Here is a 72,089-nt window from a genome sequence, read left to right on the forward strand (position 1 = left end):
TTTTTTTGTTCTTTTTAGTTGTATCATCGTTTAGGAATCTCCTGACATCTGTTGCTTGAGGGATGTGTAAAGTTTGTCGAAGTTTGAAGATACGGAGTTGTTCAAAGAATTGACGCTTGTCTTGTAAAATGTGATCTATATACGTAATATTAATTACGTATGTATATTTGTTATTAACTACACGTGTATATTTAATTTGTAAATTTATGTGTAAAGTTTGTCGATGTTTGAAGGTGTGGAGTTGTTCAAACAATTGACGTTTGTCTTATAAAATATGTTCTCTATACGTAATATTAATTAACGTAATATTGTATATTAACGTACGGTATTAACTACATATGTATATTTAATTTGTAAATTTATCTAATACACGCGCTATATAAGATTCAACATCAGTATATGTTTCTAAGAATCCATGAATTTAAGAAAAAGTTTTAACATTACAAATGAATCACTGCTTCTAATACCAAGCGCTTCCGCGTCTGACCAACAATGTCTCGATCTACTGCCACGTAGTACGCGACACACTTTCGTTTCATCATTTCATCCGCGAAATCGATCGACTAACACGTCCGCGTCAATTTTCAATTACCGACTGTCTCAAACAAGGTAACTCCTCCGTGTTTTCATTCTCACGGGAACACAAAGCAACGCAAGAAGAAACTTGCTTTTAATTCATCGCCAACTTGCTGCAACAGTTTCTAGTTAAGATGTAGCTCGTTTAATAGATTACAAGAATTTGTGAAGAATATGCAAATTTAATTTTTCGCTCGTGTTCCACCGGAATCTCTCTTGCTAATCGTGAAAAGAATGGGGAACAGTTTAAAACTTTCGTTTAAACTACGACTGAAATTGGACAAAGAGAGCGTAAACGTATTCCCGCGGATTTGTGCGCGGCCTTTGGCGCGTTAAACTCGCGTTGAGGGGACAGGGTATTTAAAGCCGGGTCGTTTCTGATTTTAGGATGTCTCGAGGGCAGGCAGGCTGGTCGGACGAGCCGTGCACGTCGACCGGAGGCCGAGGCGCGCGTCAGTCGGCAGGACCATCGTCGAGGACGACGCCGCCCATTCTCGAGGACCGCACTTCCGGCACCGCGTCGTGCAAAGGTGGATTCAGGTTAGGCGTTTACGGATGGAGGAAGAGATGCTTGTACTCTCTGGTCCTCGCTCTCATGGTCATCGTGATCCTGAACCTGGCGCTCACCTTATGGCTGCTCAAAGTCATGGGATTCAGTTCCGTAAGTTACTCGAAATTTGTAATATTAAATCGCGTTTGAACCAGTTCGTATGATTTTCGGAGAGATTAGATCATTGGTCTCGCAAATTATTGACGTTCAAAAAGCGTTTGTTAATGTCTGAAATGTAACGTGACGTATAATATCCGGACTGATCTCTAGCTCTGGTTCATTTACTTCAATTTACTTTCAATTACTATTATCAGTGATCACATCGAGGTGCAATTGTAAAATTGTTGAAATTATCTGTCACGTAACGAAGCGAAGAAAGAGAAATTACAAAGGCAAGCGTTTATTCGCGTCGGACAGTTCAAGAATGGAAATTCTGTCGTGCGAAATCACGTGTAGAGGGAAAAATTTTCCACGGCGGGGTCTTAAATCCCCGGCGTAGCTCAGGAACAAGGTTCGCCACGTTTACACAGAAATGTCCACGCTCCATCTCCCTGGGCTCTCATCTTTGATAAAAACATGCCGCGGTAATCAGCTGTCCTTACAAAAATTCAAATTCGCACTCCGGCCGTCTCTGCACAAAGAAGAATTAATATTCCCGGCGTTCTTTCGCCCAGGCGAACCCCTGCTTTTTACCCCGGCGTCGAAATTATTTCCGGAATCGCACGCTGCATTTCTTTATGAAGCACCTCTCTCTCTGGTCATTTTCGCCCCTGACTCGCCGGCGTGGCCGTCTGTGCGTGTTATTTCGTCGCGAGATCGTTGACTTTGACATTCGCGAACAGAAACGGCGTGCACCGTTCAGCTGGCAACTCGGTCGTCGATGAAAATCATCGAGGCTGAGACGCTTTCATTCGATAATGATGCTGGATTTCACTCTCGCCGATGCAAATACGCTCTGTCTCGCGTCGCTTGTTGCACTTGCGGTGAGTGCTATTCCAACTGCGAACGCCGATTAGAGAGACCGAGTCGAGTGGAATTGGTACGGTTTGTTCGGACGCCAGAGGGATGGTCCAACGTGATGGAGAGTCTGGCGATTTTAATATCGCCGGATGGTTTTTGAATGGAGTGATATATTGTTGACTCGAGCCGGTTATGGCTGATAAGAAGACGAATCGAATCATCTGTCATGTCGGACGTTTATCAAGCTCCGGTTTAAGCTCTAGTTTAAGCTCCGCGCGGCGGCTTTCGCTTTGTATGTTTCGAGAAAACGAACAGAAAGGTTTTATCCTTTGTAATTTTTCTTCTTTTTCTCTCTTTCCCTCCGTTGGCCATCGGGCAAGTTCTCTACGTCTTGCGAATTGGAATATTATTAATATCTATTTGAGCACGATTCACTGTTGTGTATCAGACAGATTACACATTTATCTTAGCAAAGAAGTAAAATTATTAAATTGTTAATATTAAAAAACAAAATTGTTTGAATATTCTACAACGCGCTTGATAATCAAAATCGATGGAAAATATTAACTTAAAATACACAGCCACGTTGATTTAAATGTTTCAATTAATGCGCGCGTGCCAAACAACGCTTCTGTCGATACCAAACACTAAACGAATGCCTGTCTGGCCATTCGCGTCTCGATCTACTGGAAAGATACGCACGCTACTAAACGCACCACCAACTTTCATTCCCTTTTGCCAAACGCTGTATCGCGTGCTGTATCGCCCACGTCGCATCTCTTGGAACGAAACTCCTTACACACCCGGCGAAACTTCGCCTAAACGTTCCCCTTCCCCCTCCCCTCCCCCGCTGTAACGCACTGTAACGCGCCTCCTAATAAAATCAATTCCCGTCACGTCGTTGGAAATTAGTTTCACGCGAGTTGCGCCGCTGAAACAACACAGTCCCGGCTGCCTGGTTGCAATCTATACAACCGGTTACCAACACAGATAAGACACTCACGCCACGCGAAACGAAGAGGAAGGGAGGCAAGCTGGTTAATATAATTCGCCGTAATTGCCGGAATCGTTGCATCCCGGAAATCGTCGTTTACACTTGCCGCTTCTTTACCTGACCCGGCCTCATTCACCGCTTATAATTAACCCAAACCCCTTGATGGTGGTGGTGTTTCGGCTGAACCGAAAGCCGGGGGGCGGGAGATGCGAAGGGAGACGCTCGTTAACGAAGTTGCCACGCCTGATAACGAACTCGTCGAAACGAGCCCGCGATCGTTAGAAAAAGCGGCCGCGTTCTGCTTCTGTTCCTGTTGTTTCATTATCGTTTATCGCCGAAAATCCTGCCGCACGGGACGCGATATTTAATGGCGTTGAGTAATATCGCGGAGGACGGCGTAACCTTTTCGACTGCCGCGGATTTATCGTGGCCGCGTGCGAGCCGCTGCGAAACCATAGTTCGATAGAGGTTCCGCGTAATTAACGCCCTCCAGCGCCGAATTTATACGATTTGCCAATGGACCAATTTCGATTTTTCGATCGGATCCGAATGAAAATCTCTCCGCGACGCGCGGAGAATCGTCGAACAACGTAATAACGCGAGTTACTCGAGACAAATGCACTCAAATTCATTGAAATTCTTCATTGGAACTCTTTGAACTGTCAATTTTGTTGCGAACGTGTTTTTGTGAACAAATCTGACAACTCTGATTTTTACCTGATTTTTTTCTGTGATTTTAATGTATCGAAGAACCGAATTTTGATATCCGCACTGGTAAGGAGATTTCAAGTTCCTTCGTTAGAAACGAAAATGTTTTTATTTTTACTACCGATGTCGATAAGCCGGCTGCCCGCGGTGCATTCATTTACGGAATATCGCGAAATTCTGTGAAATCAATTCGAGAAGTCGTCGAGGCAAATATACGATGTATACTCAGGAATCCCAGTTTATAGCGCTATCCATCAATGAAGTAATTTTATTCGAGCGTCTCTCGTCTCCGAACCCAAGTGTACGAGAAAACGATCGATGGTTTATTAACTTAATCACCTTGAACAACCGTCAAATGCGAAGCCTGTCTCTGATCGTAGATTTCGTCTCCCGCATCTCAATCAAAAATTACAACCTCTATGGGATTCTTGAAGTTATTAAATATACCTTTGAATATATTGATTTACTTAATTGTTTCGAATAAACGACGGCGAGAAATCCCTCTTTCACATACATATATTTACAGGAAGGAAGAAAAGAAGTAAAAGCAAGCGTCGAGGTAATAGGATCGTGTAAGATCAGACGATATTATGACGAAAGAAAATCAAAGATTGTAGCAGAGAATGTAGTATATGGTATGATACAATGTAGTAACGAATAACAAGCGTCAAATATAATAGGTTGTGTGAAAGAATAAAAAAAGAGAGATTTACCAACGCTTTATATAAAATCTTTTCACAATTACGTCACATTCTCTAGTCGTCCATTTTACGCCAAATCGATGACAAATTCTTCAAGTCAACACGTACTATTAAAACTGTCATTGTGTTTCAATTTCAATTTTTTTAGCGTATAAAATGCATATATTCTTCCATATAAAAATTCAATCCAATAAAAGTACATTGATTTACGTATAGCCGACAGCCAAATCACAAATAGCATCCAAATTTATAATCCATCGAATATAACATGACGATCATGATGAAACATTGACCGAATCTGTAAACACCAGAATAATTCTCACCGCGTCTCATTCGAGAATCATACTACATTACTTTCTTAATCGGATCGATGACATCTCTGTCGAATTTTCGAGAATTATTGAAATCACCACTGTCTCCAATTTCACTTTCTATCCCCACCAATCGCCACGTGTCGGATCCTCGAAGTAGCACGCTCATTAAAAAAAAAAAGATATCCGCTGTCTGGCCACCGCGAACGAACGATTTTTCTTCCCGCAATAACGGCGATACGGGATGTCCGCTTTATTTACGACTCGCGAACAGGAAAAGCGACACGCATTACTCACCCAGCGTCAAGGTGAATCGTTCGGGGAGGAGCGGCACACACACCGGCGGCAAAGAACACGCTTCGAAGAAACAAGGGAACGGAACGCTCTGTCTGTAGCTGTAAGAGGAACGTCGACGATGCAACAGGATGAACGAAAGAGAGATAGATAGCTAGATAGATAGATAGATAGCTAGATAGATAGATAGAGAAAGAGAGAGAGAGTGAGCAGGAGAAACACAGAGGAAATCGGTGCAAGTAGAAGATAGCGGGCTCTCGAGTACACAGCCTCGCGCGCGAGAAACGAAGGAACGAGGGTGGGAAAGAACTAGCGGGGGCTTACATTTCCCACGGGGTATCCCGTGCTTGCTCGCAGACTCCTTACTTACGGATTGATACTCAATTTCCAGCGAGTTTAGCCCCTATCGGGGGGATCGTTGCGCCTGATCGCGGCGGCCCCCCTTTCGATTTCAAATAAATTCGATAATGGTGGATATATAGGCGGCGAAGAGTTACAGGGGCGCGGGACGGTGTAGCGCACTCGGAACTGGGATATAGAAAGGGATTTCTCCATCGTCTTTACCTTAATCGACAGGGTTCAGACGGGAAGAGCGAGCGGCTGCCTCGCCTCGTCTGGCTTGTCGATGGAACCGACCCAACCCTCGATGGACGTACGACGATTTACGAAGAACGTAAGGCATCTTTCCGAGGTTCTCTCGATTCGAACCGTCGTCGACGATCATCGTTCATCAACGGTGTCGAGCGCTTGATTATTGCGGCTCGATGCATGCGATATGTCGTGCTCCTACTGCGCCCAGTCTATGTCCATTAAATTTTGTCCTATCGAATTTTATCGATGTCGGAAGGGTGTAGAGATCGGCACAAATTCGACGATATATATATATATATATAGATTTATAATGAAAATATATAGATCAACTTTTCGACTGACTCGATTTTTTTTTTTTTTTTTTTTTTTTGTTTACCCGGCCGTGGGGTTTAAATTTGAAGAGTTGCTAGAAAACGTGAAAATTTCATTAAAACTTTATTATTAACTGAAACTTTATTACATCAAATATTCGTGTGATTTTTTTTTTAAATTTAAATTTAAATAGAGCGTCGCGAAAGTTGTTAGGAATATCGAAAAATTCGGGGAAGCATAATAACGTCCTCTGTTCCGGACAATATTTTTATGAATAAATAATTTGAAAATAATTAGAAAGCATACCGTTAAAGCGTGTTTCCATGTTTCTTATCTTGCATAATCTGTTAAGCTTGACAGACAGATAACCACCAAATGGTCACGGTAGATTTTTACAATTTCGTAATATCTCTTAGAAATGTTTCCAAATGTGAATCGGAACAAAAATTTAAGAATAAATTAAGAAAAAAAACACGCACACCATTAGAGTTTGCACGTTTTTTTTTTACCTCGCGTTATCTATACGAAACTCAACAAATAGAAAACCACCGACTAGCCACGGTAAATTTTCACAGCTCCTTAACTCTCGCAGAGATGAAAGAAAGGGATCCGCAAAATAGGAAATAGAAATGGACGATAAATTTCTAATATGCAAAGTCGCAATGAAACACTCAACCAGCCAGAGGAAGAACAACGCGGGACGATAAAATGCAAACGGTGTCATCCTTGAAGCGTGAAATGGAACGGGCCTGTGTTCACGAACGCGAGTCCGTTTATAAAAATCGCGTCGTTATCAGCGACAGTGGGAATCGCGGATCGTGCCACGTGCTGGATCTGAAATTTCGCGAGACGTGCGCAGTTGATATCTATGGTTGGAATTCTTTAACCCTGCGATGCTAGCCGTCGTATCCAAGCGAAAAAGCGATGCACTCGCAGAGCCAGGAAATATTTTATATCCTACCCTTCCACCTCTTTTTCCACCAGCCTTATCCACCATTCTTTCCCGTCTATTCATATTTGATGAGCGAACGCGGGACTCGTGGCTGGCGAAAAACCTTTTTACCTGAGCATCGCGAAACCATCTATGCTGCGCCGCTCGATCCCAAGCGTTTGGGATCGTTTCTCTTCTGGAGAATTAAGTCGTTCCTCCCGATTAAGAAGTTGGACAAATAGAACAAACCAGCTTCGATCTTCGTCGAAAGTTCCAAAAATTACGTGACAGCAAACGTTTCAGAGGAAGTTCAGATTGTACAACAGTATGTAAGTTTCGCAGCTTTACACTAACGGGGAATTATTTCGAGTAATATTAATTTACAAAATTCACTCACAAATTATCTGCCGAGTTCGTCCGCGAGTAATTATCGGGTAAAGTTGGCAGGAGTCCGGTGATTCATAGACAAAATTATCGCTTCCCTGTCGATATTACTATCAAAGATGGAACTATCGGCTGGAAAAATCTGTGTATCGCCAAATTTTCGATATCTCGATATCCATCATAAATACCGAAAACGCACGCGCGAAACACTCGGGAATAATCGTTAAATCAGCCGAATTAATTTCCCAAGCGAGACAGCTGGACTTCAGAAGAGGTAAGAGAATCTTAGCTTTTTAACCTCTTGCGCTGAGATAACATGCCACGAGAATCTTTTGTTCCAAAATTGCAATATTTTCTCAGTTTTAAGTATGTTTAAGTCGAGCGAAACAGGCAAAGCAAATAATAAATTTATTACTCCTCAATAATTTCTATCTAGCGATATCGTACACCGACCGGCTGAAAAAGAAAGCGACGAATTGTTGTACACGGTTTTGGTCGCTCGTTATGGTCCGCAGTCAGTTGCTAGCGCAAGTGGCTTAATAATCTTTTTGACAATTCGACGCTTAAAGGATCGAGACGGTTGGCCGTTTTTGCACTCAACCGAGCCGAAACTAATCCACTATCTTTCGTAGCGGCTGCGTTCATTCCGATTCAGTCGTAAAATTTCGTTCACTTGCATCGCGGATGTTCGCGTCGCTCGAGAAACAGAATTTACTGCGCCAACTTCGTCGTAAAGTTGGCCCGGTAAGAAGGAGATTCATAACTAGCAGCGTTTCCAATATCTCCGGCCGGATCGAAAGGTCTTACGAGATCTTCGATTACGAACAATATATAATATAACCCCGAAACGTTATGTCAGCCAGCACCGTATACAGATACTATATTGCCACTAACGGCTTTACGTATACAGGACGGTACCGAAGCAGATGCCTCCCTTCCTCCGTACCTGTATCGTAATATCGCTCACGAAATCGACCTCTATAACCCTCGTATATCCATAGAGAATTCACCTGTATATAATAGTAGCTCCCTCTTATATTGCATCGGGGATACTACGGTCACGTTACATTCGTTTCGTGTGTCAAGGTGAATCCTGTTTCGCGACACACTGACGCTCCCATTTCCGAGTTCTCGTTGCACAGTTTACGTTCGCGGAGTCAGTTGCTTAATGAAATAGTATTTCTTACGGCAAAATTTAATCACTTTTTTGACTTTTAATTTTTGATTTTTGATTAAACCTGTTTGATCAGCGACATAAAGTTTGGATCGAACACTTTTGAATTGAATTGAAAATACGTTCAAGTTACGCGTTGAGTGACTCTCTTGATCGAAGATTTCTTGTAGCTCCTAAGTCAGTTGTGTATTAATTTATCAGAATAGTAGATGTAAAATTTTATTTGCTTTGTACTCTTTTTCCCTACGTAGCAAGTTGTTTGATTCTTAAGCGTTACGTTCAATTTCTATAATTCTTTAATGTAATCATTTATTATTTCATTCAGTTTCTAATGCTGTAAAGGAAAACTTGCTTCTTATTTACCAATTCGGTATAAATTAAGCAGGAATTAAACCTATTAAATTAAAATTGAAAGTTTACTTAAGAATTAATATTGATTGAAAATTCTTTATTAAATAGCTGGCACTGTAGCTTTGTTAATTTTTAACAAAATAGTAACGTAGATTTTGTATTTCACGGTTCTGAATTAAATTCTGGATTGCTCTGTTTTCTATCCTCGTGCTTCCTCGCTTTGTTCCATTTCCTAGCTTTGATCGAAGCTCTTTATTTTGGGATTCCGTTTTTTTGAATTGAGTTTTTCCTTCTTTCTTTTCGTTCCCCAAGAAATTTTTGTAACGCTACCAATCAACAGTTTCAACATAACCTTGCAGTAAAAATATCTGAAATTTCTCGAAGGACTTGCTTTTCGAGAAAGTTTGTTAATTTATTATTCGAAATACATATTGTATCTATCCTCGTTCCTTTCATTCGTTATCAACATAAACGACGAAAAAAAAGGACAATTTTCAAATTATCACTGTTACCCATCGATGCCAAAAATTCACTACCAATATTATAAAAAAAAAAAAAAATAAGTAAATAAATACAAATACTCACTCTTGCAAATTTTCATCCAAAAATCATTTGCACGTTCGTTAAATATTATAAAGTATACAGTTTAAAATATCAGATATAGGTGCGCGAAAGCGTAAATTTTGTACCTTTAACAAAAATGTTATAAGCCAGCATGATAATTTTATTACATAATCAGCGACTCCTATCACGCTGCTTTTCTCCCACATTTTTCCACCCCGTATCCAATTATACGCTGCGTAACCAGGCGACGAATCGATAAAGGGGTTGGGAGGAATGGGGTACGCGCGGAGGGTTAATAGCAAGGGTGTCGATAAAAATTCGAAAACAGTTTCCGCGGGCCAAATAAATGATGAAAATTTGTACGCGTTCGCTCGGAGAAATATGACCGTTGCACATTGGCCCACCGGACAAAATTCTATCCGGAACGTGCAATAAAGTCGGATCCACTTTTACACGAGCCCCTCCCCTCCCGATATCTATTGATTTAATCAACGAAATAATAGCCATTGTATTCGCTGGTAGATCGGTCGGCCGGTGCCGGTGGTTTACAAAAATGTTCACGGCAACGCGCGGAAATTTCATTCGCGTCGCGATGACGAACGAAAGTCAGTCGCGTCGAGTTCTTCGCCGCGTCGACAGTGACCAATCGTCGAAATTTTAAAAAATTCATAAAACAACGAGAATTCGCGTGGGCCGCGGCCGTTCGTTATTGAAAATTTATCGCAATATTCCCGCTTTCCTTTCCGCTATCGTGTACAAATTTCAAATATTCAGATTCGCCACGAATTTCATGCAACTTGGCGAAGCATGGAATTTCCACAGCGAGGACTAACCAGGTCGAAATGTTCACGTTGAAAAATATATTTTTACACACGCGAAAGTTACTTTCCGTTAGGAATGAAATTTTCGTTGTTATCGAAACGTAACAATTACAGTGACTAAGCAATGACTAAGTCACTTTGATAATGAAATTTCAGATAAGACGATTTTCATGATAGAAAGCGCAATTGCACGACATCAATGACTGGTATTTCCTCATATGGCAAAATAAATGTGAAACTCGCGAGAATTTTAATTCGCAACCGAGCACGTATGTACGTAAAATTCAAAATTCAAAATTGACATTCCCATTTTTTTTCTTTTTTTCCTCTCCCCAAATATTTCAACAAAAATTTCACATTTCGCTGATGCCTGGCGAATCTTGCGCAAACCGTGGCCGAACGTTGTCGGACAAACGAGGCTTAACAACGAAGGACAACGAAGGACGATCGATACTGATTCATCGGAAAAGTTGCCCCGCCGGCCAATAAATGCGTGAGAAATGGCCCGGTCACCCTGGTATATACATTACGTATGTATAAGCGGGTGCGTTAGTATTAAAGGATATCTATTACAGCGGGCCAAGGTAGCAAGTGCAGTATACCGGGCACGGCGCTATGAATTTTGAACGTATAGCGGGCGGTGTAGTTGTTGGCCGGTGAAACAACCGGGCCGAAACAACAGACGAACGAGTTTATCGTTCCCGTGGATTTCAACCGACGGAGTTTTACGCACAAGTTTTTCTTCCATTTTACGACGATCACCTTTCGTACCACAGACCATTTCATCCGGGCTTTTTCGGCGATCCGAACGATTTCCATGCCCGGAGCCGCGATCTGTGTTTTCCTTGCAAACACCTCTTTAAAGGGTGAAAGAAAATTATCGAGGAAAATTGGCTCGTGCACTAGACTTTCAGAAAGAGTGTTTAGATTGGACCTGTCAGTTGAATCGAGGTCGTTCGACGACTCGCGACGAGTAAAAAACTTATATTTTCACTCGCCGCAAGCAAGGGAGCAAAAATTGCCGATTATTATGTTTATTATCGCGAGGAAATTGCTAGAGGTTAATTAAGATTCACGTCGCCTGATAATCCCAGCGAAATTTAAATCTCAGAAAGTTAAGTAGAGCATGCTCGCATTAGTGAAGTACTTTAAATTAAGCGTGCTAATAGTTAAAAATTCCCCCGGAACTGAAACGAACTCTGTGTCAACATAGAGGTGGAAATAGAGAGTGCGAGTCAGTTAGATAACACGGTAATGCAATTAGAAAATCGGATGAAATTTTTAAAACGAAAACGAAAAAAAAAAAAAAAAAGGGAGGAATAATTCCGAGCTCCGATATTGTTAAGAAAGATTCTGCATGAAATCCAGAAAGCTTTCACAGTGCGTGAAAAACAATTTGCACCCCCTGTTATCGAACGTGCGCTCCAGAACATCCACTGGAAAAAAGAGAATGATGCGCCTCTGTCTGGCACGCTGTGCAGAGAGAGAGTAACCTATTAGCATCGTGTATTAAAAGCGTCGACACGGCGGTGTCGTGAAACGCATCAAGCGGAGGAATTTATCGGCTTGCTTCGAAATAAAGTAATTACCGGCGGTGGTAGCGTACCCGCTCGCGATCAAAGGCTGCGGGACGCGAGAGCGAGAAGTCGGGTTATTAAAAATTATAAACAACACAGTTCCCCGGGATAAAGCCGTTTCGAAACCCCGTAGCCCGGTCGATGCGTGTGGCGTTTATTCGCCAGCTTTCCCACGCTTTTCGCCGCTTTTTCCCCCCTTGTATTCGCGTCGCCTCGTTTACCACTCGTTCAAAGCCAGCCGTACTCCTCTTTCCTTCCATTTTCCCATCTCTCACTCTCTCTCTCTCTCTCTCTTTCCCCCCTTTTTTATGTTTTTCGTTATTTTTCGTTCCTCTTCGTTTTTTCCCGCGTTGGCTCATTTTTAATCCCCGTGCCCACGCGCGCAAAGCAGAACAAAAAAGGAGACGCAGAGAGAAAAGAGATACAGGTGGCAAGGGGAGAGGGAGGAGGTGAAAAGAGGACGCCGTACGCACAGAAAGACAGAGAGACAGGGAGGGGTAACCCGGTCGCCGAAAGGTATCTCTCTGTGTCTTTCGTCGCGTTGGATAGAGTAGTATCCCCTTCGAGGCAGAGATTAATTAGAGAGCGAAGAATACAATAAATGATTATATCGAGGAAGAAGAAAGTGGGCAAGGCCGGTGACGGAAACCGAAGAGGCCGGAGACGAAGAGGAGAACGAGACACCTGGAAAAGGCTCTCTCGGAGTATTATAAAGGAGGATGCCAGGGCCGAGACTGTACCGGCATTAATGATGCCCTTAGGGCGTCCCGTCTCCTAGCATCTTCTTTGTAAATTATATAAAGAATTGTTCCCGTCAGTGTAAAAGAAAGAAGAAAAAAAAAAGAAAAAGAAACAGAAGGAGAGAGTATATACGTAATACGTAAAATATACGTAAAAATACGTAATAATAATATATCGATACGCGTGCGTGGTACATGTGCCAGATATTATACGTGACGTGGTACGAAAAGGATCCGTCTATACGTAGATATACGTATGCACGTGTGTACGTATTGTTACATAAATAGGAACGGAAAACGTTGAGCCACCGGTATGCTGCACGGTATCGGTTACCACCCTCCTCGTTATCTTAAGAAAATGATCTCCAAGAGCCGCTCATTATACAGCAGGGCCATTTCTCCGGGCTATCTTTCGCGTTTTATTGTTCGAGCCGCGCGCACACGTTCACCGGGCGTGCATTGCGTGCACAAAAGGGGTTGAAACGAGGGACTGGATAGAACCCTTGGAGTCGATGCTCGCCCGAGTTTCACCCGGTAATTAGCGATTAGTTTATCAAGAAATTAACAATTTATTCGTTAGATGCCGGTTGCAATGATAATTGCAACGCGACGCCACCCATTGAAAAGCTGCCTATTATTATTCTTTGATTCCGTGGACCGATGGTCCCCTTTCTCTTGCTGGCACGTGAAAGCCGTCTTCTCATCGATTATCCTGTTTGCAAAGCTTTTCACTTAACGAGCGATATAATGGTGCATAATCATCGAGGAATGAATAGGATATATAATTGAAGGTAACTTGTGATGGATTTATAATATAATAAAGGGGGATTGTTAAATTGTTACGAAGGCAGGAGAGTGGGTTTTGAGGGGAAGATGGCGTGTCCTAGTTTCCCACATGACCCAGTGAAGGAGCAGAAGGGGCAGCAAGCGTGCCGTGAAAGAAATTTGTACGTAATTGGAACGAATCATTCTCTAAACATGTAGTTATTCGTAGAATTGTTCAAGAATTGGCACCTGCGAAAAGTCACCAGTTTCGTTTGCTGTTCAGTTCTCAATCGTAACGACATGCGTGTGCTATAAGATTGTCCACAAAGTTTACAGCGAAATTTAAAACGTTGGAATCTCTTATCTCACGATTTTGTTTCAGTCATTGTGATTGTCAGATCTAAATTATCGATTTGTACTTGTTGATCTTCAATTTTAAAATAATTGAAGTTTAAATTTCCAATTCACATTCCACGGGAGCACAATTTTTCTTCCTTTTAAATCAAAACGAGTCGAAAATAAATGACTAATATATCAGATGAATCAAACTTGAAACATGAAAAACTAATATATCAAGTGAATCGTATTTCAATCACGATACAATTTATTTATCGAAAAAAATCTATGTTCGAGAGCTCATCTTCCACCGCACATATTCCAATATGTATCGATTGTCAAACAATAATTATTATCAATCGTTAGAAATTTCTCAGTCTTCTCTTATAATTCATGATTCCTCTACTATCTCCACTAAAAAATAATTATTTAGGCTAAAAGAACACATATATATTTCAGTGTAAATTGACCATCGAATACCGCTAAAAATCTCTTTTCTATTCTTATTTTTATAATTACTTTTATCCTTGCTTTTATAATCTTCTCTCGCAATATATTATAAAATTCACCGTTTCAATTAGAGACAATTATTGTCAAACAACAATTATTATCAATCGTTAGAAATTTCTCAGTCTTCTCTTATAATTCATGATTCCTCTACTATCTCCACTCAGAAACAATTATTCAGGCTAAAAGAACACATATATATTTCAGTGTAAATCGACCATCGAATACCGCTAAAAATCTCTTTTCTATTCTTATTTTTATAATTACTTTTATCCTTGCTTTTATAATCTTCTCTCGCAATATATTATAAAATTCATCGTTCCAATTAGAGACAATTATTCAGAGTAAATGTACCATTTTTCAAAACTCCATCACCCGGATGGTCCACCCGAATCTCTCGCGTTTAACGGTGTTTCATCTCTCTCCATCCAGGCGGCTTCAGCTGCTGTCGACGGTCCGTTCTTCTTCTCATCTCGCTGGCAACTGAAAACGAAACGAAAACGAAATGAAACGAACTAATCCCAGGTCGACGATGTATCAACGCCGGCAGCGAACCGTATTGCCGCCGTTTCAACTACGAAATCATACCGGACGTTGGTAAATCCTGGCCGGATAGCGACACCGTCCGCCATCAGTACACCCCGCGATTTAATCCTCGCGCCGTGCGCGACGTAAAATAACACGAAATTGCAATGTCGCCGTGGCGGTGTAACTGCGGGTGGTTGGTCCGCGCTCGATCCACGACGGCGAGGAGCGAGGCGGTTTCGCCACGTAGAGGGTGTTGACAGGACTACCAGTCGGATTACTCGCGGCAAAAGTTAGGCGACTCCTGTCCAGCTCGGGATAATTACGTGAGGTGCATTAACGTGAGGTGTACATAACCCTCTGCATGTGTATAATTACTGGCGCGGTTTACGCGCGCGTACGAACACGTGTACAGAGCGTTTCAGGAAGATCAGCCGTCGAACCTCGCTAACGTTGAAAAGAAACTTAATAAACGCAGGTTTCGAATGTCATTAGTTTCGGACGCGTCGAACGTACACGTTCGTGTCACGTGAAATATTATGAAATTTCGTTTGCTCGTGTGTGTATATATTATACATGAGTTTCCGCGCTGTAGAATTTATATCGTGCGTTTTGCTTTCTTTGCAACCAGAGGATGTCTGCCACGTAATTAATTATTGTTATTATAAAGCTCGAAACACAGTTGAAAATGTGTATACAGACGTTACTGAGGTACTTTTGGCACAAGCATACAGAGTGAATCAAAAATGACTCGTTTATTTCATGCTAGAGTATCGTACGAATAATCTTGTAATAAATAATATAATAAAATAATCGATTTAGAGGTTCAAAGAGCACATGTTACAATACATTAAATAAGTAAAGTACACGTTGGTGAATGAATATTTGTAATATCCATATGAATATATAATGTGTATGAATTTATAATGTTCACATTTGTAATATTTACACGTAATGCAATTCGTTATAATGCTCCTCGTTCAATATTGAATTTTCAAGATTTTGGTAATTTTAAGCATCCGGTGAGAGGTTGAAACTGAATATACTGTAAATATATATTTACAGAGTAGATTTTCGGCAATATTTCAGATTTTCAGCAGTATTTTCTGAAATATCGAAACGATTTTCGAACGAAAGGTTAACTCTATAATCGATCGCATTGGAATCCGCGTGTCGAGAATTAAAAATCTTTTAAAATGTCACACGCTCTTGATGTCATTTGGTACCATCTCTCTGAAATGTCCTGTATATGTACATGTTGTCAAGGGAACCGTGGAGGAAAGCGATTCTCCGTCAGCCCTCGAGGGGGTTGCGTGCGCTCAAACGCGTTCGCTTTGCACCCCGTTTTAACGTTTCGTCTCCCGACTAATCTCGATGTTACGGTGCATTTCGAGTGAACGGTCATGGAATTCAGACGAGAACGCAGCAGGCTTATTTTATCGCCTGTCCGAACAAAGTGTCCGGAAGATTCGGCCAGATTTCTACGTATGCATATATATATATACGGCCGAAGGTCACGAGCTGGCGAGAAGAATCGCAGGCTCTTACTACGGAAAATTAATTTCGATTTGATCCGGATGGAATCGATCGACGTTTTTCGAAAGTGGAAACGTGGAACCTTGCGACGGAGGAACTTGGAAGAGATTCACACCACGGCTACTTTTTATTATTTCTTTGTCGCACGACGATAAAAATCTATCTACTGTAAACATGTGTTTCATAAATTACGAATGTGATTCTTCTCCGCGATGATATTTTAAGGGGAGGTATTAAAATACGGAATACGTATTATAATGTTAACTAGAAAATATTGGAAAAGTACACGGCTGTGACCTCTAGCGTACCTGTACGTTCGCGTGACGTTGACGAAGAGGTTTTTTGAGAGCAGAGAAATAAAAAAGAAAGGGAGATAATCAAAGAGCATACGTCAGCTGGAATATGATGAAAGTGTTGTAATTACGCCGTATATTAGGATGTTCGGGCGACCCTTCGAAAGATTTATAGCAGTAAAAATTAAAACCCAATCGATAAATTGAAAATTGCTTCCAAGTAATAGAAGCTTGATTAAAGTTTCGCCGAAAATACCTGCTGCTGTCCGTACGTTTGATACTTGCGCGAAGCATCAAAAATGATCTCTCCTTGAATGTAAAATATTCAGCGCAACTTTGATTTTCGCTCGCGAGAAAAGGGGGAAGCGGTGGGAAACGCTCGTTACCTCGTTGCCGCGTTGCCCATTTAACGGGGATCAATTTCTACTAACAATATTTTTCTTGCCGCAGTACCGCGTATCGGTAATAAAATATCACATGGTCGATTCGCGCGAAACACTCTGTAAATGCAGGGATCCGCGAAGAACAAACATGTCGGTGAAAAAAAAAAAGAATAAATAATAAAAAAAATAGAATATAGCGGCGAAAAACGTTAATATTAGTTAAAAAATCCCCGGGTAAATTGATCGATGAGAATATAACGAACAACGGGGTAAATTGGCGAGGCCGTGAAAACGGTGTTCGAAAGCCTGTAAATAACGCGCTTTGTATTAATTTATGGACGGCAAGCAGCCGTGCCGTGAGAGAGACAAAGAGAGAGAGAGAGGGAGAGAGGGCGGCGGTCCGAGGGCGTCGTTACGATGATATACGCGTGCAAGGGGTGTTATTTGGATTTCATTACGTCCCGCTCGGGATACTCCTCGTGAGCACTCGCCTCGTCCGATGTGGGAGCTCCTAAGAATTTCAAATAGCCAGCCAGGGGGGAAATATTGGGTCAGCTATCGTCGCGCGCGCGATCTCTCAAATGATCTTTCGTTCGTGAATCGCTGAACAGGCTTGTAAATATAGGCAGGGAGAGACACTGCGAATCCACCTCTGTCACTATCGCCTCTGTGTGTGTTTCTGTCGATGAATTTGGCTGAAAAGTTGTGTCGCCCCTTGATTTAGCTGTTTCCGATACGTTGGTTTAATTTCTATTACATTTCAACTATATTTCATGGCTGAAAGTCCTACGTTTATTATATTACCTGTGATCGTTAACAATTGCCAAACTAAAAGTTGAAACGTGTGATTAGCCAATAACCGTCAGTTATTGTACAGTGAAATGTGAAACTTTTTAATCCATATATGCTGAAATATTAGTAATATACAGAGTTTGTGCTTTCACTACGGGCAAAATTGCTAATATTTATTGCTAATAAAAATATAAAGATATTCGCTTTAAACAAATGTAAAAAATAATTGATGACAGTTATAATAAAAGAAACAGTAGTTTCTTGGCCGTCGCATCTGAAACGTGTTAAGAATATTCGTTTCAACTGATTGGGTGCTTTTAACCGAAAGCACGACACGCGAAATTACAAAAAGTGGGAATTGTATAATAACTGGTAGCGCGGATACCATTCGAGGAAAGAGCGAAAACGACAATCGCGATCGAGTCGATTTGATTTGATTTCATGCCGAAATGGAATCGTGCTAATTTCATCCCCACACTCTCGGTCGCGCGTACAATGGACGAAAGTTGCGAACCAGGCTGATCGCGTGTCGGTAGATTAATTTTCATAACTGTGATCATTGGATGAGTTTTGGACCACAATTCGAGCCACAACCCGGCCGAGATATTATTTATTATCTGGGTCGATTAATTGGACAGAAGTCGTTCGACGTATTTTCGTATGAGAAGAGCAGTAATTATACTGTCGAAGAGTGACGTCGAAAAATTCGTGTCATTTTATTTTTCACGTTTTATATCGGATTGGGTTGGAAAGTTCGTGGAATTTTTTAACAGTTTTTTACCTACTTTGCTTATAGATAAATTCATATCCCATTACAGTCGGTATTTATTAGAGACTTGGAGAAAAGTGTTCTGTAATATACTTTTGCGAAATAGTGCCCGACAAACTTTTCTTTCAGTTGAACGACAAATACGTTAATTAAGGAGAGAACTCTGGCACTGGCAATAGAAAGAGAGTTGTTCTCCAAACAAGAAAGGGAGAAAGACTTTATCATTTCAGTGGTAAAAAGTTCATCCATGTTTTATTCATATTCTGATCTTTTCAATAACAATAATTTACTGGTTATATTGATTCTGATATTTATACACAACAATTTCAAGTTTTTCTGAAAATTTTGCTACAAATTCGCTATGCTATAAATGTAAAGTATGTTGTATGTTTTTAAGCCAATATCTGGCATAAAGTTACGCGGGGGTAAATAATTTGCAAACTCGTAAACTATTCTTCGAGCCAGCAGTCGCAGCTCGATGGAAAACTCCAATAATCTGATTCGGAGTTCAAGTTCGAACGCTGCGTTCTAAATAATCGGCATTCTAAATAAAGTATTTCGGAAAATTGAATTTAAACGACTCCGTTCTGAATAACGCAGGCAGAAACGTAATTCGTAATGCATGCTTCCACAGATAGTACAGATATCGAGGTCTCGCAGTTTGGAGCGCGACCCGGATATCCGTTTTACTACCGCGAGCAGCCCACTTTCCATTCAAAAATCGAATCTTCGTATTATCTAGACATTTCACTCGCCTAAAAATGTTACTTTCGAATTTCTGCCTCTCAGAAACTCATTTCGCGCTCAAACTGTCTCTTGAAATATTCTCCGACGAAGGAAAACTCGCGAACTCGCTTCTGACATCAATCTATCTACAATCATCATCGTCTATATCAATGCAATAAATTGTAAATCATAAATGATAAATTCACCGTTAATAAAGGAAAAGATGAAATTTCTGATACGACGACCGAAAGATACGCTGCAAAACGGAGAAAAGGAAGGACACTTCGAAGTCGATCAAAAATTCGCGGCGTTTCGCGGGGAGAACGGCAAGGGGAGAAAGTTCAACGACGCCTGGCCGTCCCTTAACTTTTCCAGCCATCCAGCGGATTCGGTCGGTTCGCTTACCGAGCGTACGACGATTCTAAAAGGCAGGCCATCGCTATGACCCTCTCGACGCCATTGGGGTTTACGGTTACGGTTAAGTACAGAGCAAAGAGATCGTATCGTTTTCCGAACGATTTGGCTAATCGAGTGGCGCGGCGATGGGGGAGAGGGCACCGCGGCTACGCGCATCCGGCAGAACATCCATTCGCTGCCGACTTCCGGCTACGGGAATTTAAACGAGGCTCGAGGCTTAGAGAGGAACCGCCAAGAACCCGGAACACGCGGTCCATTTTCTTCCCATAACGGCCGCGATCCCTTTTAATTTGTCACGTTGTCGAGGGTTAATTGCTAATTTCAAATCGTAGGGGATGCACCGACAGTGACGTTTATCAATTAATTAATAGAATTAATCATTTTCCACCGTGTCTGATTCGAATGTCTCTTTCAATTGTTTCTCCCTCGTTCTCCATTTTGTTCATTTTTAATTTTCTCGCGCGCGCGAATCTGAAACGATAGAAAGAGGAAGAGGATAGAGATGAAAGAGTCAGCTTGTGGAGATCGTTCTCTCTCTCTCTTTTTTTCTTTTTTTTTTTTTTTTTTTCTTTATGNTTTTTTTTCTTTCCAAGGAGCGAAGAAGCGAAGAATTAATTATTGGTACGGGTGAAGGTTGTTTCTGCTTTCGCGGTCGGGGGAAATTCGTTTTATGGGCGAAAGAAGGAAAAAAGAGTTAACGGGCACCGACCGCTAGAAATTAGCTGCGAAAATTAACGCCGAGTTCCTCCGGCTGGCCGGAGGTGAAGGGGTGAAAATTTTTTGAGGAAGGGGGGCCAAGAATTACCTGAGAGGTGGAACGCGCTCGTAGAAAGTAACGATCGCTCGAAATTAACCTTAAAACCAACGTTCGGCCCTGCTATTTTCAGAAAGCCACGCTGGATTTTAATATCGTTCGCTGGCCAAACGAATTCGAACGTAAATTACTTTTCCCTCTCCTTTTTTTTTTTTTTTTTTTTTAATCCAAGGGCTGGAATCGCGACAGATGATAAATATCGAGAGAAACAAGAGAAATATGTCTTTCTTATTCATCAGAAATCGAATGTAACAAAGTAATGTAATAAAGGAAGAAAAATTAATCCAACTTTTGGTGTTGAAAGTATCCATTTTGTTGGATACTTTCACTTGTTACTAATTCGAAAGTTCATTTTCATATCACTTGCGCTCAATTATTACGGAATTGTTTGCACGATTTTGTTATACTTTCTCCAACCACAATTAACATTGTCGGCTTTTTACCCAGCCGAACTCGCCGGATATCGATGAAATTCTAATCGACAACCGGGTAATTCGATCGCTCGTGTACCGTGAAACGCATTTTGCAGCCAGAAAATCCCAAAGCCGCGATTGTTCGGTCGAGACTTGGGAGCAGTCCGAGGTCGAGTTTACTGGCGTTTACCCAACTAGTAGCCGCATTTCGTAGTGATCGGTCGCTATAATAAGTGGAAACTGCGGAACAGGGCAGCGTGTGGCGATTGCTTCCAATCGAGTGGCTAATCATCGGAAACCAATGTAGAGACGACCGTCTATATACGTTTACTGTATAAGCTACGATATAAAACGACGAGAAAAGCAAGGGCGAGGAGGAGGAGAGAAGCGGATGCACATTTTTCGTGACTGGTGTTTCAAATTCGAGTGCAATCTCTCTCTCTCTCTCTCTCTTCTGTTCGTCCATTCTCCCGAGAAGACGATAACCCCAGCCGCTCAAGTTTCGACGTTCAAAACGCAATTACCGCGAACGTACCTCTCGACGATCGACGTGAAAAACGAATCGTCGATCACGAGCGACGGATTCCTCGACGAAACACGCGTCGGAGAAAAAGCGACGTGACAAAAGAGTTTGCGGCGCAATTAATGTAACGGGAAATTGAATTTCCTTTTCGCGTGAAAATGGCGAATAGAGACAGGCTAGAGGATAGGAAGGAGGGGATTCGGTCGCGAGATGAAGCGTATCGCGGAAGAATATCCGAAGTTTATGAGACGAATACGAGGCAGGATATACAAGCGATGTGTCTGCTTTATAGCACGTTCCTCGGTTCGTCGTCTGGCAGTTTCTTCTCTTAAGCCAGCGAACGAGCGGGCTCCGATGTTCCCGCTGAATGTTCCGCTCGATACACTCGACGATACACAAGCCGCCGCGATATCATCCTCCCCGATTCGCGGCTGGTGTTTCGCTGGTGCTCGGAATAAAATTCTGTCCGCGCCCACTGTTCCAATATTATGCGGCAGATATTTCAAACGAACCGGTGGCTTCCACAATGGGTTAGGCGAGGAGGATCGTGGATAGGAGCCGGGGCCTCGTCGTCGAATTTATTATTCAACCGTCTGATGAAACGGCAATAATGTCGGCCCGGTGGTATTTAATTTTCGTGGCTGTTGAATCATGGCGTGGGACTACATCGAAATATATATATATATATATATATCGTTATGGACCCATAAAAATGTGGGACAAGGGGGAGAGAAAGAAAGGCGAGAGATGACAGAGAAGGAGGAACGAAGGAAGGGATGAGGGACGAGAAGAAAGGAAACGGAAGCGCAGTTAGAATCGGGTGAGGCGAACGAATTTTAAACGTAAGAGGCCTACGGCTTCTATATTCCTCCGTGACGATCGTGAACGGTCGACCTAGAATGGGCCGCGCGACAGAGAGGCTCGTTTATTTCCTGACAGTCATTTCCTCTTCTTTCAGGAGGGGATCGGCTCCCTGAAGGTGGTGCCCGGAGGGATCGAGCTCAGAGGTCAGGCCGCTGTGCTGGATGCCCTGGTGGCCTCCAGCCTCAGATCCAGACGAGGAAAGAATCTGGTGCTCGAGTCGTGGAGCAACTTCACGGCGTCCGCCAGGTCGCACGATGGCCGATTGCTCGCCCGATTCACCGTCGGTAAGGACACGTGGCAAACTTCTAGTTATGGCCGTTGAACAGATTTCGTTCAACGTTCCGTTCGTTCCGAACATTCGCGTAGATTTGTAGATTTTTCGTTCGATTTCATTCTCGATATCTCTGGATATTTTCAATTCGTCAACGGGGGCCGGATTCGTTTTCCCGATCACCGATTCGAACGAGTGCTTTTTAGTTGTAAATCAAACGAGATATCGAGTTAATGTTTCGATCCGCCGGCGCAACGAACTTTGGGTAACGATGTTCGATTTTCATTGTGTTTCAACGTAATCGAGCGTTGTTGGTGGATCGAGAGAGGTCGGCCGGAGAGAAAACGAGTCAATTTAAAATTGTGGTCGGAGTTAATTTGAATCGCGGAATGTTTGAAAACGGAAGTGTAATTCGCTGTCGGTATTTAATCGAAATGTTAAAAGTGCAGATCGCGAAATTAAAGGTATTCCCCTCCCGCTCCCGCACCGCGGAAGTTTAAAATCGTTAAAAAATAGAGGAGCTTGGAAAATAAAAAGAAGAAAAAGGAAAAAAGAATAAAAGAAAGGAATTACATCTGTTTCCGAAGGATTTGCAGGATCGCGCGGTAATTGTCTCCGAAATCCTGCGCTCCGTTTCAAGATGAACGAACGTTTCCTTCCATTGTATTTCGTTCTCCCTTCCGCAAAGTATTTTCTTTTTTTTTTTCTTTCTTTCTTTTTAATGCCACCGGATATTTTTGTCTTGCGTCCTCCCGGAGAAACAAAGGGAGGATCGGATATCGATAACGTAGAACGGGGTGTGTCGGGAGTGAGATGTGCGTTGGTTAATGGACACCGGCGTTCCAGTCACACCGATTTTTACAGCTATGAAACTAAATCGCATGACAATCGTCGCGTCGAAGGCGCACCGTGTCGCGCGCTGTATTTAAAATCGGTATTTCAAACCGGTGTCGCCGGCGTATAACAATCGTCGGTTTATCAAGGATCGCTTAATACTCTCCGAGGGAGTGCAACCGGCGAGATACGTTTTTTAACCTAACTCTGCGCGACTCGATTACGCATTCCCTTCTCTAAATATTTAAATATTTAAATAAACACGTCGCCTGCTTGTATTTATAGCAGCGGATTAATAACCTCTCGTTCTTCGTTGCACGGCTGCGATTTAAACTCCGCGCGTTGATTCAGAGCACGTACGTATTAATACGTAAACGTAGGTTTCGTCTCGAATTACCAACAGTTCACCGCGGCAACCTTAAACTCCATTATCTCCTCGAACGTTCAGGAAAAACGCGATTCCCGATCCCGATTTCGATTTTTAACGAGCTCGTTGTGCTACTACTCCCACTCATTCGCACTTTTGCCTCCCGTTTTACTTCCATTGTGAAACGGCAAATGGCAGATGACTGTCTTTTGTCCACTTTACAGGCGAGGATCGCGTGGACTGCGTGTCGAGAGGCTTCCGGATAACCGACCAACGAGGTGGAATTCTCTTCTCGGCGGATAAGGAACAGGTGGTGGTGGGAGCGGAGATGTTAAGGGTAACTGGCGATGGGGGTGCTGTTTTCCAGGGCAGCGTTCAAACGCCTCTGGTTAGAGGGGAATCTGGCCGTGGTCTCAGGTAATCATAAAACGGGATAAGTAAATGTACATCTCGCTTCTTTAACACGGCTGTTTCATGAAATATTTACAAACTTTTTATTTTCCCCCTTCGTTTATTCTGTTTGCTTAATTTAATTTTTGTCAAAATGAAATTTTCATGCGTTCAGGTAGTAAAACGGTCAGGATTTTTCAGGAGAAAATAGCGGATAAGAAAATAGTCGTATTGCTGCCTTGTGTAGCGACCTCTACTTTGAAGTATTTAGATCAACGATATCTATGTTCATTAAATCGTTTCGTCGAGATGTGTATTTAATATAAACAATAGAATATTTAAAAACTGCTAGTAATTTTATTATCACCATGGAAATGTTTACAGACACTTATTATATATTGTAACCATAGTAGAAATTCTTCATTCGCGTTATTTAACTTTCATTAATCTTCGTTAAATTATTAGTAATCATATATTTTGTTATATTGATAATATTTTTTTATATAAACTACTACAATTAATTACGAAGTTATTATTTATTTGTAGTATTGTGATATAAACATAAATTATCATAATCACTACACTTGTATTTATAGTAACGTCATCTCTTGAAATGAGAGTTGAACAATTTGATATATACATATATACAGAATCAATATATTATGAAAATACGTGACGTTCTGTTTTAAACGTTCCAAATTGCCAATTCAACGAAATCGCGATCTAGGTCATAAAGCCATCGCGGTACTTTTTTGACAGCAACTATTTTTATTGGAAATTTCATCCTCGAGACCCGCAAAGGAAAACGTGAAACGTAATAATTTACAACGAGAATTGAGATGAATTTTGTCAATATCGACCGAATTAATTATAATTGGAATATTAAAATAAATGGCCACGATCGATTTCTCGCGAATAGTCGCTGCCTTTGTCCCATATTTATTTCGAGGACATCTAAAAAGTGGTGCTGCGACCCAGTTGAACGAAAACTCGGCGTAACATTTTCGGCCGGCTTTCTCCATCTGTCCGATAATCATTCTGGATACTCGAACCTGGATACAAATAGCGTTTCGATATTCCAATCAACTTTCCTTGTAGCCCCACTGACCGGCTATAAATAATGGAACTGAATCGCAGCGCGACGGACACTCACGTGGGATTAAACTTCGTAGTAACACGTTAAATATATGGCGTCGGTCAAGCGGGAGGGCACCGATTCTGTCTGAAATCGTTTAATTGATGGGGAGATTCGTCGACAAAAGCATCGGTACTCTATTCTCGTTGAGAATCGTATCGTATCCGCGTGCAATTCGATCAAACTTGTTGCTGTCGTTCAGCCGAAACCGGTAATAATTATATCCACGAAGGCAGAACGATTGTCTCGATCGTTCGTTTACTTTGCATCCGTCGAAATTTTCGTTCGTTCGTGTAAAAAGCAAATTAAACCGTTTGATGCAATTCTTTGTAATTCTCGAAAGCTACCGTTGAAAGAAATCAGATTAAGGTGCCGGTCGAATTTCACCTCGAGATACATCTCGTATTATTATCAAGAGCGGTAACGCTCAGACAAACCCAATAAAGCGTTCGTATTATCACGCGATATTAAATGAAAAATTGAGACGTTGCTATCCGCGTTTTATCGGCTGTACACTTAATTAATGTTATTACGCGAGGATGTTATTAAAACAAGATCAGGGGGATTACTATTACTTGGATAAGAAAAGGAAAATTCAAAGGGGAAAAGATATTGTGTAAGAGGGCCTCGATCTTCTTACTAGGACAACGTCTTCAACAATGCGGCTCGGAAACTACAGAGATGTGTGTTTCAAAGAAACTTTCCTACATTCTTCCCTTTCATACATTCGAGACGCGGAGTATCCGTTCCAAAACCGTGTTCTTTTCTATTCCATCCGTTTGGAGTCACCGAATGGCGCTTAATCAGCATGATGACGTCCTCGAAATAGCCACATCGATTTCTCGATTCGTCGAGCCAGTTGACGAGCCGAAACCGTCCGTCAGTTAGACGATGTTTCGTCGTAAATGCTGATAGCAGAGGAAGATGGAGCATTATGAAGAACGAGGGAATCGCGATGATTCGAAGCGGATTGTGCGGTGGTGCGTTGTACCGCGGTTTATTGATAGTGTCGGGCAATTTACAGACGGATTTACGATTACAATAAAACTTTGCTCGCGCGGAAAATTATATTCATAGGATTGGATTTATGCCAGATATGAAATACCGAGGACTCGAACGAGCGGGACGCCTCGGCTGCAAGCAATAGGTCGTCGAGAGACCTATTGCAAGAGGGTGCAAGGGAGGGGGCGGTATTGGAAGAAAGGCACAACGGAAGATACTGCTTTACCACTTCTTAGAAAGGAGGGATCGATTATTGCGAGTCTGACGTTGCAGTCGACCAGCTGCCATATTATTTCGCCGCGCGATTTCTTCGCCCCCCCGCGAGGAACTCTCTGTTACTTTTCTCTGTATTATAATTCCCTTCCCTCGTGTTTAATTGTCCGGAATATCGATTTGCCAAAATGAAACCGTCAGTCGCGGTGAATTCGTTCAAAACAAAACGTTACATTTCAATTAATGAAATTTTCGTGTAAAACGAGCATCATCCTTTTCATTCAGGACTTGTCAGAATGTGTTCTGTTAATTTTGGAATTCTACAGTTCTTGGAACTGTTGCTCAAATTTTCAATTTATACCCCGAACTTTCGTTGCACTTCCGAATAATTTAAGTTCAATGTTCGTTATGCTAAGTTATCAATTAACGTAATTACGAAATATCGACTGGAATTTTACACAAGTGAATATCGTCTGCCGACAGGCTGGAGTCAGCGACCAGGTCCCTGAAGATCAGCGCTCCCCAACGAGTGGTAATCGAATCCTGGGCGAACGAGATCTCGGCATCGTGCCTGACAGACCTGAAGCTTCAAAGCGTGCACGGCGCAATCAAATTGGACGCGAAGACTCTCTTCATGAAAGGCTTGAAGACAGCCAGTCCTAGTCAAGGCCACTCGTCGAGAGAACAGCAGCAGCAACAGCAACAGCAGCAGCAGCAGCAGCAGCAGCAGCATTCCTCCAGAACGTCGTCTCACCAGAGTCAGAGAGACACGACCATCTATCAGTTATGTGCCTGTGCTAACGGGAAACTGTTTCTGGCCAGGTCCGAAGGAACCTGTCAAGCGGACAAATCGATTTGCTAATACTAAGACGATCGAGCCAGATCGCGGATCGATCGTTCGAATGAATCCTCGTGTAGAAGGATCCTCGGAACGATGAAGACATCAACATGGTTTTACATCGGGTTGAAGCGCGGCATAAACAGATCGACGAGGCTAAGCTGAACTGCGGCAGACTATGGCGATGGAAATTTCTGTCGCGTGGAAGTAGAAACGAGGTTGAGCGACGTATGCTAGTCGAAGTCCCGGAGATCGCCCGAGGCCTTTCGCTTTTCGCAGGTGTTCCCGTTCTAAAGCGACGCGTGGACGCTGGTTCCCACCGCGTTGTCTCGTCGTCGTGAACGACGAGAAAGGTGGGGGAAAAAAGATGGACGCTATTAGAGAACCGCGTTTCGTTGGTAATTCCAGGGAATAGAATCCCTCCGATCAGGTGGATCGACAAACGACGAAGCTACTACAAAGTGAATGTATATCTTGTATATTAACGAAAGTGATTATCGGTAGTCAGCGGCTGGTAATCGAAATCGTCATCTCGTCTGTCCCCTCCCCCCTGCCCTGTCGTTAGATCGAGTCGTTTCCCTTGCTCCGATTCTCTCCTGTTGGTTTCTTTGCGCAAAAAGAATCGTTCGCGTGGCCAGTCGATAGGCAACGATTTGCAGTTCCTTTGAGCCTGAACGAACGAAACTTCAGAAAGAAGAGGATGAGAGAGAGAGAGAGAGAGAGAGAGAGAAAATGTATTTGAGAAAGAGAGAGATGTACCTTGCCGTGTTAAAACTATAGTTTCTAGCGTGCAAAAGATCTGTGTGTGTTTTCGCTCGGTTCCGGATTAGAGTGACGCGTCGCGATTAGAGGAACCTTTATTTTGGAGCGTGTTTTGCGGTTAAAGGGAGACGCAAGTGTAGTTCACTGTAAAAGGATCCGGTTGTGTGATCCAGCTTGCACGCTGTACATCGGCCATGTCCATCTATTTATGTATGTGGCAATAAAGTCGTTATTGTTACTATTATTACTAAACATCGCAAAACATTTTTCAACACCCTGATCCATTTGGATCTGAGGATCCAGAAGAGGCGCTTCATCGTTTGTGGCAACAGGTACGTAGAATTTTATCTTTCCCTCGAAACGTCAATATTTCTTTCTAATTTTTTTTTCTCTCTTGCTTAAAAACAACGTACCAGAAGAATTAATTTATCGTCTTGCAAAAAAATATCTCCGACATCATTTCTGACGAAGATCAATCCCAGAATCCCAGAATCTCACCTCCCCTTTGAAATGTGCGATCTTTCATGTTCAACTGTAACTATCGTCCAGGCTAAAAGTGAGTACAGACACTCAGAATCTTTCCTTTTAATATCTAGATCGATACTTGAAAACAACGAAGCGCAACGGTTCACATTATTGTACAAAGAATCTTAGAATATTGTTTCCAAAATGTACGATCCTCTGAATCGTATCACCGATCGTCTCTAAAACTCTAAAAATGCGTCTCGTATTTTTCATAAAATCTTGCCCCACGAAATCTAGATTCTAATCTAATTCCCAAAGAATCAGTTTATCATCGGCCAAAAACAAATTCCTGCGCTTCCGTCCAATAAAGAAATACCTGGGCTAATTGATATCGCCTGGAAAGAATCCCTTTCCTTTGGCAAGGAGGAAAGCTTCCTTCGACGTTCCATCCGGAGACTGATGTTTTTAATATCGACGGGAGAGACGAACGGAGGAAAAGACCAGTTTCTATAGATTTCCGTTGCGGGGGCGCACGCAGGGAGAGAGAAAGAGAGAGAGAGCGACGCGCAGCCGCGAGCCGACGCGCCGCGCCGGCACGATAAACGATAACGGAGAGCGAAATTAGGCGAAACGAAAATAGTTTCAAGAAAAGCCGATCTCGCTACATAATATAGTATATGTCAAGCGGGCTGACAGGTAGCAGGGGCAATCTCACCTAGTAGCCTCTTAAACGGCTCTGACGGCAAGGTAATTTTCTCGGAATTCGAGATTAAAATTGCATCCAGGCTAGAAGGGAACAAAGTACAGGCGGCCCGACCACTCTTGCCCAGACCTCGCCGAGCCGAGGGGGGTAAAGATGGCGAGAGATGCCGTAAGAAGGGATGGAGCAATCTAACAAGCGGTGGGTAAGATGGTGGAGAAAGAGTGAGAGTGAGAGAGAGGGAGAGAGAGCATGAACCCATGTGAATTAGCAGCAGCCGAGTAAAAAAAAAAAAAAGAAATACTCGCCCGGATGAAAAATGCCTCTTGGATCCCTTTGTATTACCCTAAGTCGAGGAGGATCTGGGAACACTGAGGGGAACGAAGTGAGAATGCACGGAGACCGCCGTCGGTAAATTTCCCCTGCCCGACCTCGTCGCGGTTTCGCACCACCCTCTAGAAAATTTTAGATACATCGATACACGCGAGATCCTTCTATTCCCGGTGGAATTTGATTCCCGTAACGAGCAGATGACTGGAGATGTTGCAAAAATATACAGAACGCGAAAGTGTGTTTCAACTTGCGCTGTCAACTGGTTCGCGGACCATAACGAGTGACCGAACCGTGTACAATAATTCGTCGCTTTCTTTTTCTTTTGTAATCTCGTCGATGTGATATCATTGGATAGAAACGATTAAGAATTAATAAACTTATCACTTGTTTCGCCTGGGTTGCATTTAAATATACTTGAAACTGAGAAAATGTTGCAATTGGGACAAAAAATTCTCGACGCGCGTCATTCCAGCGCAAGAGGTTAAAAACACTTTCGCGCGAAAGATAATGGTAAAAATAAAGATACGCAGTCTACTTGCAAGAGTAATGATACGGAACGTTTCGAGATCATTTTTAAAGAAACGGACTGGATCGTTGGATCTTTTCTGACATCACTGAGAGATATAAGGTTACATGCCATGAGTGACTATGGGTACATATTCCATTTAGAAATTGCAAACACTTCTCTGTATTACACTGTCTGTACTGTTATATCAACGTGTTTGTTATTAAAAGAAAGGTTCATTTAATCGCTTCGTTAATTGGAAATCGTGGCAGGCTAGTTCGTGAACACCGTACGGGGATAGCACGTGTCCTTTTGGAACAGAATTCCAATGTGCAACGTGAGCATTGTAGCCGGCTTCATTAGAGGTCTAACGAGGCATCGATGGTGTGTAGCCGATGTAGTTGGTCATCGATAAATAGATGATAATGACTTTACGCGGATGATAATCGCAACGTGTACAGCATCGATGGTGCGACAACACTATTAACTCCGATATTAGCAAACGCATAGATAGATGTCAATTCTAGACATCACCGACGTAAGATAAATCTCCATTTTCCAACTTCAAATCTCTAATCGCCGTTGAAAGCCCAATGCACTGTTAAAAAACTGAAGGTTAAAGTATCGCAAGGAGCTAGGTGTTTCGTCGTTTCGGTCGTTGAAAAATTTCCCAGTAACCTCTTCCCCTCTTCTCGCATAGTAAACGGGTGATCAGAAGCGGGTAAAGTTTCGCCATCGCGGAATAGCGCGGAGGGCACGGCGAAGCGTCTCAAAGAAACGGCAGGATAATTAATCTGGAATCTATTCAAGAGCCATTACCGCGCTCCGACTCCGGGACTGATTAATTAACCAGCCGCTTTGTTTATATAGTCCCGGGACTATTACCGAGTACTTCGCCAGTTAAATTACTTGCACAGTGCTCGAGTGACGTGACACGCTTGCAGTTTTCTGTCTCTCCGACTAAGACTACCTACACTATCTGGCAGCACCCCTCGCCGAAGTTCAACCTTCTCTACGTCGCCGCGGAACGCAACAATCCGAAACACAGCGATCCTTGGGCTTCTGTGTGTGGAGGTAAGAGTCACGAGTGGGATGTATCCGTGGCGCCAGACCACCACCACCACCACCACCACCACCACCACCACCACCACCACCGCCACCGTCGCCAGACGAACGGTGTCAGATGGATTCTGTGAACCGTGAAATTGTCGCGCGACAACGCGAACGATAAACCTTTAAATACGAATTAGCGGCACTCGTGCCACGCGAAATCTGGCGTCGCTCTCGTCCCGGACGTTTCCACGCACCGCGTGCTATCCAGGCGTCGTCTCTGTCCGCTATAATTAGTATCTGGTTTTCGCGGGCCAGTGCGGGTAATACGAGCATATTCAAAAAGGGGTGGCAGCAGCGTGGGGCAGCGAATGGGACACTCGTTCGATTAGCGTTACGTGCACGTGTAATTAGTTTTACCACGAAACAGGCGGCAGGCTCGTTGGAAAATTCGCCGTTCCGGATGTCCCGTTGGCTCGGTGCCCGCCACCGATTTACCGAGACCCGACCAAAGTGCACGGTAAGGCTATACAGTGGACGCGCGTCCCGGCGAATCTGTCGTTCCACGTTGTACGATGAAAATCTTTCCAAACGGTATGAATTTTTTTTTTTTTTTTACCTTAATTTCTGTGATTTTACTTTTATTACTATTATTTTTTTTATTATTTCCTTCTTCTTCTTCTTCTTCTTCTTCTTCTATTTTTTCTTTAATGTCGCATCGACAGCGAGGTAGCCATTAGATATGAGTGTAGTAGTTTATGTTTTTGAGGTATTTTAGTACTCTTTGTATGTCATTTTCAGAAGTCAGGTTTATGTTTGCGTTGATTCTGTATTTCTGTCTTTGGATTTCTGTGGTGTGGCATTTGTGCAGTACGTGGGTTATTGTTAGTGGATGGTTATTGCAATGAGTGCAAGTGGGTGGTGAAGTATTTTTGATTTTGTGTTCATGTGTCAGCTTAGTATGGCCGGTTCTTAGGCGTGAGATAATTATTCCTCCTTTCCTGTTGGTAAGGTTCGGTGTTTGCTGGTGAAAGTCTTGGATACTTTTGTATAGTTGGGTGCTTTTAGTTGTTCTCCATGTATTTCCTCTTTACTCTATTATTTTTCTTTTATCGTAATTTCTGCGAATTACTTTCGCATTGGTTTTATATTTTGCAACAATCGTGAAATTTCACGATGCTTTTTTTTACACAAAAGTTTTCTGAGATAAGTGTACAGATACTTTCGCGAAATAGTATATATTGAGTTCTTCGAAAAATTGATTTCGTGTCTTCGAAAGAGACTTACTCGTAGATTTTCAAGCTGGTTTTATATTTTATTCCTATAATCATGACATATTGGATTCATTGAAAAATTGATTACGTGTCTTGAAAAAAAAAATTACTACAAAGAACATATTAAGAATACAATGACAAATTAGTTTCAAATCTATTCTTAATTTTTATTATAAACTCGCCGGAACGTGCACTATATCCTAATCCCGACGAGACGATCGTTTGGAAAAAATTTTTTGCACAAAGAGCACTCTCCGATGATGCAAGAGAGTGAAAAGTCGGTCGGAATATTAAATATCGAATCAGGACGTTAATACTGAATTCGAGTGGTACGGCGAGAGTAACTTAATCGATGGCTGTCGATGGAGTTGAAGTTTCAAACGGTGGAGTGATCTGTAACGCAAAGAGTAGAGATTCTTCAAGCTATCGAAGTTTTTGCTCTTTTTGTTCATCTTTTTTGCGCCCTCCCCCTCCCCCTTTTTTTTTAAATGGAACGTTGTTGAATTCTTTTAAGAATCGATTGAGTACGACGAACCTCTGCAAAGTGTCATTCGAGAACGTCACTGTTCCTATGGTTACAAAAGATACTTGATCCGGTGCTCTTCTATTACGTTAATGAACGAAAAAACATGGTACTCTGTTTTTCTCATGCAAGGATTTGTATCGGGTATAGAAACAATTTCTGTACGATAAAAATGTTATCTGCTAAAATAATTAAACAATGAAACAACACGTTTCCTTTTCTCCTTTTCTTTTTTGTATATTTATTTATAATCGAACCAACATCTCAAGTTATTAGCGACTACTTGAAGATTTCTACCAATGTTGAATACGAAACTAAAAATTCTACAATCTTTAAATAATTTTAATTTTACTGCTTGTATATTTTTAATTGACTCTAGCCATTTAAATACGACAACTAAAAATATTATTTCTCTGTCACATCTGCGAAATTCCAATTCTAAACCATCATTTGTAATTCTTGATCGAGATATTCCCCCAGGTCACTTGTCAAAAATCGTCGCTCGCTCTTCAACATACCGACGCCTCTTATTGACGCCACGTTCATATTACGATTCAACATCCAACGGATCGAAATCCACCTCTTTCTTCACCACGAAATTTTCATCTCCGCAAGTCTATCGCGCGTCGATCCTCGCCAAATAAAATAATCCTCCGTCTGTGTGTGTAATAAATTCTACGATTTCCCGCGGCGTCTCAAAGAAATCGATCCTCGTCTGTTTCTCCCAATAACTAAACCCGTTTCTCCAACCTAATCCGGAGGACACGTAAGAATCGAGGACAAAGGAAGCCCGCAGAGATGCAATACGTCGGGTTATACGATGGGTAACCGGAGGACCCACGGTTAACGTTGTCACCGGCTGGCGTGTTTGTTTAAAGTGTAAATGCAAATGACGGGGTCGCTATAACAGGTTGTTGCCTCGCAGAGAAGCCTCTAAGTTGGAGAGAGGGTCGGTTCGGGCAAACTGGTTCGCAGGTTAAGGAGATTGTGCCACGGCGATGGGGGTCGCTTCAAGAGATCGGAAGCGACTCCTTCGCCAAAAGGCGATGGAAGGGATTGGTCTGGGATCGGAGGTTGAAACACTCTGCCAGAGAGCTGGAGGGCTCTCTCTCTCTCTCTCTCTCACGCCCTCGATCAGAGCCGGCAAATGGATAAATTACTACGGCTCGGCTGGTGACGTTGTCGGGGTGAGCATGGCAAGCCTTCGAGCTGCTTCTGTCACAGCCCGTTCGAATTCGATTTCGCGGCAGGTGTACTCCGGCAAAAATAATATTAACCGTCGCAGTCTCGATTCGAACAAGAAAGGGAAGAGGCAAGCCAACGTCGATGTTCCACGTAGCAATTTGTCTCCGAGGGTTGGTACGACTCTTTCTCAACTCGTCTACCGGTCGTCTTTCGGATCCTCTTCTCCGGTTCTCCCCTCTTTTTTATTCCTTCCGCTCTTTCTCCGTAATCTAATGACTTATTCTGATCGAATGTTTGAAGAAGGAAAAGCGTTCGCGAAGATTTGTGTACAGTGTCGAAGGCAGCAGGAAGGCTTTTAAATTGATACGCTATATTTATTGAACTTCTGTTTTTTTTTTTTTTTTTGCATTGAGCATTGTCAACAGTCCAATTTTATAACTATACTAACTCCATCGAATAGAGTTTCATCTAAAATCAACGCGACGTACGTTATCGCCAAGGCAATTGGGTCCTCTCCCATTTGTAAAACATTAACGAACGTCCCGGGACGTTCGATCGAATGACCGAGTGGAGAGAACGGAGTCTGTTTGTGGTGTCCAAACATCGGTCTTCCCTCAAAAATTCAAGGAGCCGATGGGCCAATCGAAAATTCACGACTCTTGCGGTGTACGTGAAAGTGAAACTCTACTGGCTAAACGACAGTCAGAGAATCAACTTTGATGTCGCACAGCGATGGCTTCACAGAGTTCGTGATATCAATCATTTGTCTAACAAACTGGAATAAGTCTGGCTTCAAACGTATATCATCCTGGTCACTGACGTGGCTGCCTAAACAAATAGATAAAAATTTATCGAGACACTTTTCCACAATTGAAATGCCTCGCTCTTTCAAACTGTGCTACACTCTTTGTGCAAACAAAGAATATCGTTAAGAAAATTCTTCACGAGAGATACATATGCAATCTTCGATGAAATATCACTGACAATTCTATTATTTGGGTTACTTATTCTGGCACAGCCAGATTCATTCCCCTCGGTGTGCATTCAACATGCATTTTATAGTAAGACGTGCCGTGTTATTCCTCGCGATTCCCCTTCTAGAAGACTTGTCACCTTGTTCTCCACTTATGTTGCACAATATTCCTATTCTTCAAGGCAATGCAACGTCGGGCTGTTTGCCATCTCTAGACATCACCAGCTAACTTGTCCCCAAGAACGCATATGTACATGTGAAATCATCCCACAAGATTGACTCAAAGGGGCCGCGATAAATGGCACGCACTAAAGGCGCAGGCTAGAAAGTAAGAAAAGGAAGGTGTGGGGAGGTGGAACAGCGAAGGATGCTTCGAACGAAGGGCGAGAGGGCCAAGAGGGGGGTGGGGGGAGAGGCGTAATGGCGGCTAAATTCCTGCAACGACCGGATGCAATTTAATGCCAGTAGTCGTGGCGCTATCATCGCCTCGCTGATGCAATATCTTTCGAGTTTCCGGCGTCTAGTTAGTGCGGAACGAGCTGTTGATAAATCTCTCTCATCCTCCCCCTCTCGTGCCACCTCCCCCCTCCCCGTCACTCTCTCTCTCTCTCTCTCTCTCTCTCTCTCTTTGCCACCATATCCAACTCCCACCTATGGCTTTCCAGCGACTCCTCCAACTGCTCGTTTCCCCTATGTTCAAACCAGCCATCGTGCCATCACCACCACCACCACCACCACTGGCACTATCCCCGCGGCTCGGTATGTGCAGGCCATTTCTCCGGAGCGGAATTACATCCCCCAAATTGTAATTTTGTCGGGCACCACTCTCTGGTAACACCCGCATTATTTCCCCCACCCGTCGTTTTCAACCCCCTCCCCGTCCTCCTACATCATGCTAACAACCCCCTTGGCACCCTCTGCCACCCTCCCCTCCCCCCCCCTCATCCACCGGCGGTCTACTTCTCGTCGACTCTCTGAGCTCGTTCACCCAGTTAGCTCTCCTTTCCAACGATTCGACGCCGAACGAACGAACGAACGAACGAACGAACGAATGAACAGACGAACGAACGAACGTACTGGCGTAAAAGAAGAAAAAGCCGGGATTCTCTCGCTAGCCGCGCGGAACGACGTCGTTTCCTTTGCGTGACACGTGTCTGCGAACGAGCATCGATTTCCGGTTGCCATCGGGAACCGGTGCCTCTTCCTTTGGCCGCTGTCTCTGTTCTCACGGAACACCGCGTAGAAAAGGGAATTAGCCGGTTCAGGTCGATACGTGCTGAGAGAGCGGAGCCTGTCCGAGTGAAGCTCCCCTGGCTTCGAAGAGAACGAATCAAGTAGTGGTATTAGAGCTTCTAGTGGAGAAGTGTGTATTTAAAGATAAATCTATAAGAGAAAGGGAGAAAGAGAGAGAGAGAGAAGGTTCTCACTCGCCCTTGTCCGAGCAAGTAGAATCGCACAAGTGCTTAGAGAGGCTTGGCGAAATTTTCTTCAACGTTTGCTCCCGATGGTCTGTTAATACGATGATTTGATTCAGTATCTGATTAGTAGTAGTGTTAATACTACCAATGTAAAAAGAAAAAAAGAAGAGAGAAACTGTCTATAAAAAGAAAAAAGAGTAATTAAATCATCGTGACATTTAGGTAGGTTAGTTTCGTTTCAGGAACCTGAGCGGAAAGTTGGAAGATAAATTTATAAAAGAACGATTCGTCGTGGAAAATAAAATTACATTAGTGCTTGGAAGTGCTTGTCAAATTTTCACCAGAGATTTGATAAGTCTATAATAATTATTAATGGATGCTCAATTAAATAGGAAGTTGATATTTCGAGAATAACCGACCGATTTATTTGAATAAAATTCTTTTTACATCGTCGAGTAATTACACGTGTATATAATTGTTGAAACATATATGCAACGCTTCTATTAATCTTGCAGTATCGTTAGAGAACTGTATCGCAGTATAAAAATAGTCAACAATGATACTAAGTTCCTGAGACGTCAGAAGTACTCGATATGTCCGAAACACGCGTCTCGTTTTCTATTTATCCGGCTTAACTGAAAGTCCGAATGGAAAGAGCATAATAATCGTAAAATCATTTACATTAGTTCCGTTCCAGGAACGCGGGTGAAGCCACGAAACGAGGGCGAAACGAGGGTGAAGGTTTCCCGTAACCGAAAGCGGTAAGAAAAGTGGAAAACACGAGAGAGATTTCCGATTCTTTCGAGCAAAGTTGAGAAAGACAACTTGAGATTAAATTGATTTTCGTGCATTATCTGTAAGGGGAAAAGTTCCACGTCGTTCTTTGAGAAAATTAACCATTAAAACAGGACGATAATCAAGTATAGAATAGTTTTTCATCCCTTTCCAATCTGACTCTACATAGTTATGGGATTACCTCGTAATTCATCCCATAGAAACGCGTTCGCCATGGGGAGATTGACGAATCTTCCCCTCGACACTTCCCATCAAGAATTTTTCTCTAAGGGTTTCAACGCCTTCGTCGTCGAGGTTTCCACATATTTCTAATTCGTTTCAGAAAGTTGGAGAAGCTTCTTTGATATTTGATAATAAAATAAAGTTTAATTACGAGTATAGTTGAATTTATTGGTGGGCTTGTAGATTGTGTGTAACATTATTCCTCCGTGATCTTTGATCGAACGAGTGCTTTCACGCGGTTTGCAATTAACATTAGATTAAATGATCGTAAACCGGGGAAGTTTGACGGTCTTAATTAAACTGAAATCAGAAAATCCTATTTATAGTAGTAGAGAGAGAACAGTATAAACGGAATTTGATCAAAAGGATCGTTTGGTCGCGTATATATCGGTCGTCGTAAAACCTCATCCCCCCGCCGTCGTTAAAATTTCTAACGGTGGGAATCGACGGGTCATAATTGCGTCATTCATCGATCGAAACTCGTGCCGAGCAACGGTACCAGGCGTATCCCCCCTGGTTTTCCCCGAAAGTTCGAAGGAATTCGTCGGCTTGGCCAGATTTTATGGCCATCTCGTGACTTTGTCTGGCACACGTTCCATCGACGTGAAAGGGGCGCCGTGGATCGCTGGGCGCGGTTTAAAACTTCCGGGATAATTAACTAAACTAATTAGCGCCGCGCTGAAACGAAACATGGACGTCTCGTAAGAGCGACAAGAGGCAAGTAGACGAGAGACTGCTAGCAGCCAGTGTCACCGATCAGCCTGATAAATTCACGGGGATGAAGCCAACAACTTGGGCAGCCATGAGGCGGGACACGTTGCCACTATCAATCATTCGGCTGTTTTCTGTTTCGTTCCAACCAACCGGCAACCGTTTGGCAATACTACGATCGACCGTGTATCGGTGAAAATAACACGGAACCTTTCGAACACGGTCAACACCCAACTGGCCGCGGTTAACACCGTTTCCGTTTGTTCCTTCCGACGGAAGTATCCACGCGATTTCACGCAGCCGTTCGCAGATAGACGGCAGCTTTATTCTTCCACAGGTTTTTGCCACCTCATAGTCCGTTCGATCTTGCAATCTTTTTTCTGCTTTCGTTGAAAATATAGGTTGGGCGATAATTTTTGGCGCGAGTCTCTTGAGCAAATTAGCGCCAGAACTGGCGGAGCTGTTGAAACTATCCGCGCGTTAAGACGCGCAACGAAGTTATAGAAGTAAGTTATTCGCTGCTCGGGAGTTGGGTGCTTAATCGCGTACTCACTTTAGTCGATCACTCGAGCAATTTGTTTCCCCTTGTATTTCGCGCCTTTAACGAAACGAAGGAGTTCGATCCGGGGGATCGAGGGAAATTCTTCGGCAATTTCGTTTTCGTTTTTATTCGCGAAGTTTCGCGCGAGAGGTATCGTTAGCTGGATCGGAGAACGACGAGGAGAGGAGATCGTATAGAACCGGAGGCTATGAGGACGTTAACGGCGTTATTAGTCCCATTGCGCGAGCAGGAATGACGAAAGGGGCGGAGGGAAAGAGGATACTGCTCGGTGAAATCGAGCTGGATCTTACTCAATCAATCAAACGGAGGCAAATCGAGTCGATGGGAAAGAAAAGGGATGAGCGAGAGAGAGAGAGAGAGAGAGAGAGAGAGAGAGAAAGCAAAAAAGCAAGGAAAGAGTGAGAGAGGACAGATGGGAATGAAAAGGATGGAAAAAGCCGGGGTGGGCGGAGAAACATCACAAATCAAAGAAGCGGTGACAGTTAATTCATAACTCGCAACCCCGTACCTCTTTTTTCAAATTCTCTGGCCGTCTTCGCCCCCCACCACCCTGTTTTCAATTTGTGCCAACGTCGCCGCGTTGCGTATGCACCTCGGCGAACAGCCTTTTCGCTGTTCGTTGATACACGCAGCACGAAGAGCGCATTGTTGCACTTTTGTTCCATCCCTTCTTTCGCCTCTCTTTCGAGCCTTGTCGCGGTTACCGCTGTTCTCCTCCTTTTTTTTTTCTTTCACTCTCGCTCTGCTTCGGAGGTTTCGTGGCCACTGGCGTTATTTAAAGTCGTGGCCACGAAACGGATAACTTGGGGAACGTTGGTTCTCAATTTCTGCTTCATGTTTGGAACTCCGCGAAGGTGATTCGTAATCGGAGGATTAATTGATTCGCAGAAAAATAATGGCGATATGTTTTCTTCAGGTATCGATAGGCGTTTCGTACATTAGTCAAGGAGTTTTCGGATCGATTGCTCCTTTGAATTGAACGTACGCTAACTTCGTTTTGTTTCGATCGCGTTGTTTTACGTTCATCGTTTGTATTTTCACGGTACTACTTTGTAGACTTGTATTTAGCAACTTAATACTCTTGATAGTCTTCGAGTAAAAAAATAACGAGACGGTGAGTTACAATGTTATAATTACGAACTTATTTATATACTTCTGAAAAATATATTAAATATATACCAAATTGAAGATTAGAACACGTTCCTGTTTAACTTCAGTTTGTTCGAACATAAATTTTTGCGTAAGTTCCTTCCCCGCCTTGCACCTTCTGCGCGTATATCACTGATCACCCTAAAACTGAGCAGAATCTTCTTTGTTCCGTGCGCGTGCACGTTCGCTGGAAATCCAGGGCAAAATGTTTGAAAATAAAACGGAACACCAACGCGGCGAGGATATTTTTTTCTTTTCCCTTTCAAGCTTCCCTCCGAACATTAATCCTAATGCCCGGTGAATAGGTAATGCAATTTAGCAACTGTCACGGTTGAAATGACGGTGATAAAAGTGGCATAAGTCTGCGGGACACGTGGATCGAAGAGATGACAAGCGGCGTTAAGCGGCGTTGCGCAACGAACAACGAGAACGAATTGCGAAAGCAGTTTTCGTTCTGTATCTGACCGGTCGATCTCCGCCGGCTGCAACGTACATACGTGCACCGAATGGCCGTTCATAACTCATTTACATTAATACGGGGTGAACGCGAATGTCTATCCTTCGGATATCATCGTCCCGCGATAAAAGAAAAAAAAAAAAAAAGGAAAAAAGGACGACGGAAATGAAATATATACCGGTTGAATTTCTCGGCCGTAGCGCGTACACATCAGCCGGAATCTGCGAATCACCGTGCCGATTGCTTCTCCCGCGAACACCGCAACTTCATTACCGACGTGTATAATCGCATCCCTCCCTCCCTCCTCGGCTTTCTACGACCCTAATGATTCCCGAGCGTGGCGCGTTTAAACGTCGATGGTAATTCACCGAGTCTCGCGTCTTTTCTTTCTCCCTGTTTCCATCGAATTCTCGCGGATCGTTTCCAAGTTTCCAAGTTTCGCTCGTTGCGCCGAGTTTCGTCGCGAATTCTACCACTCGAAGGCGTGTAAGAAAATTTCCGAATGAGACGCGGGAGGGTGAATTAGAAACGACGAGGAATAAAACGGTAAGGAAACCGTGTTTCCATTCTGTCATTCGCGAACAGCGAGAAGGACTCTGTCTCTCGATGCTGTCGGCCCGACGTTTACGTCGATGAAACTTCAAAATTCACCGCCTCTCTCTCATTTAACGACGCGTTTCCACGGGGCGGAAGTTTCCGTAATCCACGGACCGGTAAGTAGTCAAAGGCGGCGTGTTACAGCTGAAATATTCAACAGCCACTCCGCATGGGAATATCGAACAGGTGCGTCGCCTGCCCTAATCCATGCTCGATGATGGGAATCGATACCCGTGGATACTGCGTTCCCTCCTGTTTTATCAGCGTGTCATTGACGCCCGATTAATAAGAAACGAGGAACGATGGTTCGCCGTACCGCGAACAACCGTCATCGCCGACAAACCTGACCCTTTTCCGCTCCGTTTCCACGCGAGCTTCGACGCTGATGCAATTATTCTCGCGACTCGAGCGATTCGTCCGTTACATACTTCGTGATTATTATTATTTTCACGAGCACAAGGGTGATTTTAAAGCCGAGATCTACTCTGTTATTCGTCGTTCTATGAGAGCTTCGAACCACTGATCAGAATTTTATTTTTATTTAAAATTTTAGTTTTTATTCGATCACAGTGAAAAAAAAATGAAGAATATTGTGATGCAATTTATGTATATTGATTGTATAAAAAGAAACACGATATCCTCAATTGACATCCAAGTGCAATCCTTCGTTGAAAATCAACATTTTTTTCCATAGACCAAGTAGTATTTTTTTTTTTTTTTTTTAATAATCGTCACCTAAATCGCCAAGTCGCTCTTAATACTACAACTACTGCACAAAATAATCAAAATGACCAATAATTATTATTATATACAATATAATATAATATAATATATTATATAATTATAAATAATAATTATATTATATATATTTATATTATTATTATATTATTATATATATATTTATATTATTTATATTATTATTATTAATATATAATATATAATATAGTTATTATTACATTATTATTATTTCCCTGTTTTATCGTAATTCCTTTGGTAAAAATATTACGCTCGGAAGATACTCGGTGAGATTCCGTTGTCAAACGAGCTTCGACGCAGCTTGCAGCGCTCTGTTAATTATCACCCCGATTCGAATAATTTGTCTAATGAATGCCTGTCGAACGATTGGCGGCGATGCGCGATCGCCAGTGCTTTAAAAGGCCTAATCGATGGCTAATGGGGCAACATTATTAGCTAACTGCAACCGCGGTTGTTATCTCGATCGGCGGCATTACGCACGCGGCGGCCACCCGCCTCCTTTCGATTCACGGATTATGCCTTTGGATCACGCGAGTAAATTCCACATCGTGTGTCGGCTCCAACTAATAGACGAAATTAAACTTGCGGCCACGGCTCGGCAAGAATGATGGCGAAGGAGGTAGGAACGAATGGAAGAACGTTCCGATTCGAGGGCTGTCCGTTAGGAATTATCGTTTCCCCGCTGTGTTTCTCCCTCACTAGCGGTATCGTTTTATTTTTTGGGGTTAATAACGGGGACTGCGCGATTCGAAGGGAAAAAGAGAGAGAGAAAGAGAGAGAGAAAGAGAGAGGGAAAGAATCGGGAGAAAGGGAAAAATGGAAATGGAATTCACCGTGGTGGAAAGTCGAACGAGAATCGTGCCGTGCTCGTTCGTGGCACGACGAATTAGAGTCCGGGGATCGGTGTAATCGAATGCTCGCGCGATACCATGTTTGATTTTATGCGGTGGATTTAGTCCAGCTATGGGTAAGCCGCGTTTTGAATGAGATTGGTCTTGAAATTGCTGTATTTTGCGTTGAAAGTGATTCTCGTTGGAATCTTTCCCCCCCCCCCCCCTCAAGCGCTTACTTACTGCATAACTGGGAATGATAGAATTAGAGTTAGATAATTGCAGACAGTGTCGGATTACACGAGCGAGACCCGAAACCTGTTTGGATTCGCTTGAGATTTAAAAATTCGTGATCGTTCGTGATTTCAACTCGATATATTCTGGAAATCGCTTGCATCAATGATATTTTAATATCGCCAACGTACGAAATTTCCAATTTTATTTCATCGCTTTTCCGAATCTTTTATTTTATTCCGAACGAACCTTTTTATCCTCTGCAAACGTATTGTATGATTTCAGGTTTCACATACATGATAAAATGTCTCGACACAATATTTCTTTATATTATATATACGATACAGTATTTCTTTATATTATATATACTTTATTTCTTAAAAACAAAGGGAACTTGATTTAATCTCTCATATACGATATTAATCTATTGAGCTGGAATGACGTGCCACGCACGTTGAAAATGTTTTTCCCCCAAAATTGCGATATTTTCTCAGTTTTAAGTATATTTAAAACAAGGGCAAAACAAGTAATAAATTTATTACTTCTTAATAATTTCTATCTACAGTGATATCGTACCGACGAGTTCAAAAAGAAAGCGACCAACTATTTTATACGGTTTGGTCACTCGTTGTGGTCGCAATCAGTTGCCAGCGCGTTAATTTAAACATTCTTCCACTATTAAAAATTACGACGACCACGTTGATCCCGAAACCTGTGTACGACCAGTGTGCGTACGTGTGTGTGTGTGTGTTTGTGTGTATCTTCAAGCTATCCGACCGAGAATATTTTAGGAAAATTAGTCGCCATCTCCGGTGCTTAATTATCTTTCCGCGAGGTAGAGCCTGTCCAGCACGAAAGACAAACCTAATCGACGCGTGGCAGACGAAAGTGAGGCGACGAAAATTTTCCAACGGGCGGCGATCCCCAGGAGACGCTCGGCGCCGCGCGACGAGATCGAATGCTAATTCCTTTAGGTGCCTCGGGGCCGGAAATTTGAACGGGATTAGGTCGGGTCGGGCCGCCTCTCCCCGAAAATGTTCGCCATGAATAATAAAAAACCGGACCATCCTGCACGTGGATTACCTATGCATCGGCCACTCGAAACGGGATTCAATTAAACAACCGAAACTTGTGCCGCAACCTTCTATCTCACCCCCGATCACGGCCAATTACTTCGAGCCGTTGGAGTGAAATCGAAATTATGAAAATTATGAATGAAGTTCTTCATCTCCGTCTCTAAATCATCAGCGAGAAAATTGTAGAAAAAGAACCCATAATTTACAAATTAGATGTTAAAAATTAGAAGTTACTAAATTGTGAAAGGAGAACCCATAATTTACAATTTATAATATAATAATTTATAATAATAATTTACAATATAATATAATATATTAATTTATAATATAATAATAATTTACAATATTTATAATAATAATATAATAATTTATGGATTTATTGGTACTTGAAACTTGCAACGATGATAGAATATTCTTGTTACACTGATTACGAATTAATTGCAAGTTAATTATAGAACAAGCGATAGAGTTTATTCCTTAATTGAACGGGCCATGATTCAATAACATATGAAAATGAAATACATAATCTACAAAAAACATAAGTAATACACTAGACGCAATAGAAATCAGATTTAAGAACTTTGTGTAATTTCCTTGTAAAAGACAGATATGTTTCTATTGAAGAACTTTTATTTTCATATGCATTTGCCAGTTTTGTGATTTTAATTCGCTTAAAGCAAAAAAAAAAACAACTTAGTTATTAGCGGTTGGAATATCGGTCTCTTTCTAATGGACATAGTAATCGTTGTGAATTATCTTGAAAAGAAACATTAGAGAGAGGAAACTATCGTTGACCTCTACTACTGCGAGCTCACAGCATTTATCACTGTTATTTCACATACGTTATATTTCTCCACAAGCAGTATAATTTTTACGACGCTGATATATTTCCTGATGTGACACTTGTAATTTTTACTATTAAATTTCATTCATTAAACAAATCTCCAAGAACAAAGAAAACAGAATGAACCTTCGTAAGCGAAATTTGTTTTTCGTGCTACTTTGTCGAGTCGTCGCGACGAAGAAGTTCCATTAGTATCAATCGAAAAGTTCAAATAAAGAATGGCACGCTAATGGTAAACTAATCTCGGTGAATAAATTTCAGTGAAGTACCAAAACGTATTACCGTGGACAGCGAGTCTCTCATACTTTTAAAAAAAAAAAAAAAAAAGGAAACCATCTCTCGACTCTTGTCAACTTCCTTAGAAATCCTGGTCCATTGCAAACCAATCTCGACCATCACCGTCGAAGACACGACCCTTGAATTCATCTGTAACGATCAATTATACCGTCTCACGTCCACGCAATTACGCGGTAATCCCGCGAGCCCCCTGTCCATCTTCGCAGCGCGGCGTCTTCTCGCAAGCCTCGAGCGTTCCGCGGATCCCCTGGAAGGAAAAGGGAACGCCACGAGCCTAACCGGCACGGTTTCATTTCCGAGGTACGACCGCGCATATAATGATTATTCAAATCGTCGCCGAGGGATGTTAGGATTCTCGGTATCGGGGGTGGGAGGGGGAGGACTGTAGACAGCCAGAGGGATGAGCGGAAGAAGCGTCGAAGGGAGACGTGAAATCCAGCCTAGGAGAATCCGCTGATCTGCGGTATGTGATCCAAGCCATTAGGCAAAGCCTCCCCCGAAAGCATCCTCTCCAGACCTCTCTTTCCCTTCTCCGTCCCTCACTCCCCCTCCCCCACCCTTGCTCAGCCCTTTCGAGTGTCTCGTCGACGCGCTAACTGAAAAGGGCCAACCACCACGTGCGCCATGGTTTTTGCATTCCATGGTGCTTCCTTCTCGGACCTGCTAAGTCTGCTCGCGCAATCCGCAGCACGCGCCTTTCCAACATTCATCCCCTTTCTCCGCGACGACGCCTCTCGGTTATAACGCGACCCTGTAATCCGCGCTGCCCCGTGGTGATTACCTTTTTCTATCTGTAGCATCGCTGTTTTCGCTCGAATCTTTTTTAGGATCTGGCGATCCTTCAGATTTCTTATTTCGTGTTCTTTTTTTTTTTTCTTTTTTTCTTTTAAGAATTTGACAGACAGTTTTAGATGAAAGGATTTCGGCCTCGAAGGATTTAAGTCTGGGGATTTAAGAGGATGTAAATGGGGAGACCATTAAATATTCCGTTCGAGAGGACGATGACAAATTCTTTTAGCCGGACTTGCAATTAATGTAACATTTCAGTTTCCGATGGTATCTACTTGTTCTTTGAATATTAGACGGGTATTCAATTCGTTACGAGTAATCTCGCGCAATTCGCTCGGTAAGCCGGCTTGCTTCGCCAAGTGAAATATTCTGCAAAGGATTTACTCCATAAAGATTGACCAGGAATTTTACATTTACCAATATATATACATATATATATTAATATATATATAATATTAATATTTATTATAATTATATATACATACTATATAATTTTAATATATATATATATATTATCTTAACTCTAGAACTTTCGACGACTGAAGTAACATAAGACTTCAGAAACATTAAACTAAAGAAAACAGAGAAACTTTATAATACAATAGAAATAGAATGTACAAGCTCTTATTTACAAAAAGTCGTTCAAACCCCTAAAAGTACATCTTCAAATCTCTAAAAGTACATTGTTTTACATCTGCGTGATAATGTTCAACAAAAAAAAAAAATTACAAATTGGTCATTTTGATCATTTTGGCAGGTCCGGCGTTTGATCACAAGCAATTCTATTTCAATGGGAACAAATTACAAATCACTTGAACCGTGAGCTTAGTAACTGATACAACTTCATCGTTAATTTTACTACAAGTGACAGATTCTGTGACTCAACTAACTTTACTTCTACTACCGTTCTCAGAAGCATGCCACTACATTTCCAAACGTCTCAGCTCAAACTCAGCGTCTAGTAACTCTCGCCATTCCGCGGAATATCGCCTGGAATATCTCTTCAACCGTGGCGCAGTTCTTCCGATTTGCCGCCGCCCGCAAAGAGGATATCGCCCCTGAAATTCGCGCTCGCGATTAACGATAACACGTGTAACGAAGAAACGAGCTCGCTTCGCGAACGGGGGAACGACGCGTTCTTTTGATGTCGTTCCCCTCGGTGAAAGCGGGCCGGCATCGGCGTAGACGAGGACGAGGGAACGACACGAGATAAAATAGATACCCGAACGATACCGGCGTCAGTGGGCACATCGGCGATGATAATGAAGCTTCCGCCATTGGTTGACCGATAAGGCGATTTACACGAGCAATATTCACGCGCCGCGCCATATCCATTAGAGACCGAACGCTTTTTTTCGCCTTCGTTTGCACGCGCAAATGGCCTACGGGTAAGTTTACGCGAATAAAAAGGCAGGTGGAACTGGCGCGTACGGTTCCAGCAGGAAGGAAAGGGCTGGCAAGATCGTAGCAGGAAGGGCGGGAGGGGGGAGGCTTGGAAAAACGGAGAGACAGGTTGTTTGTTAACGATCGTGTACGCACGCACGAGTTTGCACACCAGCAGGAAGAGAGCAAAGGGCAGAGGGAAATCACCCTTGTCGCCGTATCGCGTTACCCTTGCTCGTAAAAGCCGGATGTTTGATGATGATTTTTTTCGTTCGTTCGTCTGTGCGCGTGTGTCAACGATACTTCGCGAACTTCTGTGAAATTAAAGTGATTCCTTCGAGTTCGAGTTTTTTCCTCGGTTCTTTCCCGTAGGATTTGAAGAGGAGATGAAGGATATTTTGTTTTTTCATTGAACTGAAAGTCTCAGACTCTCGTAAGATGCTGAATTAGGACGGAAGTATTCCAATTACTATTCTCGCGGTTATATGAATTATTGAGTTCGCTTTAGTTCATCGCTATGTTGTGTTAATTATTAAGTTCGCTGTGTCGCAAAGGTGAATTCTTAACGAAGTTTGTTCCACATCGTGTTTCTCGCGTTTCGATGATTAATTCATATCCAATATTTCGTAATAGTAAACGAAAATAACAAGCAATTCGAGAAGCTACATTGATCGACTGAACGAATGAAAGAGTAACGAGAGGCGACCATGTTGGAAATTATTTCTTAAAATCTCTCGGAATATGTAATCTCTTGACTTTTAACACTTATAAAACGTTAAAATCATTTGACAACGAGCGCCAATCGAATGACATAAAGGAATGTTGCGTTAAATAAACAGAAGTAACCGAAGTTTCCAAGCTCGTCGCTTGGAAAAAAAAAAAAAAAAGAAAAGAAAAAGGATTGCGGTTGTAATTCAGCTTTCAGCAATAGGATTCGCCCAAAGTCATCAGAGATCTCTTGAAAAGTTCGTGCCAAGCCGCGGGATCCTTTTCAGTTTCCGTTAATTTCGCCTTCCGTTAGAAATTCATGGCCGACGATAATCTAAAGGCAGGAAATGAGCAATCGTTTCAGAGGACGTCTATCCCGAAGGATGATTCTCCAGCTGAAAGTAGCAGCGTGATGGGCCCCGCGTTCCGCTTGATTATTAATACACAAGAAAGGAATACGAACGTTCGTTTCTCCCCCGTTTGAATGTTTCGTTCACGTTCACCGAAGCGTCTACATTGTCATCAGGCTAAGCTTCTTAAGGTCTCTCTCTCTCTCTCTCTCTCTCTCTCTATATATATATATATATATATATATATATATATATATATATATATATCAGATCGTTTTCTGTTAAAACGTCTTCCACTGAGGTCCGGCAATCTTATAATCCAGTCATATCCTACTTCAAAAGGGGATCTTCCTTCCACGAACGATGGAGATCACGGATACTCTATCGGGCGAAACTTCTCAATAACATCTTTCGTATGCTTTACAATCTCGGAGGTCGATACACTTCCCCCTTTCCCCCTCTTTCTCCCATTTCTCTTTCAATGAAAGATTCGGTTATCAGACTCGTAGAAGGCTTACCCATTGAAATTATACGTGACACTATGAAACATCCGGATGCTCTTTTCCATCATCAGATTTTGAACGCTGCCTGCTATTGTCTCTGAACTCGCATAGGTTGCCTGTGAATCGAGGAATTTTCTGAATTGAGAGACAGAATTTCATTCTTTTTCTCCATCTGTCGCAAACCATTTCGGACTTTCAATCACGCTTGCACTGCCCTTTTATTCTCCAAATAAGTCTAAACAATATCCCGCGCATAATAAATTTAACTACTCAGTCCCTGGGCGGTTCTTTTTTTTTTTTTTTGTTTTTTTTTGAAACTACACCTCTGACCTACGCGGTCGGAGCACAAAAGCGGCAAAGTATAAATAAAAGGCAATAACCGCCAGCAACAAAATATTAAAAACCGCGGGGGCTACCGCTCCCACCGACATGTTCAAAGGTGTTCAAAGGAACAGAAAGACGGACGGACAGTCAGCGAAACCAGAAAAAAAAATGCAACGTAATTGAAACGTCAAACGTAAAGATTCTTTGACTTCGGGTGTGTCACAACCCCCGTTGACACGCTCGGAGTCCTTTCCCTTCTCTCTCTCTCTCTCTCTCTCTCTCTCTTTCTATTTTTTTCTATTCCTTTTTTTTTGTACAGATTTTTTACCTTTGACTTCTTTTTTTTTCCTCGTTGTCGCTGGCCCGGACAGCCCCGCAGGGGTTAAGTGGTCGAAGAGAATTTCGGTGGGATCTGCGGCCGTGCGGGACCACGGTCGCGCCTCCCCGTGTTTCACGGCTAAATTGCCGTTCCGCGATTGGCAGCCCGTCAACGATTCGATGCTCGAACAGACCTGACCACTGTTATCATTATACGTACGCGTACCAGCAGGATGTCTGTGGTCAGTTGGTACACGACACCGAACCGCATAAGCCGACGTACGGATTTTTGTCATCGGGAGAACCGCCATTGCACATGATTCCCGGACCGGAATGACGTTTCGGTTGATTTCTGGGATAGAGAAGGGGGGCTGTGTGCCGGCACTTGCCGCACACGGTGAAAACCGGGAATCGACGGAAACGATATTGCCCCGACCGACATCGCGCTGCAACAGAGCCCAGAGTTACATCGGTTTCGGCCATCGGATCATGTTTCGACAGCATTTCCACTTGTCGTTCGGGATGCTTGTTAGAGGAAGGAGGAGGTTGACGTGACGCGGTTTTGTCCAGCTCAAATGAAAGGTTTCCATTCGATTCTTTGTAACGGAGGTTGACTCGAAATTGGTCCAGGTCCTGTAGTTACCGGCGGATATTCGACGTCTGTTCGGCAAGCGTTCGAGATTTAAAGCGTAGTATATAACACAGAATCGTAAATGCTGGGTGGTTCGGTACGCGAATGAAAATTGTGTGTAATGAGACACGACTATATTATTGTTAAATTCGAAACCGTTGTCGCGATATGTATGCGTGAAACAAGCATACATGTATGAAATATAAAATATAACGTGAATGGCAGCTGTTCAGTTATATCAACGAGTTCAATAATTCTACTGTCAACACAGCGTCAAGTCACGTCTCTTTCCCCGAGAAACGTTCGAACGATTGAAATCATCTCGTCATCGATCTCTCGAGTAGACTCGACTCGATTTTCTCCAGTGGGGAGAAAAAGAAGAAGAAAAAAAAAAAAAAGGAATATCCACCGTCGACGATTCGCTTTTGATCAAACCATCGATTGACCCGAATCTGGCAGGCCCCTTTGGGGTTCCTTTGCAAAACTGTCTTAAAACAGGAACTCGCGACATTCTGCTCACGACTCGCGTCACCCATAAAGCGATTTAATCCCTACCCGGCGCACACGAGTTCACGTTAAACGTTCCTCCACCTGGACGATCCCTTAACGAGTCTCTTTGCCCGTTAAACGCAATACCGCTATTACGATCGTCCGCTTTAAGAGGAAACTCCGTGCCCCTAAAAGATTCATGAAAACTGCGACGCGAAGCGGTCGTTTTCTACCCTCGTCCTCCCCCGCCCCTTGCCCTCTTCTGTCTCTCACTGAAACTCCCATCGTTCCCGACGCTTTTCCGTAGGAAAACCAACGTCGTTTTACTCGCGCGGTACTCGTCTCGTCTCGCCAAGATGCCGCGTTCGCGGCGATAAGTCAACTCTTCGCGAAGAAAATCGAGAGGGTGGGCTTAGGTGGCTGGATATGGGAGACGTAGAATTTAATAACCATAGGCTCTGACACGGGGGTGCCTCCGTAAAGGCGTAAGACATGGATGTAATCTTGGCGGGGTAAGTCATACGTTAGGAACCGGAGGACACATTCCTTGCGTCGCTAACAAACGCCCCCGGCATGCACGGCCTGTCCCAAGCTCTCCCCCTCTCTCTCTCTATATATATATATAATACACAGGGTGTTCTAGTTTTCATGGTACAATCGGGAAGGGGATGATTGCATCTGAAAAAAGAAAGAATAACATTCCTTCATTGAAGCCTCCGAAACTTTCGATGGAATCGAGCTTAAACGTTTGTTGATGTACTTGACTGTTTTGTTTGCACACATGACTTGAATTCGACTAATTTTCCGACAACAGGAGAAAAAGATATTTCACGTAGGAAAATAAATGAGAAACTGTGAAATGAAGGTCTTTTCTTCATTTTCAAGAGAACAGAGTTTGCGTGTGTTTAATTAACCGACGATTAAAGTAATTTCCACCAGAGACATTAAAGTGAAGAAATAGAAAATTTTTATAATGTAAAACAAGTTGTACAAGTTTTTACGAAAATCTCTGAACATACACTGTTTTGTGTTCAATAATTATAAATTAATTTTCTAATAACTACAAATTGATCACTTTGGTCAATCGGCTAGACGTGTATCAAATAAACTTTCAAATTTTGTGATAAATTTCTTATGGAAATGTTATTTATTTACTCTCTCACGTAGAATGACCTTGTGGCGATCATTCTTTTTATCTAGTCCCGGAACTGATTCAATTCAAGCACGCCTCAGAAATAATCAAAGCCGGAACTTTCGTTCCAAGTTTTTCCATTTATTTTTGAAATGAAATCCAGTGCCCGTTCTACTCGGACACCCTGTGCATCTTTCTCTTTCACTCTCTCTCTCTCTCTCTTCGAAGCGCATAGAAGCCTCGACAACGTTGGCTCCGAGGCGGCGACATAATTCTAATTTTATTGCCATGCCAGGATGCGGGCCAACGCGAGCGAGACCTCGAATTTATGGGCAATTTTTCTTATTAATTTTCATAAGTTCGACACGTGAACCGGCGTATACACAAAGGCGGCGCGCCGTCGTCTTCCCTTCCTTTCCCCGTTCCGAGCCTTCTTTAGATCCTAGGCCCCTTCGAGGATCCTTGCATGCAGAAGCGTTGCAAGAGTGCAAGGGCGACGGTGCGCTCAGGAACGCGCCGCATTTTCCAACGTCTTACCTCGAACCCCACCATGGTTATATCGAACTTCGACGATGTCACGGCGGGAACACGTTGCCGATAGAGCAAACCGGAAAAGTTGGTAGGCGTCGTTGAAAGACGGCGCCCGAGAGGAGACAATTTCTCCCCATCCACGTCGGTGCAGCTCGCGGAGTATATATTAAAAAATTTCCCGGCGCACGGTGAATTCCAGGAATTCGTAATTGATACGTCGCGGGTGGTTGGTTTGAAAACCGGAGGCCGGAATCCCTTGGATAGCACACCAAGTCTGGATAAATGGGCTATGTTAAGCATGTCGTATCGCTCGGTTACCGAGCTTCGAGTGTTCGCTTCGTTTTTAAGAGCGTCGTGTTGTTCCTCTTTCGATCGGGAGAAAGTTTGTCACGGGGGAAGATACGGGTATATTCTTGTTATCGAAAAATCGGCATACGGTTATATAATTATACGGTTAATTAACGCGAGTTCACATACGAAGATGCTGTGGCGATTAAATTTAATTTCTGATTTTGAATTTTGATTTCGTACAGTCGCGAGTGTTCGTCATGTCTTTCTTTTCTGCGTCGTCGAAACTGAGATGAAGATAAAGTGTATTGATCTCTTCAATAAGGTAGTCAAGAACATATTTATTATTGCCAGAATATCGAGGGCAAAGAGATTGATTGCAAATTGAATTATATGTTATCGATTATATGTTATTCAATTGCGAACAGGGGAAAGAAATTAAAAAATGCATGTGGTTCCCGTTATCTGTCATTTCATCAATTTCTAAGATATATATAAGTCAGATAAAGAAAGATCCCTTCGAATAGGTCAGACTCTAACTATCGGTTTGAGGAGTAATGTCTAAAAATCGACAACCGTGCTCCTATCAGTAGAAAGAAAGAAAGAGAATTGTATCGCCATTAATTCCGTGAGAAAATAATATATATTTCCTCCAACTATCGATTTTTCATTAATTTTTACACTTCAGCAAGTAATGTATTTGTATGTTCTTGTTAAAATTCAAACAATGCATCGAATTTCGATGAAATCTCTGGTGTCAAATTGTTTGACAATATCAAACAACTCGCAAATCGCTTACTACAGAAAATATATTAAAGAAGACATAATACGATATTATTAATTTTTCTGTTACCGATCTATAAGAGATATGTCAAATTATAATAATGCAATAAAATTATAATTAAATATGTTATACGCGAATATTCCAATTAAGGGAATATATAAATTTAGTTCCGATTTCAACTTATTAAAGGCTTGCGTTACATCACTTGCGATCTTGTTCCCATTAATATTTAATTAAATTTCGACATTTTCTTTAATTTTATTTCACTCTCTTTCAAAGTTGTATCTTTTTCCCATTAACATTAACAACGTTATTCGCGCTATTTTATCTGCAATCCCTTCGCCATTAATATTTAATTAAATTTTGACGTATTCTATTAACTTTATTCCATTTATTTCTTCGTTTCACTTTTGAAGTTTTATCCCCTTTCAATTGATATCAATGACGTTGCTTTATTGTATTCGCAATCTTCGCATCATTAATATTTTATCAGATTTTAATATTTTCTTTCGATTCGATTTCGTATTTCTCTATCTTCTGAAACTTTTGATTATTACTATAGTAATATTATTTTATAGTAATATTTAATACTATTTAATAACTGAACTGTGGATTTTTATGCAGAATCATACTTTTTGGGTAATGTAATTAAAAGAACCGAATCTAGACAGAAAATTGTTTCTCCTATACCAGATATCTGATGAAAAACACAGTGCTTCGAATACTTTATACATTTTCTCAATCGTATGCATTCCGTGCAATTTGGCATCTTCGAATCTCTCGCAAGAAAAGATATATAAAACTCCAACAGTGTCCACTAATAATATTGCGTTATTTTACTTGCGATCTTCTTTCAATTGATTTAAATCAACATCAATAATATATCAATAAAATATCAATATAATATCAATAAAATTTCAATTAACATCAATAACCCGAGAAATTACAAGGATTCCACGCTATTCCTTCTTTCCCTCTTGTAACAGATCCACCACCCACCGTTTGAACGTTACGAATTACAAGGTAGATCCGGTCGGATCAATTCCTCGGATTTCTCGCGATCGATCACACCGGGACGGACATCGGGACCGCGTCTTTCTTTCGAAACGGAATTCTCAGTGCGCAGACTTTCGTCGATATATATCCCGGTTTATGAATAGAAGAAATCGGCGACGACGACGACGGATTCATAGGTAGGGGAGGGGCAGCGGAATAGGGATGGAATTTTTCCGGCACAGCGAAGTGGAAAGAAGCGTCTACGACGTTTCGAAGTAGTAAATAATGGAGAGTGACGAACGGATGGCGCTGCGGAGGATGCGCAAAAGAGTGTAGAGCAACCAGGGCTACCAGGACGTGGGAGGACGAAGGAAAAAGAAAGAAAGGGGGGAATAGAAAATTGCAGGGTAAACTCGTGCCACCGTTTCCACCGGTGCCGTGGTAAATTGAGAATAAACAGGCAGACCAGGCGTGAACTTAGGGGGAAAGGGAAAAAAATATTTCGCAGCGGCCGTGCGAAAATCACGAGAAAAGGGGGGAATTCGTCGAGGACCAGCGGCTTCGAAATCCACGTAATCGGACTGGAACCGTTTATGAGATTGTGACAAATTCTTTTCTTCACACCGTTTGATCATTGTTTGACTCGTAGAAAGGCGGACAAAAATCTGTTAGAGATGCGTATACGCGATCTCGAGTGTATTCAGGTATTAATTCCTGTTTTAAAAAGTATTTGTTTCGAAACTGGAGACATTAAATGATACTTTATGGGAGAAAGAATCTGTTAACAATTGTAGTATAAAATCCAATTCGATAAGATAAATATTGGATGCTGAAAGTAAAAAGATGTTCAAAGACTTTTAGGCAGCAATGTACAGACGTCAAATGTGAAATTTCGTATATTGACAATTGTTTTTCTATACGTGATTTAAGTAGCATTAATCAGTGATAATCGCCACTTTATACGTGTAAACAATTTCGAGAGATAAATTAATAATTCATTTCAAACAAAAAGAGGGCGAGTTTTATATATATATGTATACGACTAGCAACATTTTTCGCAATTGCAAACGAATGAAGACCATCAAATCCACACTGTAATATCAACAGTCAGCTTCAACGGCGAATGAAATGGTATCCATCGAAATATATCAAATATATAAAATATTTTGATTTAATTTAATTAATCCTATTCAGAGGGTAACGTAAAGATATAAAATATTGATTCGTTAAAATACTTATCGTTCTACAGAGTAGTTCTCTTATCGTTTTTTATTTTCACATCGTCTTCGACTCTTCGTGCACCCCTACTTTATCCACCAACCCCTAAATCCTTCTGCTTTACCTACCCCAATCCCTTATTCGAACGTCTGATCATTCCTGCTTTATCTACTTGTTTTGTCATTCTCAAAACATCGCGAATTTGTTACCGTTAAAGGGAAAAACTTTTTCCACGGTAATCTGTCGTTTATTTAAAAAGGAAAATAGAGCATCTAAAGTTGTAATAATTCACTTGTACGTGCATCTAATTACTTTTGGTACTTTTCATGTACTTGTTACTGTATCTTTACGTATTCTTCTGAACCTGACTAAACCGAGATGCGTTCAATAAAAAATTAACGAAAACGATAGCAAGATTTCTCGAATGTCCATGTGATTTGTAGAAAATTTTTGGCCAATCGAGATGAAATTTAAAAGACGCGAGGAATTTAAAAGAGTGATGGTAGATAAAAGAGCAACCTGTTGAATTTTACGTTGTTGTCTACAAACGGTGAATCGCAGCGGCTCCTTTTCTTTTTCTTGTCTCGATTTGTGTTGAAATGAGAAGTCGAGAACGCATACGCATAAATGAAAAAAAATTCATCTCAGTTAATAATGTTTTATGGAAGCCAGAGAAATAATATTCGACAAGAAAAGATCGCTTGTCCAAAAAATGCAGAAATTAAATTTAATTAAATTTGTTGCACGGTGGTTGTGTAATAAAAAGAAAATATTAAATGGTACTCGCGACACCGCGACAAAGTGGAGTGAAACGAACTCTGAAATCATTTTCGCGATACACTCAGTGACACACTCAGATAAAATATTTTTAAATAAATACCATTTATTTTCACGTGGTTAGTAATTGAAAGTTGAAAATGTAATTTAAAATATTGGATCTCTGCGGGATGAAAACAAGTTCATAGCGGTATATAAACTGATACTTTGAAAGGCAAGAGACGTATACATTTTCATTCGATTGAATTAATTTAAGTCCTTTCGAATCCAGAAATATTAAAAATCGTATAATATATTCACTGTATATAGAAAATACAGAAATGAGAAGTACTCAGCGCGTTTTTGCCCAAAATAACAGGAAAAAATGGGTTTCTGTTTTTGTTCCTTTTTTTTCTTTTTTGATTACGACATACGGCTACCAGTAAAAAATTGAAAAATAATAACCAACATATTCCTACTATAGAAACAAAAAAAAAGTGGTCACCCTGAAGCTCCAATACAAAACCCATATTTTTCAATAAATTTGAAGATCTTTTTATTTTTTGCACTTAAAATTCATACCATGTGTCCACAGTGTCCTGGAATATTTTCAGAAATTTTTATATACCGTCAAGTAAAGAGAAAAGCAGAAAAATAAATAATCCGAATTTACTCTGCAACTGCATTCTATCTAATGAATTTTTAGGTATTTATACGTAGCATTTTATGGGTCAACTGGCATACGGAAAGTAAGTTGAAACTCCAATTAAGAAGATTTAATTACGAAAGTTCACAAATTAATTTCCATAATTAGATTTCTTTTACAAATCAATATTTAGTCGATTTATAAATCGTATCAGGGAATTAGAGGCAAAAAATACGACAAGAATTACCTACGTTCTGCCATCGGCAAGTCATTGCAAGAACTAAAATAAATTCAGAAAGATGTTAGAGTTCCTGTTAGCGCTAACAGATGGCGCCAAACTTATTCTTGTGGCGCGTGTATTTTTAAAACGAGCTTAACAGTGACGATGTTGATTACAAATGAAGAAAGAATAAAATAAAATAGTGGAAAATACATTATAATTTCAGTTGTTAAGAATCAAGCAAAGCAAACAGTCGTCACAAAGATTTTATTATACATAAATTAAAATAAATGATAGATGATGTTTCTTGTTAATTCTCGTAATATATTTATTAAAAGGAATAAATCATCTCGTCTGTGATTTAAGTAAAGCTGTAATAGCATTTTCTTTTTTTCTTTTTTTTTAATAAATTCAATTTTTATTTCCAAAAAAAAACTGTAGGAATTAATTTATAAACTTATGCAATTGCATCTTTCATAGTTTCCCTTCAACATTCAATTTGGCTTATAAAATGCGTTAGCAGACTTAGAAATTTTACATGGAACTTAAAATTCAACATCAATGCATTACTGCCAATAATATTTAATTACTAGCAAACTACGTTAAAAATGTTGACCAAGATTTATCAGTTTGCTATGATCCATGAGCCTAACATCTTCCAATCCTTCTGTGTCACTTTTCATAGTTCAAATAAGTAAAATTCGAAAAAATTTAGAAAATTTTTGTTTGTTTATATTCGGAATGTAAATAAATTAAAAACCAGAACAAACGAACGAAACTTTGCAAACTTTGCAACTTTATTTATAAGGGAAACTATTTCTCTAGTTTGTCGCTGCTAATGCAAAATTCCTTAACGACATTTTTCGTTAAGGCATTGGAACTGGTTATTCCAGGAACACTGGATAGGTTGTTGGGTTTCGTGTAAAAGAATTATGGACACACTTAATAACTTGAGAATCAAATTTATTCAATGGTTATTTGTACCAAAATTCTACTCCGCGGTTGCAAGATCTTTTATATTTTAGTTTATCGTAGAGAGGAAGAAAGTACAAAGATGGCCAACTATATAGACTTGTGTCTTAATTAGTCATTTATTTCGGGAAAGAAGTATCCTAAGATTTGACGCAAGTATCAGGTCGACATCGATAAAGAATGTTTTCGTCATCCAACGAATTGACATTTTCTTTGCCAAATATTTATTCTAATAATCACAGAATCAAAATACAGTTTAAAATCATATAAATATATGCTCCTATCGTTAAAAGTACATTTCGTACAAATAGAGTGCATGTTATTTACATACATATTGAGAAAATGAATCGGATGAAATTCACGTGGTGATGTTTTCAACGAAGAATAAGGCTACGTTGCTTCGTTCTAAAGCAATTTACGAAATTATCCTCCGTTGGATGCGCCAACGGCGACGACCACAATGGCTCCGCACTTAAAACAGCTTCCTCGTCCTTCTGTGCCGCGATCGAGAACGACTCCAATTTCTCGAAAATGTACTTCAAACCCTTTAGCAAGTGATTCTCGTTGCAGGCTGTCGAGGAAACGCAATCTAACATGACAACCTTGCTCTTTAGATCGTTTAATCGAAGCGACACTTTTTGTAACTCGTCCTCCATTCTCGATCTTTGCCGTGTTTCCGAGTCCAACAGCGCTTTGTTGCTCGAAAGTTGGTCCTTCAGTTTGAAATTCGACTCGACTAGACTTAACAATTGCGATTCCAGATTTCCGAGTTTCTTCCTTCGGCTTTGATCGTCTTTGAAAACTTTTATCTCCTTTGATTGTCTCACTCTCCTGTTGAATCTTTGGATCTTCCTCCAACGATGTCTCTGTGCCGAATATTTCTTGAGTATGTCCTAGGTGATTTGTAAAAGACAGTTGGATATACATGTATAAAAAGAATGTTGAGGTTTGTTAGAAGTGCTGGAACTATCAACGAGTTTATGAAAAACATCCCTGCTTAAAAATCTTTGGACAAGTGTTATTATTCGTGAATGTAGTATTAATAATATAATAATATATTGATACAATATAATTATTATATGACATAATGTAAGAATATAATATAATTAAATATTAATATCATTTGTGTAATTACAAAGATCTTGTTATCTACAGTCTATGTAAGTACCGAATAATAAAAATAGAAAATGTTCCAAGACTTTTGAGAGGGAATTGTATGCCAGAGGAGTGAACATTCAAAAGAGTTTTTAATTTATACATTTTATGAGAAATCAATCTTAAGAGTTATTGTAAATCTGTAAAATTTCACTGTATAAAAATTACGAACTGGTAATTTCGACCACGCTGGTAGTTCCAGTATCAACTTACAAAGGAATCTGTAAAGAAATTCATTAACTCACTGTTTTATTTTGTAAATTTTTCCGATGCTTTTGTAGAAATCCGTGAGTTCCATTCTTATTCAGCACGTTTCGTCGAGAATCCGTGCAGAATCTCTTCTTCAACGTCATACTTTCGACTATTTCTCGCCTTCTGTTCAGTGTCCTCAATATCATTTGCAGAGTGTTAATAGGTATGCGATTCTCAGTGAGATCTAGCCTCGTGATTCTAATATTTGATTGTAAGAGTCGAATCATCATTTCTGCTCCGTGTTTACTGATGCCACAGTGTCTCAAACTCAAGGATCTCAGCCAGACGTCGCTCTTTAACGCGTAGATCAATTGCTTCAAACCAGCGTCCCCAAGTTTTGGATTCTGGTTTAGGATCAGCGTTTGCAAACCCTGGACCTGAAGGAAAAATTAAACGAATCAGAACAGAAATCTTTTTGAATTTCAAACAAATAACATCATTTATCATTTCACATTCATATCAACAAATTCATATTTTTGTGAATAAAATCAAAGGAGTGTATTAATTATATAATTTGTCACTACAGTATCTATATTCATTTGTTCATCATACCTTAGATATTTTATAGATTATTGGACTTGGATTTAAATTTCTTATAAATATCCGCAATTTATTAACCATTAAATTTAGATATTATATTTCAATTTAGATATTACAATAAAAATTATTATAATTCAGATTAGAGAATGTAAAGATAATATGCACTTTCTACTTCTTACACTAACGATTAAAAAATTGATTCTCACCTTCTTATCGGAATTTTCATCGCGAGACTGTACAGAGGACTGTTCCCAAACGTTCTGCAACAGGTCGGCCTTCCTCCTCTTCAAAAACAGCGACAGGCTCGTCGCGCTTCTCTCCGACAGCCGACACGACGACAAATTTAAGACGCACAGCTTCGGATTGTTCCTCAAGCTCTCCAACAGCAAATCGCAACCTATATTTAAAAAAACAAAAGAAAAAGAAACGAAGAGTAAATAAAACTATTCCATGAACGATCAACGAATAGCAGAAAAGTAGTAGACTCGAAAAGAAAGAGCGTGTAATCTGTTTGGAAAATATCATATTGCAATACTGCTGAATTAACGAAACAATTACAAGGAAATAATATCACAAGAATCATGTTTTTAACGGATTGGGAAATAATACTAACCGACGTCTCCTATGTAACACCTCGTCAGAGACAAATTTATCAGCTTCTCGTTGCTCTTCAAACCGGAACACAGGATGTTGAGATACTTCAACGTCAATGGGATCCCATCGACAGTGATCGAAGTGATAGCGGGAGAGTCTCTCGCGCAAACAGCGATGGAATCGACGAGACAGCGCAACAGGAAGTTGGTGTAGATGACTGGCCTCTCTCGTTCGTTTTCTTTGCATCGCCTGGACGTGTCATCAAATCCCAGTCTTTCGACACCTTTCTTTTTTTTTCTTTCTTTTTTTAATATTTTTATCTGAGAGATTTTTATTCTTATCGTTTGTTCGTTCGTTCATGCCCTTCTGTGCCTTTCTCTAGCCCCCATTTTCTTTCTCCTCTGGTTCCACACTCCTCTGGCTTCCCAGTTTGAATTTCCCATTTCATTCAGTCCAGACGATGCGACCTGCAAGCTTAAACTTTCTGGGAGTAGTATCCGAAAGGAGAGAATTCTTTTTTTTTTTTTCGAGAAAAATATTCAGCGGCAAACATTCATTCTTCGAGTGTAGCAACTTTATTCTTGCATACAGGAAAGGTTCAAAGGATTTGGTAATATAGAAGCTTGATAATATAATAGTAGAAAGAAAATTTATCAATTGGAAATTTTGTATTACTTTGAGAGTTAAATTCAGAGACGAAGAGAATTAGAATAAAAAGAATTTTATAGTGTATATTACAACTATATGTACATTACAAGGTTTATAGTGTATATTACAATAACATAAAAAATAGAAGAATTTATAAATTGGAATTTTTATATTATTTTCAGAATTAATCCAGTGACGAAAAGACATTAGAATGGAAAGATATAAAAACACACATATTTAATATTATAATGGCATAAAAATTGAGAATTGAGAAATTGTGACTTTTATTTTACTTTAATAATCAATTCTAAGATAATAATTAAGAGTCAGGAATTCAAAAATTTAAGAACACTCATGCTCAATATTCTGGCAATACAGAAATAAATGTGTGTACAATTTTGTTGAATTTTGAGGCAAGAAGAATTAAAATTGTAAAATACTTCAGAAGATCTATGCTACACAGAAAAATAACACTAGAGTGTTAAAGCGAAGCTTGGGAAGTTTAAGCTTGGGGATGCAAAGGAGGTCAAGCGATTCTCTAAATTCCATTCTCATAAGTACCTTGTTCAAATTTTTAGATATCTGAGCATTTAAGACAAGTCGTAATTTTCCCACGCGACGATTTCGTAATTTTTCACAGTAACAATCTGTCTTTATGTAACGTCGCTTTTTACTTCGTTAAAAGTCCCTTTCGTACCTCTCAATATTACATTTCTATGACGTTCGATTAAATGTCACTGACGTTCGAAATTACACGGTAGTTACCATAATTTCTCAAGCTTCTCCTCCGTATTCACTTTCTCTCGTACTCGTTTGCTACAACTTCGGCTATAGACATTGATTTTCGACAGACTTCGATTCTCGGCGATACTTTTCAATATTGGGGACCAATCTTTCAGGGCCACGCGATCCACGCAGAATCGTAAACAATCCTCTGATAAATATGCTTGCACGGCTGGTAATGGTTTAACGTTTTTCTCTTGGCATAGGACCTTGTTAAAAATTACTGTCTATACTGTACGAAGTGTAATTCTCGTTTATAAATATGTTAAGTTAATTAAGTGATTATTATCTCTGTGATGGTCAAACGATTAACAATTTCTTCTACACTTCATTATCGTTAAGAAACATTGTCTATATTATGTGAAAACGGGTTTCATTTTTAAAGATGTTAAATTAAGTTATTATCCCTGGATCATTAAATTATTAACATCTCTGAAGAATAAAGTTTATTAAAATGTTAGATAAAATTCTTACGTTAGACCAGTTTAATTTTTTCTATATTTTATTATTGTTAAGAAAAAAGAACACTGTCTATATTGTGTGAAGTACTATCTTCATTTATAAACATGTTGAATTAAATTATTATCAATGATGATTATTATCAATTTATTAATACTTCTGAAGAATAAACTCTGAAGAATAAAGTTTTTTAATTTTCTCTGTACTTTATATGTGAGGTACAACTTCCATTTATAAAGATATTAAATTAAGTTATCATCTCTGGATCATTAAATTATTAACATTTCTGAAGAATAAAATCAATTAAAGCGTGAAATAAAATGTTTTAATTTAATCAATTCTTCAGTTTAATTTTTTCGTTATCTTTTCCTATATTTCGTCATTATTATATTTCCATTTTTTCTTATATTTTATTTCTATGTTATTTTTTAATTTCCTCTTTATTATATTTTTAATCGAGTTATATTCTTGAAATTGTAAGTAAAAATTGATTAATTTTAAATCAATTTTGATCAATTGATTAGTTAATCAAGATCAACGGTAGTTAGAGAAATTTCAAGAAACTCAAGTGGATTAACGAACCTGGTATAACCAACCAAAATGTCCATGATTGGCTCTTCTCGTCTTTCTGCTATTTTGCATAGCGTTAAGATACACAGACGTCATGATACTTCTTGATTTATCATTGTACGAAGCTTACTGGCCGACAATACGCTTGGACATGTTACTGAGTAATTAAAAAAAAAAAAATGTTGGATTGAAAATATCTCTGATTAAAATGTTCATTAAAGAGAGAAACTTCAGTTTCGGTTATTATATATCAAACATTTGATTATTAGTTGTTTCTCCTCGCTCGCAACTTCACGTCACTGGGGAAAAAGTTTACTTATTCCTGGAACATTAAAAGATTCTAAAGGCATAGAATAAAGGAACAATCCCCAGTATTATACCGTTCGTGCATTTTTATCTTCTAATGAATTACGTGCTTAAAATTTTAACGTACACTATTTAAACTATTTTTCAAAACTATATATTTATATGATAATAAATTATTTTCTAAACACAGATATGAATATGTTAACTTACGTTTCTTTTTCTTTGTTTACTTTCTTTTATCTCAAGTTACGAACTGACATCTCCTTAATATTAAAGATTATTTAATTTATTTGACGAAATTTATACTTTTACTTTATTCGCTCTAGTTTACAAGTCTAGTATTTAATCTATTCACCCAGATTTGCTTGTTCACCTTTGATTTACTATTACGTTAAATATTTCTACTGCAATGACCGCATTAATAGCACCAACATGGTTATTCTTAGATATTATATCTTAGATATTAATTATTATTATAAGATATCCTGCGGAGTTAAAATGTAATATATGTCTCTATAAATATCAATTCTAATGAGAATAATTGGCAGACAATTTGACAATAAACACATAATAAGAGATAAGATAATAAATTAAAAAATGATTGAACTTACGCTTGATAGAGGAACAAACGTTCATTATTCGTTAGCCACTTTATATTCAATTAATTACATGTTCTTCATTATCAACATTCTCATACATTCCTCAATATCGATATTATTGATTATATTTTCTGTTTTTCCCTTCCTCTAATTACGAAGATAAAAAAATAAGATCGGAACGTCTTCAGTTCCTTTTAAATTATAATAAATAACGTTGTCGTCGTTGTTGTATTATGATAAATTTTTCGATCACACGTCCTCTCTGAAAATTAATCCTAATCCCTCGAACATTTGCTTAACTTCGCCTCTCAAATCTGTTCGCTTGTTTTCATATTAATTATACTTGAATTTTACTTGAATCGTTTCTCAAATAAAAAATAAAAGGTAATGTTTGCAAATAAATACGCATTAATCTTTGGTATCTATAGAGAAACATGAAATTAAAAATAGATTAATCGTTTTGAAGGCAAACATAGCAAATATAAAGGTTAATAATGAGAAGCTATTCTTACTTGGTTTATTAGTTTTATTTTGCGTTCAAAATATCTGATATTGAACATTTAAATTTTTTATTGATGTTCTCATGCCTCAATCGTTGATCTTCATTGATATTTTCTTTTTTAATCTTCGAGTGATGATATCATTTCTAATGGCTATTGTTATTAATAGGAGTATAATAAGATGTTTCTTGAACGTTTTAAGATGTGCAATTCATTCAAAAAAAAAAATAACTTACTTCATTTTAATATAATATTTTAATATTAATTTTTTCCACTTGATTTTTCTTGATTTAAGCAATACGTTTATATAAGTAGGTTTAATTAAATTATGTTAGTTGAATTAATTGTCAATCAACTGTGCAATGATTGTTCATGAGTGAAAAATCTCAACTAATAAATTCAATTTAACACACAAATTAATTTATATTAATTCGATCAAATGAAAACAAGTAGATGCGTCTCCACATTTTTAATATTGATATTTCTTTTCCTTTATTTTCATATTTCTATTATCTTGGTGTCAGATTCCAATTAATCAATTTAATACTTTATTATCTTGGCGTCAGATTCCAATTAATTTATTTAATACTTTACTGAGAGTAAGTTTACCACACTTCTCCCACATTTCAAAATTTTAATACCTTTTCTAAATATTCGAGCTCCAAACTAAATTAAATTAACGTAAAACTTCATTATTTCTGTTCCATAGGTCCTTCGTCTATTTCTTGTAATTTCTAAATCGAACTGGCAGAAATTTCAAGAAGAAACAAATTTTCAAACTGATAATAAGAAAAAGCAAGCAGTAAAAGATTCTGTTCGAACATCGACGTTCTCAAATTTGCAGAATCAATATTTAACTTCAGCTTTCAGAACGTATGGTTTCAAATGGAAAGATGTGCAAGACACAGTTCCACGACAAAGATGCAACGAGTGAAACGATTGCAACCGCGTTACGATGAGCTCACAGGCAAAGATAATAATAATTTCGATCAAGGGAATTAAAGCGCCCCTAGACAAATAATCGCTTTGCGCTACCGCTATGCAAACTGGCAATAACAATTGTCGAATGATCCTCTTATTTGCCACATGCAAATTCTAGATAATTTCCTTTGATTGTAACCGAGCGTGTAGTGCCTTCTTATTGCTCCTAAATTCCTTTGATTTAAGACATGAACTTTTCGGCAATTAAAATATATATTTCAAAGAATTTTACTCACATCTCTCTGTCTTATGTTTATTTTTACAAGATAGAAATTATTACTCCTCCGTTAAGTAATTTCTCGAGAAACGTTTAGTGCTCCTCGAGATGTATTTTGAAATGGACTATTAATTTCATTAATCTTGGATATCACTGCCACAATTTTATAACTTTTATATTTTAGATATCAGTTCAAATCTTACAATTACGTTTTATTCCTTTTCGAATTCTGTTTCAGGTATAGAAACTTTTATTTAATTATATATTTAAATGTCTTTCTTTATCTCCGTACAACGCAAAATTCTGTTGATAGATGTCCAAATAATAACACTGTAAGTGTTCATATCTTTCCTTTTGACTATATGATGAAATATTCATCAAGTACGTTTCAATAAGCTTAGAATTTTGTAGCTTTTGCGAAACGAAACAGGTCGCTGTGTGCAATTGTTCATCATTCAAACGGTGTGCAGTATTAGCCTTTCAAATCGAATAATACCATTCAAGGAGATTCTGTTGAATGTTTCATAACGTTGCATTCAATATTCAGCTGCAAATCTATCGTGTATTATCTCACATTATTGTTTCTATCATTATTCTATTTTTGCTATTTCTATCGGTTTATCAAGAGCACGTTTCCTCTATATTTTCAATTTACAACATTTTATTATTAATACTTCGTTTCAGAAGATATTCAAATAATCGAAACGTGACTGGTTCCTTTCTATAATATTTTGTTCGAAATAAAAACTATAGGCATAAAATTTTCTAAGTATTTTTAATTTTACCCTTACTATTAGAGATTTATTTTTTTAAATAATCTCTTACAATCTCCAAATTAATGCGTCCATTAATTTCGTCAAAGAACTTATGCTAGTTTCAACGATTAAGCTTGCTGATGGTCTGTACATTGCTCTTCAAGATGGCGCCTACATTTATTTTTTTAACAGCACTCATTTCTCCAAAAATAACCTATATTATTCTATCAAATATTGTCATCGTGATTTTTGTTTTGTTATACTATTTCATTTATAAGATTAATTGCAGAATCAATTTTGTTTTGTTGTCCAGAATTAGAATTTTAATATCAATTTCAACTCTGTTAAGAAATGTATTCCTTTAGAAAGCCTCTTCTCACAGATTTTTATATGCAGATGTAAACTGTCAACGATCAATTTTACCTTCCAATTCTTTATAATTGTAATTTATTAATAATATTAATTAATATATCTATATTACTATAACTATTAATTTAATTATTAATCTAATTAATTTTTTAATCATTAATTAATAATTATATTAATTCAATTAATTATTAATAACTATTAATTATTAATTTATTAATAAACATATTAATTAACATATCTATATTACTATTATTGATATTAACTTCAAACCATTCAAGAAACTGGAATATGAAAAATCTTTCGTTATCAAAAATATTTTCGTAAAGATATAAACTACCAGCGATCGACATCATCTCCAAAAGACATCGAAAATATTCTTCACAGCTGTTATTAACTTCAAACCTTCCAAACAATCCACGACAAAATGTTCAATTACAGTATGATTACGAAGGTATAAACTATCGCCGATCAATTTTATCTCGAGAAGATGTTTGCCAAAAAAAAAAAAAAAAAATCCTCAACGAACCCTCCTCCCGTGCTTATCAAAACGAGCTCTAATAAACGAATAAATCATCGCGTCACGTAACGCCAACGTGCCCTTAACGAACAGAGATCCTCTCGCGTCGGCGCACTTCCAGAGAGCAAACAAAATATTTGGCTAGGTGTAGAAGAGGGGCTGAGGCATCCCGATCTCTGTGGCCTCTTCAGCTTGCTTTGTCCCTCATAGATACGCAAACTTTAGTCAGTGGATTCGAGGCCATCATGCAGTCTACACAACAGGGTCTAGCTTTATTAAAACATCGTGCACATCTCGGGGCAACGTGTCGCCTAACAATGGATCGGTTGATCGGTCGATCGTGGTTGAAAGATCGTCGGTGAAAACGTGATACGTCTTGTCGTCTGTGAATCAATCGTCACTTTGTTATATACTGTCTTCTCGTGCACAGTTGCAGTGGAACAGTAGTAGATTTTATAGATCTTTTTCTTTTTTTTTCTCTGTTTTCTTTGAAATTGTAAATTACAGAATTACAAAAGAAATTGTGAGCAACCTTTGAAAAAAAAAAAAAAAAAAGAATTGCCTTCGTCTGATTTACAATTCTAATCTTTTTTGGAAGAGGGGGAAATACAAAAGATGTTCACGATTCGATTAGACTTGAAATTTCCTCGTATTCAACGAGAGTTCAAGAGTGAATTACTCGCGAGTGGTTTTGATTTTTTTTTTTTTTTTACACAGAATTAAAGAACCGTGAGGAACTACGTGTGATTTTTTTTTAAAAACAATTACTTAATTTGTAATTTATAATTCCAACAAAGAGACATTATCATTTTGAATCTGCAAGTTCAAAAACTTTCAAACTATTTCGAACTTATTCACCGAGTGACCTTATTCAATTATCCTTCGCGCGTCAGTGTCTGAAAATTTTAAACAAATTGCAGCCGATCGCGCCAAGTTCTCTTTCGACTGCTAAAAGCACGAGGGTGTTACAGTTCTGCCGATGGGAAACCTTCGAATTAATTATTCGCGAGCAACGTCGACTTATTCTCGTCTTCAGTTTACGGAACTTTCAAACTATTATAAACACTACGACTTACAATTCCAACGTCCCAAAATACAACCGTGTATTCCAAACCAATGAATCGAAAAGCATTGACATTAATTGCTCGCAAGTGAAATCAAGCAGGCAGTAATAAACGTCGGATGGTGTTAGGAGGAACGTGCGCGACCTCGAGGATTCTGAATGCCTCTGGGAAGTTTCAAGCCAATGTTGAAACGCGATCTCGATCAGGATCGGGCTCTCGATCGACGCCACGTCGACGATTTCTCAATTTGGTCCGCGTTCCACGAACGGATCGATCCTTCATTCAGACAATCTATCGTCATTCTTCGAACTTAAAGACTTGTCAACTTTGTAACGTCTTGTCAAGATTCTGTCCGTCTGTTTCTCTTTCTCTAACTCTTTCTATCTATCTATCTCTCTCTCTCTCTCTGTGTGTTTCGGCAGCAAGCAAACGTAAATTACCTCGCGCACACGAAACGTGTTTACGCGTTTGGTAACAGAACGTAATCCTCCGCCGGTTACGTCGATCAAACGTTGCTGCTCCAAGGTGATCGGAGAAATCATATTCGTGACATGTAAACCGAAATCGGGTGGAGTTTCTGACGTGAATTCGTTCGTAGCTGGAACGAATGTTGAAATCTGCAGAATCTGACGATCTAGAGACGTCGTGCGCGATAAGATAAAGAGGAGGATGCTAGGCGGTTGGGAACGTGTGTCTGTGATTTTCAAGCTGGCTTTTGTGTTGCTCGGTGTTGTTCAGTGTCAGACAGAATGAATCCTTCAGTTTCATGTTTGTGCTGCTAATAAGGCTGGCTGATAGTAACTTTCGCTTTCCGTTTCGGTTTTGCTCGGTGCTAGTGAGTATTTGCAGTTCTTACACGGTTAATTGGATCACTGGAATTTTCAATAATTAAGTGTCGGAACTTAATTAATTAGGCGTGGAATGTTCGTGCGTGCAAAATAATTTCGCAAAGGAACTATTGTAACATATTTGTCACGAATAACTAGTGAGTACTTAAGAGCTCTTACAATTCTTACTTGGAATTTTTTATTAATCAGGTGTTGGAGTATTAATTAGTGTGGAACATCTGTGCGCGGAAAATAATTTCGCAAGGGAACTGTTGTAACATGTCTGTCACAAGTAACTTGTGTAAATTTTTTATGTACTGAGAAATCTACTTTGTCATAGTCTTAGTTTTTCTACGAGATTTATATTTCTTTCACTATATCAATCTTCTCTATTATTAACTTCTTTATGAGTCTTATGTTAAATTTTTATTTTATATCAGATAATTTCTAAAATTCCTCTAAAGTCATTTTCTAATCTGCTATGAATAATATTAGTGAAATATTCTATTTACATTATCTCAGTAATTTTATTAGCTTAATCTCATATTTTAATTACTTTATCTGCGTTACTAACTAATTTTAATAATCTATAAATAATTCATTCTAACTTACTCTCCTATATATCACACATAATTTTACTCCGAAAGATTACCTCTCAACCTTTTTCAATAATCTTTTTCATCGTAGTAATACGTATCTCTTCTAAAAAGTCTAATTTTGTACTTTAATGCCACGATTATGCTAGAGTATCTATCTTAAAATCTACGAATGTCTAAAACTCAAAAAATTCACTCAGTGGACTTAACTTTTCTTCGTCACAGTGTCGTCACAAAGGAACTCGTCACCATAGAGGAACTTCATACACATACTTGCGAATTTTCAATGAAAACCACTTGAAAACCAGAATTTGTGTAACGAGAAACACGTCTGGTGTGATTACAAATGTCGATCGGTGTTAAACATTTTCACAGTGCTGAAACCATGCAAGAACCTCATCCATCCTATTGTCATGCACACCTCTTCAAGAATCATGAAAATCAAATTCATCTTGTACACGTTTCCATGGTAAGTTTCGATTATTATCGATGAATGTATAAATATCATTTTTGATATTGATCAGTGATGTAATGCATATCACATGAATATTTATAACATCGTGCTTGTCCCTTTCTCACTCGATACTTCCTGCACTACCAGCACTAACACACGTATACATCGTTCTCGAACTTGTTCCACGACACTGAGAAGGGACGTTCTCAATCTTTTTTTTTTTTTCGTCTCTCGAACATGCCGAATTCTCGTTCTCGAATTAATCACACGCGTCACGAATTACGTTTCCTGTTGTGAATCTTTTCCTTGTCGTAAATATTCTTGTATCAGGGATATTTGCAAAGAAATCTTCTGTTATCTTTGTGTGTAAATGGAACTCCATTTTTGTTTCAATGTAATTTAATTTGGGCAATTGATCGGCGAATTCTAAGAATTTTTGAGAGATATAATTTTTTGGAGAATTCCATTCGAATAATTGTGCTTTTAAATAATTTTAGTAATTCCTGAATATTTCATTTTTCGGAGAATCTAATTTCGATCGTTTCAATTCTTACACAATTTAATTTGGATAGCAAATTTTAAGTATTTTAAAGCTTTTGAGAGAGTTCTTACACAGTTTTTACAAAATTTCATCTGCTTGGACAATTTGAATAATTCTGGATTTTTTTTTTTTTTTTGAAGAATTTCATTTGGATTAATTTTGACAATTTCAATTCCTACGCAATTTAGTTTGGATAATTGTTTGTAAGAATTTTTAAAAGATACAGTTCTTAAAGAATTTCATCTGAATAATTATGCTTGGACAATTTGAATTCTTGAATATTTTCTTCTTTGAAGAATTGCATTTGGATCAATTTTGACAATTTCAGTTCTTACGCAATTTAGTTTGGATAATTGTTTGTTTAATTGTAAGAATTTTTAAAAGATGCAGTTCCTATAAGAATATCTTATTCTTCGAAAAACTCAATTTGAATAATTTGTTAAATAATTCCAGCAACTTTGGATAATTTTATTTCTTTCATATAATTTAATTTTTCATCATATTTTTTTATGTTGTAGAAATGATTAGAAAGGTGCTGTGAGTCTAACAGGAATTATCTTCTTTTTTTCTAGAGTCCAGTCAATGAACCGTGGACGATATGTTGAAGAGGGACAAGGGATTGTGCACGAGGTGAGAAGTTGCTTCGACGATGGGTTGCAAGACTAGTATGTTGGAATGTATAGAGGACACAGAGGAGGAAAAGAGAAAGCAGTCGGATATTCTGGATCAAGGATCTTTACTTGGTAATTTCACTCTTTACTCTTCATGGAATTCTAATTGTGTATCACGCCGTAAAAAAACTGTAATCCCTAAAATCCTATCCTTCTACAGTGTCCTCAGAAATAATTTTTTTCTTTAAACAATTAATCCCCTTCTAACATCATTTTGTACATCACTGAAATTTTTCTAATTTTGATTAAGGACCGAATTAGTGATACTTTGTAATTGTCTTTCTAAACGAACAAATAATAACCTATTTCTTTGAAAAAAAAGCCTAAAAGTATTCTTATATTCTCTCAAATTCAATTTCCATTTAATTCCATGAACGATCGCTATTCTCAAAACAGTACACTCCGATATTTTGACTGCTGTTATTATCTATCGAAATGCTGCACTCTGTATTGTTTCTTCGTTTGTTACTTTGCCAACTTTGTCAACATTCGAAAGCTAATCGTTTAAAGTGAATATCAATTTTGTTCATTTCAAATCTATTCTTGCAGATAAGTACGTTGTACATATATTTGTTTTGTTAAAAATAACGTAACATTAAACATTGATCGAGCGATCGATACTAATTGTCTGAAGAATATGCTTTCAACAAATATTCTGCCTTTCAAAATTATCACTATCTTGG

The 72,089-nt window shown here is 39.9% G+C and overlaps 3 protein-coding genes across 3 annotated transcripts in view; 2 read left to right on the top strand and 1 right to left on the bottom strand.

The window, feature by feature from the left end:
- Nucleotides 1–964: 964 nt before the first annotated feature.
- Nucleotides 965–28,266, top strand: LOC122532456 (zeta-sarcoglycan). Its single transcript, XM_043661235.1, has 4 exons — nt 965–1,237; nt 22,297–22,486; nt 23,899–24,091; nt 26,898–28,266. Exons 1-4 carry the CDS (start codon nt 965–967, stop codon nt 27,274–27,276), a joined length of 1,035 nt encoding a protein of 344 aa, XP_043517170.1. The 3' UTR covers nt 27,277–28,266.
- Nucleotides 28,267–57,982: 29,716 nt separating this feature from the next.
- Nucleotides 57,983–60,902, bottom strand: LOC122532436 (protein Cep78 homolog; the record flags this gene model as incomplete). The annotated part of the gene is made up of 4 exons (XM_043661206.1): nt 57,983–58,901; nt 59,409–59,792; nt 60,162–60,352; nt 60,569–60,902. Coding segments are annotated over 4 exons (1,428 nt in total), but the record flags the coding sequence as incomplete, so codon positions are not given.
- An 8,700-nt stretch (nt 60,903–69,602) lies between these two features.
- LOC122532411 (high affinity cAMP-specific and IBMX-insensitive 3',5'-cyclic phosphodiesterase 8) overlaps nt 69,603–72,089 on the top strand; it is a 25,727-nt gene continuing 23,240 nt past the window's right edge. Inside the window, exons 1-2 of the mRNA XM_043661167.1 lie at nt 69,603–70,209; nt 71,308–71,478. Of these exons, the coding sequence (XP_043517102.1) occupies nt 71,385–71,478 (94 nt within the window). The 5' untranslated portion in view covers nt 69,603–70,209; nt 71,308–71,384. The remainder of the gene's footprint in view (nt 70,210–71,307; nt 71,479–72,089) is intronic.

The sequence above is a fragment of the Frieseomelitta varia genome, unplaced genomic scaffold, assembly GCF_011392965.1.
Source record: "Frieseomelitta varia isolate USP_RPSP 00005682 unplaced genomic scaffold, Fvar_1.2 scaffold_455, whole genome shotgun sequence".
NCBI classification, from domain to species: Eukaryota; Metazoa; Arthropoda; class Insecta; order Hymenoptera; family Apidae; genus Frieseomelitta; species Frieseomelitta varia.

Excerpts from the sequence above, each read along its gene's own strand:
- LOC122532456 (XM_043661235.1), top strand. The coding sequence starts at position 965 with ATGTCTCGAGGGCAGGCAGGCTGGTCGGACGAGCCGTGCACGTCGACC. Across the intron at positions 1,238-22,296 it reads AAGTCATGGGATTCAGTTCC|GAGGGGATCGGCTCCCTGAA; the intron begins GTAAGTTACTCG and ends CTCTTCTTTCAG. Across the intron at positions 22,487-23,898 it reads GCTCGCCCGATTCACCGTCG|GCGAGGATCGCGTGGACTGC; the intron begins GTAAGGACACGT and ends TCCACTTTACAG.